The sequence below is a fragment of the Microtus pennsylvanicus genome, chromosome 2 (assembly GCF_037038515.1).
Source record: "Microtus pennsylvanicus isolate mMicPen1 chromosome 2, mMicPen1.hap1, whole genome shotgun sequence".
Classification (NCBI taxonomy): Eukaryota; Metazoa; Chordata; class Mammalia; order Rodentia; family Cricetidae; genus Microtus; species Microtus pennsylvanicus.
Window position 1 is genome coordinate 107,639,869 of NC_134580.1, and position 71,235 is coordinate 107,711,103.

The following is a 71,235-nucleotide window of genomic DNA, read 5'->3' on the forward strand; positions in this document are numbered from 1 at the left end:
GGGCAGCCTGTTCCATTGTGGCTCCCCTCACACTCTCTTCTCTAGGCCAGCTAAGCCTCCTCTATACCACCGCTTGCCTCAACTTCCTGCACTTCCCACTCAGCTTGCTATTTTGGGCCGCCCATAAGCTGGTGAGTCTCTGATGCATCTCCCTGAGCATCCCTGACTCTCCACCCAGGAAGGACTCACTGGTTCCCTCTCCTTCAGGACTTTGCAGGGTCCTCAGGCCTATTAACCAACCTGTAGACACTGTGGGGTCAGAACCTTTCAGATAGATACTGGTTCACAACTCTTAAAAACAAAGCAGGAGTTAGGTTTTCATAGGGAAGACGGTCCTCTGCAGGACCTTTCCCCTGCTTTAGAGTGAGGTCCACTCACTCCTCCCAGGGGGAACGATGCCTGTAGAAAGGGAAGGAGCTCAGCCTTCCCCTTAGCAGGCATGTACTGAGTGGTTTCTGGGGACCAAGCAGGAGATGATCCAGGAAAGGCTGTGGCTGGTGTCCTACTAGGAGACCCTAGCTCCTGGGTTAAGCTCAGGGAAGTGAGGATGGTTGTGATCACATAAGCAAGGGCTCACGGGAGACAGGGCTTTCTGGAGCTTAGCTGCCAGAAGGCTTCTTGTGCTGTGCTCTCTGTGGGCTCCTTCTGCAGTGTCTGTGGGCGGGAACCGAGCACTGTGGGTAAGGAGTGATGCAGATCTCTGAAGCCTTGGGAGTTCATCTCCATCCTTGTTCATCTCAACAGATACTTCATAAGGTGGTTATAGAGTAAGAATGGGCTAGCCTGGACCCACCTGCCTCCAGCTTCCTCTTCTATTGACAGAAAGGACTGGGAGGCTGTGGGCTTTGCTCTCATTTCACTGTGGCTGGGAAACTCTGTGGCTGTGGGTACCGTGGAATAGAGCAGCAGTGGCCAACACAGAAGCACGCACAGAGAGAGACCTTCTGTTTTCAACATAGGAATTTATATTTATGCAGCAATACAATGATAAATTCTTTCATTTCTAATTTTCATGTTTGATTAGAGAAGTAGATTGGTTTTTTTAAGTTATGGAAATAATGATATTGTTTGTGAATTCCAATTCAGGTTAGTATTAGGATTTTGCTTTCAATACTAGGGACATTAGGTTTTTCAGGGCCCCAATATCTGCTCAACAGCTAACTGTTGGTACCCTCACAGACAACTGCTTGTGGGTCCGTCACCTGAACCCGTCCTCTCTGCTCCGGGGGAGAGGGTCGGTGTGTGTTCTCCTGAGCTGGAGTCTTTAGACATCAACGAAGAGGTGTCTTTCGACACGGGGGACCTTATTTTCACCCTGACACCACATCAAGGAGGAGGTGTCGTTAGCGTTCAGGGCTGGGGCTCCTGCTGTCATGAGGGACCTTATTTCCACCGACACTTCTGGGACTTGACTATTAAAAATTCCTTCCTCACTGGGTGTGAGCAGATGCAGTGTGTCTCTCCTGTGTGCCGAGTGCCTCCTGCCTGGTGGCAGTGTAGACCAGGAAGGGAAAGGACTATAAACTAGTCCTGCTCAGGAGACACCCAGGAGGCCAGGGCAGTCATGATCTTGACCCTGTACCTTGGGCATCTTTCTCCTCTCCGCCCCCAATGGTGGGATCACTTCCATCATTACCGTGGATTCTTCCTGAAAATGTGTCTTTGATTCTAAGCTTTTATCACTGACCAGACTAAGGCATTTTGACATGTTTTGGCCACGCTGGGCAGTTACTTTCTATGCCACTTTCTTTGTTTCTTCTAAGGCCCAGGGAAAGACAGGACGAGGACAAGGCTGGTGGCATCAGAGCAGACTAAGTCCTGGACATAGGCTGGCATCATGAAGTATATTTTTTAGGTAACTGGAAATATAGGAAAAAAGGAAAAGGCAAACGTATCGAAATCTCTTTTTGGCTTGCTTGTTAGTTTTTCTTTTTGTCTTTTTGGCAGGGTCTCTTTATGTAGCCCTGGCTATCCTGAAACTCACTCTGTAGACCAGGTGGGCCTTGAACTCACAGAGACCTGCATGCATCTGCTTCCCGCGTGCTGGAATAAAAGGTGTGCGCCACTGTATCAGGCCGCATTAAAAACTCTTATTGGACTGATTTGGAGCCTGAGAATTCTTTTGGGGGACATTATTGCTGTTGCCTTAGAAGGCGTCCTTGATGGCTTTTTTGGAAATGTGTGTGACAAGAAGTGGAGATATTTTAATTAGTTCTTCCAGGCTTGCATCACGTGACACATACAATTTTATTTCTAAATATGTCTTTTAAAAAGAGTATTTCTGTGAACTCTGAATGTGTTTCAAAATCTCTACAACCTGCTTGGCCGGATTGTCTTGTTAGGCCGGCTTGTCTCATTAGGCAGGATTGTCTCATTAGACAGGATTGTCTCGTCAGGCAGGAGCATCTCTCTTCCGTCATCCTCTGGGCCACTGTGGCAGATGATTCATATACGCATCAGAACTCATCAAATGTCGTCCTCATAACTGGATTATCTTGCTAGGAGCCTTTCATGCGGCCTCGGTGTTCTGAGATCCTGGCTTTAATTCCCTCCTAGCGTTCAGTTTTTGTGTTAGTGGGGACAGCTGCCATCATGTGGCGGCTCAGACTGACCCTACCCACTGGAGATGACAGAATGAACCCTTAAGGGACAGGCCTGAGAGTGCAGTTCTCCAGGTTCGCTCTGTGGGTCAGAAGGGTGAGCATTTAGAATGTCTGAGGATGGGGGAGGGGCACAGGCGAGTCACTTGGTCACCCCTGTGTATTTCAGAAACATCCAGCTTTGGCCCTGTTGAGCCCTCTCCTCCCGGAAATATTCTGGGCCCCAGGGTCTACAAGGTCCCGCTCCAGGAAGACTAGGCACCTCTCTGGCTTTGTGTCTTTAAACACTAGGGGTTCGGTTAGATTGCTTATCCCTTAAGGTCAATCCACTGTAAATCCAAGAAAACAAAATCTCAGAGGATTTCCTTCCAGGGTAGACGACCAATGTACAAAATATAGAAAGTACCTGAGGGGCTCAGGGAGGGAGGAGAGAAAAGGAAAGAAAGAGGAGAGGAACAGGGAATGAGGAAGGGAGAGACGAGGTGGCCGGAGCGCCTTTCTACAGTTTCCCCTGGCCTAGAATATTCCCGTCTCTTCAGTTTCTCCTGTTCCTCTGTAGGCCAGGGCATTGCGGCTACCCTGGCTACACCTGTGTGGTCTCAGCTCCTACCACAGACAGCTCTTTTGGGGACTTAAACATACATTTGTGACTCTGATTACAAGTCCCCACTGGGCCCTCAGCATCTTGGGGTTAGGCCACTTTCTTTGGCTTGCCCTCCTTATTCCTGGTGTCTGCAGCATCCTGGGTATTTTACTGAATGAGGAGTTCTGCGTTGCCTTGGAGAACTGCAGGGGAAGGGGTGGATCTAAGGACATGGAGTAAGAAAGAGGCAGCGGGGATAGGTGATAAAGTTTTGACTTGGGACTCTACCCTCAGGAACTTGTCTGGGGCAAGATAAGAGTATGACAGAGACCTCAACCCAAGGGCTATTCATATGCTGCAGATTTTATTTTTAAATCTATACTCATTTTTCTCTATTTTAGAGATGTATGACATCACTCCCAGGAATATGTGGCAGACACTGGCAGTCACCTCTTGCTTACATAGTATACTTTTAATTAAAATTTTTGTTTTTTGTTTTCGAGACACTAAAGAAATGGGACCTTTCCTAGAAATAACATGTTCAGAGTGTTTTTCTTGTACGGTGAAGACTCAGCTGAGTGCCTTGGCAGCAAAGACTGTAAATGCGTCTCCGTGTCCTCTGGTTCAGTTGCTCTGCACAGTGGTAGCGTGGTGGCAGAGACGATTCTCCTTAGCTTTCAAGAGTCACGTTGTAATCATCCCCTCTAAAAAGCCATCCCTAAGCCCCAGGAGTTACATCCACACAAAGGCCCACATTCCTGCCTCCCAGGCTGTTAGGGGTTGTAGCTTTTCCTCCTACTCTCCCCCCTGCCCCCTGGCAGGACATATTCGTTCAGTAAATGCGAGCTTTAATAAACATCTACAAAGTGTTTCCGAAGTACGGTGGTTTTCTGCAGTCGAAGCATCCCCAATTGTTCTCATGACCAGAAGGCTCCATTTAGTCTGTCTGGTCAGGCTTTGGAAACCCTCCAGTTAGTCCTTTTGAAACTAAACATTACCAAACACTACCAGTCCAACCCACACTGTACTGTCAGATGTCAGGGAGGGACCGGCAGACATCCTGCAAGGAACTGGAGATGAAGAAGGCCAAACTGCTCCAGCGGCAAACAGTGGTTCTGAGGAATGAAGCCGTACACAGTCAAGTTGGTTCTCAGGCTGGGAGGAGGGTGTAGGCGAGTGAAGCCACTCTAGCAGAGGGGACTGCTGGCTCCGTCCTGAGGGCCTGCGAGGACTGAAGCTGGAGGTTGAGCTTGGAGGCAAGTTCCTTCCTTCCTGAAGGGCCTTGCTTCAGACTCTAGCTTGCTGATCTGAATGCTTCTCCAAGTCTTGTGGCCATTATGCAACCCTCCAATCGGGCTGCATGATTTCCTGCATGCCAGTGGAGAGGGACATCTGTCTCTCACGGAGGGCTAGTCCTCCGGCATGAAGGTTTTCTAGGTCAGTTTTATGAATCAATGCTATACGACCTTGAGAGGTGGACCTGTTTACCTCACAGCAAAATCCAGTTCCTCAGGAGGCTTACGGTCAGACCCTTTATTCAGGCTATGAATGTACTCCACATGATTCTTGGGGTATCCATCAGTGTTTGCCCTGAGAAACCCCGACGTCTCTCGCTAAGCCACCACTATAATGAAGCGAACAAGCAGGAATGAACAACTATTTAATGTTTTTTTTTTTAGATATTACTTAGTAATAAGAGTAACAAGGCTGAAATTTAAAACGTACCAAGTAGGCTTTCTATACATTATATTTACAACACAACTCTGGTTTTCCTCTCTAAGAGCAGTGACCCAAGGAGAAGAAAAACCCCTGCCATAGTCTCTGGGATTCACAGTCTCTTCAGGCTGAGTCTCCTGAAAACAATGGATGCAGCAAGTGTCTCCACAACTTCTCTTTTCACTTGAAGCATTTCTGAATAACAAGGGCAAAATGTGCCCAAGAAAAACCCAGCTAGCCACGAAACTCTGGGTTGTGCTTCACTAGAGGAGACTCACTCAGCGAGGACACGAGCCACCCTCACCTATAGGGTCGCTGTGACAGAGGTCAAAGGACTCCATGAATGTCACCTGGAAACCGAGTGAAGACATGGCTAACCTAACCTTCCTGATGTGTGAGGTTGGACCACCCTCCTGGTGAGCTGGTTTCAGAGTCAAATCTTCCCACCCGAGGCACCTGCCTTCCTAGGTAAGGTGGATGGCAAAAGAACAGTCAGTCACCCCACAGCATCAACCTTTGCGTTCAAAAACAGAATTACAGTAGATCAACAAAGTATGGTTTTTCTTTTCTACATTTGAGATAAAATATTTGATACTCCGAAACTTATGTATGCCGAAAAACTATCACAAAGTATGTAACCAAACACACGAGCCACAAGTTTTCCATGGGATATACAGTGTGAGAGTAAACCCACGCATTGCTTCCTCAGACACAAAGTCTCTGCTCTGCATCCTGGCGTCTCCGTGCACATTTACCTCAGGCCTTCTTCACAAGAGCATCTCTTACCTCAGGCCTTCTTGACAAGAGCATCTCTTATCTCATACAAGCCCTGGAGAAACTCATTAAATTAAAAAAAAAATCAAAAGATCATGATTCAAGGATTTCGAAACCTAGTGTCACAGGTAAAGCCTCATTTTCCCGGAAGACAAAGTACTCTGTTTTGTCCACTTCCAGGAGCTCATTAAGAGAAGCCACGACGACGTCATGATCCTGCAGCATTTCTGGGTAGCGGGCCACTGCTCGCTCGATCCTCGCTGAGCGTCTCACGGGAGTGATAAGCTTCATGTCTTGCATTTCTGGCATACCACATATCCTGAAATATATACCATATATTCTGAAATATACCAAATATTCTGTATATATATATACCATATATTCTGAAATATACCAAATATTCTGTGTGTGTATATATATATATATACCATATATTCTTAAAGAGACCAAAGGATGCGTTCAGAGCTATGGCAACATTCTGTTTTTACTCTTTGCCTCTTACTCCACAATAAATCATGGCTACTTCACTGTAAGCGACCAAGAGACAAATCTGGAGTAGTTCTCAACCCACAGTGGCTTTCCCTGATGCTCAGGAAGCACTGGATGGTGGCCACATGTGTGCTCCTGGATGGTGTGAACATTAGATCTTATGACTGCAGGGTGAAAATGGTTTTGACTTGAAGTTAACTGCTTTACAGTTGCTATTTATCTCATAAACTTTTTCAGGTTGTGAGGAAACTGGCCTACCACAAAACTTGATTCTAAGAGTCCCTCCAGTGTTGACTACAGACTACTCAAAATCTATTAAGATGTTGGACCAAACCATGTATTACTGAACAACTGGGAATCTTCCTTGTAAACGTCCCAATGCATTCAGGGAGCAAGTTTTGTATACATGACCGATCCAAAATTCACAAAACCACTGGCCGCATTAGCTTATTCAAAACTAGCAGGCAGGTCTGCTAAATAGGGCTTATAATAGTATTTCTGGAGCCAATGGGAGGCGAGCTTTAGACTGACTGACTGACTGACTGTTTCCAAGCATCCACGACCAATAGCAGTGGGGTGACGGCTAAGGGGCTCGTCTAGCTGTGCTTCCCAGGGAAGGAAGACACACCACTGAGTTGGTGCTCCTGTGTCGAGTCTTTTCAGAATCATGACGAGAGAAGAGAGATACTAAACGTTTTGGAAATGACATTGATACATTGCCACACTGCCTTAAAATAACTGTGCCGCTCTGCCTTGAACATAAGCTCGTAGGAAACAGAAGGCTCTAGAAGTCTCTGACTGTAACATCCTCAGTAGCCTCGTTCTCACAGGGTTGGCCACGCCCTTCTCTCCCACACTAACTCACAAGTGAGTGCTAGGAGGGTGTGGACCCACGCCAGCACCCGGGACTCTGCAGCATGACTTCACTGAAGTCATGTCTTCTCAGGGTGGGAGGAGGGGCCGTGTGACTTGCCTGTCAATGGTCCTAACCTCTATAACCAACTGAAGATGGATCCTGGATCTCCTTTTGGCACTGATCCTCATCGCTTTTTCAGGGTCACAAGCGCTCTCTGAGATAAATTGCTGACCTAACCTCACATCGTGGTCCCCTGGATCTGAGGCAGAGGTGTCTACAAACTATTGCTTCCCTGGATGGGTGCAAAGGAAACTGTGCTCAACTAGAGACAGGTCTGCGATCAAGAGCCTGCCAGAGTTTGCTTACTTCGGGACTGCGGCGATCTGGAGTTTGATGCCAGGGTTATCCCATTCTGCCGCGGTTATTGGCGGTATTGGCGGTGCTGTTGTAACCTGTTCTCCCTCTGTTAGAGAAAGACATGACTGCCCACATTCCTTCTTCTTGGCTGGCTCGTCCACAGATGTGACATTAGTTCCAGCAGCTAACGAGTCAGAGGTGACTGCTGTGTACACAAGGCCAGGAAGGGAATTAAGAGTTAAGCAATTTAATAATTAAACTAAATATCAATAAAACAAGGAGGCAACATACACAGTGACTTCACAGTGACCCTCATGAGGAGGTACGATTCCAACTGGCATTTATATTTGTTTTTTCTTACTGTATTTTAAAAAATAGTATTTTTTTATTCTTTGAAACTTTCATACACTTATAAAATGTATGTTAATCATATCCACCCACTGTTACTCTCCTCCAGTTTTTCCTAGTACCCCCTTTCCTGCCAAACTCTACTGCAACGCCCATGGCATCAGGTCACCTCCCTAAGCAGCTCTCCAGACACCTTTTGGGCATTTTTGCCAACTAAAGATAGAGCCTTGATCCCCTTTTAGCACTGACGACATTCTGATCGCTTGTTAACTCTCACAAGAGAGCAAATATAGTCTTGTTCTGAGCTCACCATGGGACGGTTCTACTCTGTTCCTCAGATTACGAGCTACTTAGCTGCTATTCCACATGACTTCACGGTCCTTAGTTAAGCCCCCACCCCACGCCCTTTTTAAAGGTCTTACTTAGTAGTCCAGGCTGGCCTTGAAACAAGGCATTACAGGCATGAGCCAGCATGGCCACCTTAAAGCTATTCTTAAAGGAGAAAATATTTGTCATCGAGGATAAGAGCCCATTGGATTTTCAATACACAAAGCACATTTTCCCTTTCCACTCATATAAAATGTATCTTGAACATTTATTATATGCCACTGAGTTTGGCACAGTGACAGTGACGGCCAAGTAAGGGCAGAGACTCTTGAAAGACAATATGAATTTAGATGAGTGATGGTAACTTAGGGATGATTAATCACACACTTAAACCACCGCATCTCTTCCTTTTGTCTCCGTCTCTTGTGATAAACTGTCATTTGTGTTTTCTCACAGAGGACTCACTAGTCCAGGCTGCGGTGGCGGACAAAACTTTTGTTCAGCGTTGGGTATATATTTACTTGTAATTATAGAAATAAATCAGAGGAAAATTATAGCTAAAAATGCCAGGTCATGAAGACCAAGAGGTGGGAGGTGTTTCAGAGACTCATTCCTCCCATCCCCTACATGTTCCACAATGATTTTTACTTGCAGTTCTCAAGGGAACGAATTCAAATACAAAATTAACCATACCCTCTGTGCTTCTACTTGAGTCTTGCAGGCGGCTCAGAACCTCCCTCAGTTCTTGCGTTGGCTGGAGGCAACAAAATAAACAACGGGTATTAAAAGCATTCACGGAAAAACTGAGCTAAGGACTTCTGCTTAGCATCAAATAAACTTTCTGCAATAAAAATGCTTTCTTTTTAAATTGCAAATTCAGAGATAAACACTTAAAATGATTTAGCTTTAAAGATTCATGAGCAAAATGAAGAAACAGAAAATGTTGATTAAACGGCATACTCAATTTCATTCAGAGATGTGTTCAAAGCTGTTCATAATAAATTTCTCTAATCAAATTCTCTTTTCCCATTAATTTGTATCATATCATTAAAGATATTTTCCAACATAAAGATTCTGGCTTAAAGACACGAGGCTGACTGTAGGGCAGGAAAAGCACCAGCTCTGCTGCTGTCAGTTTACTTCTTATTCTCATGATGAAGGCATGTGGTGCATTTCAGAAAGCTTGAACCACAGTTAAACTCAAGGAAGAGTTTTACCTAAAGTCCCATTACGTAGCCGTTTTTTTCTTTTAGCCTTTTCTGCATCTTTCCCTGGCCTCTTCTTTCTCTCCTTTCTTTAGTTAATGTATCTTAATCATCAGGACAAATCAACCAAGCAAAAGTAAATAAAAAACTCCATTGCACAGAAAAGCATGTAAACCACACCACAGAGCATACCACAAAGGCAACTGTTGGTTTTTTCCTGGTAATACTGTAGTTGGAATTTTTTTCCTGACCTGGTAGTCTATATCAAATTAGTAACACACAGACACACACACAGACACACACACACACACACACACACACACAGAGAGAGAGAGAGAGAGAGAGAGAGAGAGAGAGAGAGAGAGAGAGAGAGAGAGAGAGAGAGAGAGAGAGAGAGCTGACCAAGCACGGTAACGTATACCTTTAATTCTAGCATTCTGTAGGTAAGAGCAGGCAGATCTTTGAGTTCCAGCCCAGCCTGGTCTACAAGGTGAGACCACACATTTGCTGCAACAAAACTAAATGAAAAACCCCACTCCAACACAAACAACAAACAAATAAAACCCAAACCAAAGAACAAAGCCAACCAAACAGCAGGTTATGCTGTAAGCTTCTGAAGTGGGGACTACACACTTGTACGGTAAGGAATCCACATTATAAAATACTTATACCAAGCATAATTTATTATTAATTTCTAAGCTAAGTCAGGCTAAGACCAGGCTAGTCTCAAACTCATGGTAATTCTGTCTCAGCCTCCCAAGTGTTGGGATTACAGCAGTAAGCCCAGCTTCATGAAGTATGTTTTATATTTGTATAGACTTCTCTTAAAGATGGTAGACTAAAAACAAATGTATTTCTAATCTCTCTTGAAATTCTACTGAAATGAAAATAAAGGATTAAAAAGAGACAAGGGAAGAATAAACAGCGACAAGATTTTGGAAGCTGGAATGATGGCGAGGACAGCCTGCAGGCCTGAGAGTGAATCCTGGGCCAGGAGTGTGCTTGAGGAAAAGCCTGATGCTATCCTAGAGCTTCCAAACTCAAGAACAGGAGGAAAGGCCTTTGGGACATCGACCTAAGACTCAGACCTCCAACTCTTCCTCCACCCTGACCCAGACTGGTGACTGTGCCCTACCCACTTCACCCTAACAGAAAACTGGGGTATATTCTCCACATTCCCGAGGGACAGCATGCAAGTCCGGGGTGGGTGTCTACCTGAAAACAGGATAAGTCAAAATCTCCAGGCTGAGGAGACCCCCCCCCCAACACTGGCAGCATAGTTTCTGGCCAAACCTCCTTAGAGAATCTGATCAGCTGAAGAGGAAAGACCTGAATATACTGAGGGTTCTCTAACCAGCCAGTGCAGCCATCCAGATTACCCTCCTGGGAAGTCCCATACATGCGGCCAGGGCTGGTGTGTATGTGTGTATGTGTGTGTGTGCGCGTGCATATATGTACAATATATGTACACGCACATTCACTGTGTATGCATGTGTACATATAGCCTTTGCCATTCCTTAAGAACCATCCACCATGTTTTTCTGAGACAGTACCTTTCACTAGGATCTGGGCATCACCAATTAGGCCAGGCTGGTCAGTCGGAAAGCTCCAGGGACCCACCTGCCTCTGCCTCACCAGTGCTGGGAGTATACGTGTGTGCCACCAAGACTGGCTACTTTATTTGGGTGCTAGGAATCACACTCAGATCTTCATGCTTCTTCAGCAGGCACTTAAATGAGCTATCTCCCCAGGCTCCATAACTTTCAAATTTACCTATGTGTACACACACACACACACACCCCTACTTCACCAGCATCTGAATAAATACCTCAATGGATAGTGGAGAATAAACAACAGTAAGAGTGGGGGAGACCACTGGAGAAGAAGAAAGAGGCAATGCAGGAAACAAGAGAGACAGCTCGCTCAAGAAGTGTGAAGAGTGTCTGCGAGTGATGGAGGCACAACCAGGACAGCCGGTGCAGACGGAACTGAGAGCTGCCTGCCCAAGGTGGAATAAACTAGAGCGGTCGCTAAGAAGAATAAACCAATAGATTATCTCAAGTCTTGACATTATTTAGAAAATTCAAGAATCTGAAAATTAGTTATATAACAAATACTCAGAAAACGAAGCATAGACAAAATAACTAATTCTAGGAAAAGCAGAAGATGTGTTTGAAAGGCAAAGCAATCAGAGTGCATATCCCCTAGCCCAGCACAGCCATGTATTTTTAAAAAATTATTCATTTTTATTTTATGTGCATTGGTGTTTTAAGTACACGGTCTATGTCTGATCTTAGAATTATAGACAGTTGTGAGCTACCATGTGGTTGCTGGGAATTGAACCCTGGTTCTCTTGAAGAGCAGTAAGTGCTCTCAATCACTGAGCCATTTCTCCAGCCTCACCACGCATTTCTTACATATGAATACCAATATGGACACCAAAGTGCCAGAATTCCCATACGGTGTTAGCAGAAGCACAGAGTATGGCAAAGGTCCACAGGGACAGACAGGGCTGTCGGCACGTGTGTGTGAGGCCCGGGACATGGTAAGAGCTGTGTTAATGAGGGTTATGGCTGTCTCCATCTGCAAGTTTACACATTATGTCTAAAAGTGAAACAGCAACACTGGCATGTTCTCTGAAACCACAGAGGTAAAATGGAATCAGTTTGCTCTGGGAAGCAGAAGTTGGGAAGGGAGCGGGGGTGAGGAGGGCATAACCAGGTGAAACTGTGTGGACGAACAACTCTGTGAGCGGTCATGGAAGTGGGTGCCACGGGGCGGGATCAGGGAGGAAAACAACAGTTAAGTCAAAAGAGTTATGAGGTTATTTGATATATTCTTCATGAAATAAATCTGTAAACGGTGGTTTCTGTTTGCTTTTAGAATTAGTAAGCTACTTGATTACTCTGGACTAGAGATGTTCTGACTTTAATGGAATTTAAGTCTTTCTAACTATTTGATCTTGATACTATTCTAACTTTCCATTGCTACCTCCCAAACTGCTAGTCTACAATTAGTGCTAAGTGAGATTTGGGCACTTGACAAGAAAACCAAAATTCTATTGGTGTAAGTGTAACCCTACTTTCTAAGAAATAATTTAATGGGTGCATTGATAAGAATATATCCTACTTCAGACTCGGTGATTGCCTTATGAAGCGAAGGAGGTTTTGGTTAGGATGTATTAACTGTACAAAACTGTGGGTTTCAGGTCTCACCATGCCATGGCCACACGTGCATGTAACACACTTTGATCATGTTTCCCCGTCACCCCTATGAATGGAGTTTAACACTGCGTTAAAGAACCATCTTATCACCACCAACAAAGAAACCAAGCACATGAAGGAGAATTTTCAGTCATCTACCCAAGACAGATACTCACTGCTGCCCCATGTTTGATGGCCTCTTCATACAGCCCAGTAGCATCAAAGGGGCCTTTACTTGCCAGTAACTTCGCTTTGCAGACCCAGTACTTGGGAAATTTTTCAGCCTCAGGAATGCTGGACAGGATGGTAAATATTTCATTAGGAAATACACCCTGGAAAAGGAAATATAAGATATAATTATTACAACTATTATATATATATATTACAATTTTTATTATAGTTCATTGTTAACCTTCATATCTCTGAAGGGTATGGTCATTAATTTTTCTGAAGTTAAAATTTCAATTTTAGTGATACATAGTAAATATATAATACATAAAATGTCCCCATCTTAATTGCACATTTCAGTAACTTTTAACATTAACCTTTATATTTTAAGAGTTACACAAGGCAGAATAGAAAGAAAAACATTTACCATAGCATAAAAGTAAAGAATATGTTCTATATTTTTATGGGATGAAAGACCCAAACAGAATCGAGACCTAGAGTAATTAATACTTCTTACATATTGAAATATTCAAAATACCACATATTCCTAGTACTGTGAACAGCGAGTCAAGGCTAGACTCTCCCTAGGACTAACCTCAGCACGCATCAAGAGCAGCAGAGGTGTGCAAAGTTCAGGGTAGAGTGTGCGTGTGGGTGTGCTGGATATTCATGCAGGTAGATTCCACAGAAAGGGACTTAGAAATGGCTTCTGGCTTAGGTCCAGGGCAGGGTTATGACAGGAACTAGGACCAAGAGTGAGTCACCTCACTCAGAAGTCTAGGTTCTGCTTGTAAGGCCCTCCAGCCACATGAGTGGTGAGGTCCCTCCCCCAGGACCTCTGACTGCCAGGTGCCACCCACAGAACACTCTTAATTTCCCTAGCTGCTGGATCTTGCCCCACCCTACAGACTAAAAAACCCAATCTCTGGACATGAAATCGTACCAATCTCCACCTTGGAATGCTCCACGCTGAAAAGTCCCACCCCTTTCCCAAGAAACTCTAAGCTCTCTATCCTGTGCAGTTGCTGCTGTTTCTTGTTTGAGCGAAGGCAGCCCCCCTCCTCGTGTTTTCCCTCCTCCTCATCTTCCTGCATCGGGTCTGCTGTGTGCTGTGACTCTGTGGTGTTCCTTGGCTCCCGGCTGCTGGGACACACTGCTGTACTCAGACGCTCCTCTGGAGATGTGGAGACAGACATGTACACTCCCAACTGAGACACCAGCAGTTAAGGAGACCAACACAATATAGAAGCTACATACAGCTCAACGAGGAGGAATGAACACTAGTGCAGAAAATGAGGGAGCCGAGAAGCCAGCATCAGTGGAGTGGCAAGGGACTATCGCCATCACAGAATGAGCACATGAGGAATTCTCCCGGACCCCAGTGAAACACAACAAAGAAACAAACAATACAAAATCCAAATTCAGAATTCCCAAGGGCACATCTACTGATTACTAATTTCAGTATCAATATAAAAGAATTTCTTGAAGGTTGAGAACAAAGTTGAACTCACACTCACATGAGTCACACAAGGAAAAAAAAACCCCAAGAAACAGACAGATTCTCCAGGCAACAGTGGCACATGCCTTTAAATCCAGCACTTGGGAGGCAGAGACAGGTGGATCTCTGTGAGTTCGAGGCCAGCCTGGTCTACAGAGTGAGTTCCAGGACAGGTTCCAAAGCTACAGAGAAACCCTGTCTTCAAAACAAAAACAAAACAAGAGAGATTCACAATTGTTTACACTGAAGGTTCTTGGCGAGCTAACTAGCATGTATGCATATATGTGAGCATGTATGTACATGAGAAAACCAAGGATAAAAACATAACTTAGAAAGCATCCAGAGAGGAAGGGGGAATAAAGGATTACTTATGAGGAATGAGACTCAGCTCAACAAAACTCAGTAAACTAGTAATTCTAGATGCAAGGAGGAAAATAAAGCAGGAACTTCAACATTTCTAGAAAAAATAACTTGTAGTCAGAACTTCTCCCCAAACTATGAACTCAGCATGAGGGCAAAATAAGGGTACTTTTCTAAGCACACTGACTCAAAGTTGGCAAGTGTCATTGGCAAACATGTCCGAATTTACTTCTGCTATGTTATTTTGTTTCATCAACTTATAACTTTTTTTTTAATGAAACATAAAAATGAATACAAACACAGGAGGATCCTGTCAATGGAATTACAGTCAAGTGTCTGGAATAAGGGCATACATGAGCCATCACTAACTGTGGAAGGGGAGACCTGCTGTTTAGAGCAGTCTTCAGTCTGTATACATCTGAGATGTATTCCTAAACTACACCAGCTCAGGAACTTAAACCTGGAGATGAAAAAGATTTTACAGATAATGATATTGGGATTCCCCTCTGTATGCTGTGAATACCACTGGTGAATAAAGAAGCTTCTTTGGCCTATGGCAGGGCAGAATATAGACAGGCAGGAAGAGATATATAGAGAGAGTAGGCAGAGTCAGAGAGACGCTATGTAGCTGCCAAAGCAGAAAGACACACTGGAACCTTACAGGTAGGTCACAGTTGAATAGAAATGGATTAATTTAAGATATAAGAGTTAAGAAACAGAAGCAGTGAGAATACGCGGGGCACCAGCCAGCTACTCAGTGAACTACTTCAACTTAGCCCAAACCCCACTTTTGTCCAGTGTCTTGATGCTGGGCTGGAACCCTGTAGAGCTGTCTGGCTGAAGAATAGAAGGAGACTGCCCAAGTGAAGGACGGAGTCTTTCCAGCCGCTCTGTCACCCTAGCAACGGTACCCCACCACTAGGTAAGGAGGCTGGTTCTAGCCATCCCACCCCCTTACGGTCACAAAATATCACTGGGCTTCTTCAGCGGTAGGAGCACCTTGGGGTAATGGTCGTTCCTCCAGGTCTGTGGGAGCCCACGTGTGACTCAGTTTCCATCTGGAGTCATTTCTGACTTAAAGAAGTCATTTGAGTTCAAGCTTGCCTGCTCTGCTTTTCCCAGAAACCTTGAGGGCTGTGAGAAAGTTCTGACTAAGCCCATGGGAAAGAGCATTTTTGCCCAGCTGAAAGAGCACATTTTCAATTAAGATTTGGGCTGGTGTGTGCCGCCAGAGGCACTCCTTGTTAGAGATTAGAAGCTGCTTAGCCGAGTAAGATGATGCACCTGTTGAACTCCTCCCGAGGACAGTGCAGGGAGGCGGTTAGCTGACTGTGCTGCTCTCTGGTCTGCCTTTTGATTACAATTGGTATACATGCTGCCTGAGGAATAAACTCGGGGCTCTCTGGTATTGACCTTCAGTCCTCCCGGTCTATCCTGTTTCTGTCTTTATTTCTCTTAATCTAACATTTCCTCGGCCTCAGTGCCCCCTCCCAGGGAAGCCCCAGCTGAATTCTGCTGTGCGGGCTCCGACACTCCTCTTGTCCTGAAAACGCTAGTGTTTGTTGGGGGGCACACCCAGTGGAAGCTGGAGTCCTATTTTCTCCCAAGTTCGCCTCTTCTAGTGTGGTAATGTGAATCACCTATGCAGTCTTCCTCCATTTTCTGGCATGTAGCTCCTACAGTCCTTTAATGAACTAGCTGATGACTGGCAGTGCCTAGGTAGCCCCGGGATGGTGCCTGGTCCCAGGACAACTGGCAAGCAGAATGGGGGGGGGGGGCTTCAGTCCTACCCCCAGCCCCTGCAGAGGGACTGAAGGATAAGCCGTTACTAACAGGAATGCAGGTCAAGGTGATCAATCATGCACATGCCGTGAAGTTTCTATAAAACGCAGGACCAGCCAGGCTTCAGGAAACTTCTGGGTAGAACACGTGAGGATTTCTGTAAGGTGGTGCACTAGAGAAAGGCACCCTGTTTCGGTGAGATGACCTTGGCTGATAAGACTATTAAATATGACAGAGAATAGAAAGTAAAATCAGGAGGCAAATTTAGAGCACTCATCATATTTATAAGAAACTAAGATTGCTTAACCATCTAAGCTTTTAACTAGAAGCTAAGAGAACAATTGACAGGACAGGCACTGACAATGAGAAAAACAGTTTCTGGAATCCGAAAGATTTTGTACACTTTAAACAGATCAGAGAAATAAATCCTCAGCAAATCTGGCCCTCCCTCTTTAGCTTTTTGGTAGAGCTCACGATGTATTTGAGGCTGGCTCTGAACTTCCTATGTTCATTCAAGGCTGGCCTTGAATCTGTGATCCTCCAGCAACAAGTGACTTTAAAAAAGAGCACAAGGTCACTATACATTCAGCCCAAGAAACACGAACCAATCATGTGAAAAGATGTGCAGACCGTTTTCAGAGCGTAGAGAGAAAGGGAAAATACCCGGCTTATTTGATCAAGACTAGGAAAACACATATAAAACGTGAAGTACGATAACCACGACTTGCCCGGGCCCGTGAGACCCTCCCTCAAAACAACAAACAACAAACCCCAAACCAAACCAAACCAAACCAAACCAATTCCTACCCCCAAAACAAGAAAGACCGTGCCTGAGGAATGACCCTGGGGTTGTCCTCTGGCCTTCACACAAATGCACACATAAGTGTACGTCCCCCACACCCCACACACAAAAGAATGTATCCATGTATTTTTAAAATGAAAACAAGAAAGCAACTCGGATACAGAGCTCTGCAGTTCCATCCCAAAGGAGAAACAGCTAAACATTGTCTGCACTGAGAGAATTAAAACAAGGTCCCCTGCCCTTCCCCAAGTCCAGCACAACCAGAACACACTGACTTTTACTTTCTCACTCGCTGCCCAGAGGTTAAGCGGATCAGTTTTTATTAATGCATTTTCATTAAGGCAATTGCTCAAGTCTCTGACCCTTTGTCTACCATCCACTTTACCCTGATCTGTAGACTCCACCACACAATTTAAATACCATTTCTAGCCGTCAAAAGTGCTTAGGGGCGCTGGAGAGATGGCTCAGTGGTTAAGAGCTCTAGCTATTCTTCCAGAGGACCAGGGTTTGATTCGCAGCACCCAGATGGTGGCTGGCAACCATTTGTAATTTCAGTTCCAGGGGATTTGATGCCCTCTGCATCATGGGCACTGCATGAACAGGATGCGGCTATACATACAGCATCCACATGCATAAAATAAAAATAAACAAAACTTAAACCAGTCCCCAACCAAAACTATTTAGGAAATTCCAATTTGAAAAAAAAAAAAAGCCTTGCACATTGACTTAGATTTCAATCCATCGATATATTGTTTACTCTTTGGCCCTTGCCACCCGGAGAGAGTTCTCCCGGGAGTCAGATGGTCTCAGTTAGTTTCCTAGCGGCTCTGAGCTGCTCCGGAAGTGCATTTCCCCAGCATTCCTGCCGCTCCTATCACTATTCTTCTGTAGAAAGGGCGCGAGGGGCAGGCTATTCCTCCGCTCTGTAAGGAAACCTGTAAGTACCAGGGCTGACTGCGGCCGGAGTTCTGCAGCTCCGGCCTCTCACTCACCTCTTCAATGAGCCTCAGACATTCTGTCAGAGTATTGTTGATCTTACTGGTCAGCTCCAGCTGGGCTTTCTTTTCTTCCTCCTCCTCTGCCTCCCTCTCCATGCTCTTCCAGAATGAGATGTTCATCTCCTCTATGACTTTTCTCTTGGCTTTGAACTTCATGGGAGGGCGTTTATAGGTTTTTCCTTTAGATTTCTGCCATTCTTCCAGCTGTTTCCTGTAACGTGATGGGAGGGGGGTTAGTTCTTTCCCTCTTTCCTTCCTCGTCTGTTTCTAAAATAGACGACAGGCAGAGACTGGGCAGAACTAACCCTTCCACTGTAGACAAGGTCAGGACAGAATGGGGAACGGTCTGCAATGGGCAGTGGGCATGCTGGGCTGACCACGTCACAGAACTGCTGGGATGGCAGAGGGCCGACTGGCTCTTCAGTTTTGGATACCTGTATTCTAATTATGTTTCATTATTTTCCTCTAAGTCTTCATTTCCTCGTGTGCTTCCTTGGATATCACCTGCCCTTAAGACACCCCAGTACTCCATTTCTGCCACCCAAAGGTTCTGGGCACCTTGACCCACCAAACCTGCATTCTTTCTTCCACAGGGTCTTGGTGCTCATAGCAACCTATTTCACCCCAGCCCCTTAGTGTTCTGACTACACACGAGACCCTGTGTGTATTTTATTAATCAATAACCCTAGGTTCTCTTCTCCATGAGTACTTGTCTGACAGTGCCGAGCCCCAGTACTGGCTGTCCGCCTCTCTGCATAGTCTTCCGTTCCTACTTCTACGCAAACAGTCTATTATTTTGGAGGGCTGTGGATACCAAGTGTCTAGATGTAGATACTCTAGTTTTGTTACGTCACAATGGTGTATCAGTGATCAGAAAACGCCCACTTCAGATTTCAGATCACTCCATGGCGCCCCAAACCATGTTAAATCCACTGTCTCATTGGTATCTTTTATTGTCTAGCAGGCATTTCAGCTCAAACCTGCCCAAACTAGGCTCTTAACAGTTACCTCCAAATCCCTTCCTGGTTTCCTTATTTTGATGAACAGTAGGCCCTAAACTCAGATGTCTTTGAGTAGTTGCTTTTTCTTAGGCCTGACTCATCACCGTACAGATTTAGTACTGGTTCTGTCCCCATGACCACCATGCTGCTCTCTGCCCCTGCATTGGTAGGATATAAAGTAGGCTGTGTCAGCATCCCATTGCTCTTGAAATAAAATTCACCATGTTTTCTATGGCTGTCCTGCCACCCTTTCCAACTCCACATCACAGCTTCTCCCTCGCTACCCTCTGGCAGCCTCTCAGTTTCCTGATCCAGGCTCATTCCTGCCTCAGGGTCTTGTGTCTTCTGTCCTCTGTTCAAATGGTCCTTGCTTAAAGAGGAATGATTTGCAATTATCCTGTCTTATTTAACCAGCGTGTTCCTATTCTGTCTCCTCCACTAGGACACAAGCTCTATGAAGGCAGAAGTGGATGTCCGGTGCCTAGCACAGTGCCTGGCACACACAAGCTTTCAATGACAGTGCAGTAAAACTCACAGTTTTCAAGAGTGTGATTCTGTGGGTATGAATACACAAGACCACTCGACTGTACTTATAATCAATATATAATTCAGAGAGCCAAGCTTATCTCAAGTCTCCAGTCCCTGAGAATCACTGATCTGCTTTTGGTCTTTATAGTTTCACCCTTTACAGAATTCAATAATTATAAATAAATCAAAGTCACTATCATTTTCCTCTGATTCTATCTAGAAGATAAGCGATCTTACAATCTGCACAGTGCTTAGTGCAGTCAGGACTGTTCCACACTAACAAAGCTGAGGCAGGCACAGTCTTTGTTTCCTCCCGTCCCTAGCATCCTCCCTATCTCCACGGTCTCCTTCTAATCACAGTGAAGAAAATCTCCCCCGTCCCTAGCATCCTCCCTATCTCCACGGTCTCCTTCTAATCACAGTGAAGAAAATCTCCCGCACTCCTTCAATGCCACGATTAACTTCTCTAAACTTCCCGGATATACTCCAAACTATAAGCTCTCTAAGGGTGGAGGCAGTGGCGATCTTCCTTCTCCATCTGAGCCTGGCACAACGCCAGCGATGGGGGACACACATCATGAGGGGAGGGACCTGTCTCCACAGAATCTATTCCTTTTGTAACCACGTTCAATGTGCCACGCACTGTCAATATGGCAAATAAGTGACCCCAACCTGTCACTCGTCACTCTCAGGTCTCCCCTGAGACAGCACTGATGGACGCACTTCCCCCGACTCCTGCCCTCTCAACCACACCACCAAACATGAAGTTATGTCTTTGTAAGAGGGCAGAGGCTCTGTTCCGAGACCAAATCCTCCTCCGACTCCCCCACTCCCCCATCTAATTTTACATGTCTCTTTCACCCTTGTCAGGAGTCTAGGTTCTAGTCCACCCACGTATACACAAGTGCACTCGAAGCAGGCTCATTTGCACTCTGGAGTGTGACTGGTCTTGGGCAGAAAGAGGACAAAATCCATTGGCTCACCTCAATACCATGTACGACACATAGCCCCAGCAATCCCGGGAACCAAATTTCTAACACTTGCTTATGCCTCTGACCAGGGCTCCCCTCCCGGTTCCATTTACCTTCCCCAGCCCGGCCCACTCATGCTCATGGAAGCTTCCCACTCCTCTGCTAACAGCCAAACTTCATCACTGATTGCTTCCTTCCCAGCTTTGTGAACTTACTACTCTGGCTACTTTCAGCCCGGCCTGATCTGTTGCAGGAACCTTCTGGGGTGACTAATCTATATCGGCACCTCCTATGTCTTCTCATCTAATCTGTTGCACTTCCATCTTAACAAAACAACTTTATAGACAACCATAGAGAATGATTTATAGAACATTTGTGGGCCACCTAGTTTTGTTAAGTGTTGATATTTATTATAGCTTCCTATCTTTCAGGCTCTAGCTAGACACCACTTAGGAGCTACTGTTCAACCAAGTGTATATGCACGTATAAAAATGTGTCTGTTGGTGGTACTGAGGGTTGAATTTAGGCAAGTGCTTTATCACTAAGCCACAGTCCTAACCCCAATCATTATCAGTTTGCCTAATAATCTTTAATTGCAGTATCTCGGAATTAAAGCAAAGTACCTCCGGTCCTCCCCTTGCGTCTCTTTGACACACGGACGATTGTGGCTGGCGCTCGGGGCTCCTCTCCTACTTGCGGCTGACATACCAGCTTGAGTTTTGGGAGCAGTCTTGCTCAGAAACTGGCTCTGGGGAAGAACCTTTTTGAGCTTGAAGTCCAGAGTCTGGGCTTTTTGTTGAAAGATGCTATTGCATTTGTGGTTATGGGTTTTATTTGCTCCTATGCTAGGGGTGCTTAGAGTGACTGACTTAAAGTTGCCAGCTGTCAAATTAGGCCTCTGGCTTATGGCTCTTGACTTCTGCATAATGCATGATGTCCGGGGTCCAAGACAAGGCTGCACAGCTTTTTGATCCTGCTTGATGGGAGGCTGTCTGTTGTTCTGTCCTCCCTGAAGCAAGCTGGGGTGGGAACCAGGTTTAGTATGCTTTACTTTCTGTTCAGTAGCAGGGTGTGGTTGTACCGTAGTTTCATTTGGTCTTCCACATTTAATCCTGCTAACCTTTGCGTCCTGTGTGTCCTTGACCACGGGTTTCTTTGATGTCTGAGTCTTATTATGGGCTGGAATGAAGGGAGGGGGAACTGTCCGTGGGGCTTTTTCTCTAGGTCGTGCGGAATCGGCATCTGTGGAGAGGTGCTGCGACTTCACTGGGTGAGCTCTGACTTGTGTGTTTCTAACAACCTGTTTGTTAGCTCTGTCTTTCAGAATGGTATGGTTAACCGAACTTTTACTCAAGATCTGTTTAGGAGCCAGGCTTTTCCGGGATTGATTATAGGAGCCAGTGTTTGGCTTACTTCTGGGGTGTAAGTTGGGATCTGGCTTCTCAGGTTCTAGCAAGTTCTCTTTGTTCATCTCATCCCGAAAGCCCTTCAAAGACTGGTTTTTGACGCTGGTCCTAGCTGCAGGATCGGTGCAATCAGCAGTTCCTTGATGTGCTAGCTGCTGCTTTTTGGGTTCCAAATCCTGGGTCCCAGGGAACCGCCTGGGTTTGCTTGGCAGTCCTGTAGTGGATGACGTAGCCCTGTGCTGCGGCTGACTCTTGCTGGACTGTTTGTAGTCTGAGTTAGAAGAAAAACATCTTGAAGTGAGCCCTTTGTCTGCAAGTTTTCGTGGCTCCAACTCTGGCTTCTGGGACCCTGTGATACTGGCTGGTTTAGTCTGGAGTTTAATGTTGATGGGTCTTGTAGTTCTGACAGGCAAAACAGCATGGCTAGAAACATCTTTTTTGGGTCCAGGAGTCTGAAAATACAAAGAAAAAAATACATTTAAAACTCATAACAAAGCTTACCTTTTATTTTTGTTATTATTATTATTTTCGAGACAGGGTTTCTCTGTGTTACAGTTCTGGCTGTCCTAGAACTCACTCTGTAGACCAGGCTGACCTAGAACTCACAGAGATCTGCCTGCCTCTGCCTCCCAAGTACTGGGATTAAAGGCGTGCACAACCAGGCCCGGCTAACAGGTCACTTTTTAAAATGATGAAAATAACTTTAAGCGCACGGTAGAAAACAATTTCAGGATGTTATTTAAGAAAGATGAATCCGGAATATGAAGGCTCACTTTTGTATATTGGTGATTTTGTAATTTGAGTTTCTATTAGAAGTAAGCCAGAGTCTTCTAAACTTGACAGAACTAGGTAGATTCAGTAAATTAAAAAAAAAAAAAAAAAAAAAAAAACAGCAACAACAACAAAACCACAAGAAAACACACAGGATCAACTAACTTGAGTTCATAGGGGCTCATAGAGACCAGACTGACAACCAGGGAGCCCGCATGGACTGACCTAGGCCCTCTGCATATATGTGACAGTTGCATAGCTTGATCCTCTTGTGGGACTCCTAACAGTGGGAACAGGGGCTGTCTCTGACTCTTCTACTAGCTTTTGGGACCCTACTCCTCATACTGGGTTGCCCCACCCAGCCTTAATACAATGCAGGTACTTAGTCTTACTGCAACTTGATAAGCCATGTATTATTGATATCCATGGGAGACCTGCCTTTTCCTGAACAGAAATGGAGGAGTGGATTGGGGGGTGGGCACAGAGGGGGTGAAGTGTGGGAGGAAAAATTGGGAGAAGAGGAGAGAGGCAAAACAGAGGTTGGGTTGTAAAATAAATAAACAAAAATAAGAAAAAAAATAACAATGTCCAAATGTGTTTATATGGTTTGCATTTTTTATATATTTAACAAAATTGAGATTTAATTAACATGCCATAAAATTTAGTATTTTAAAGCCTCCAATTCAGCAGTTTTATAATGTTTACAAGGTTGTACACTGATCCCCACAGAATGCCAGAACACTTTCATCACCCAAGAAAGGTTTGCCAGTGGTTCTCCATCTCCGTCTCCACAGCTCTCAGCACTGCAAGCTACTTTCCCATCCTATGCAGACGGAACCCTTAAATAGTCAGATTATTGAATGTTTTGTGCATGTGTGTTGTGTGGATGTGTCTGGCTTTCTTTGTTTCCCTCCTCACACACATTTTCAAGATTTCACCCACGTTGTAGCATGAATCAGCATTTTACTACTTTTGTTCTCAAAGAGTCTCATGTAGCCTAGCTACCTTTGAGCTTGATATGCAGTAAGGGGGACCTTACAGTAGTAATCCTCCCACCTCCTCCAGAGTGCTAGGGTCACACAGTATGCCATCATACCTAGCTTATGAGCTTCATGCATGTGGAGCATGCAACCCACCACCTGAGCAATATCTCCAGTCCAGTAAGAAGATATAAAAAGCTTCTTTTTAGGGAAGTTTTATGCTCTTTGAAAAAAATGAGTATTAAAAAAAAAAAAAAGAAAGAAGCCGGGCGGTAGTGGCGCACGCCTTTAATCCCAGCACTTGGGAGGCAGAGGCAGGCAGATCTCTGTGAGTTCGAGACCAGACTGATCTACAGAGCTAGTTCCAGGATAGGCTCCAAAAGCCACAGAGAAACCCTGTCTCGAAAAACCAAAAAAAAGAAAAAAAAAAGAAAAAATGAGTATTAAGTATAGGGTGGTTCCCCTAAACCTTGTTTCCAAATATGCCCTCCATTACTTGTTTAGGGTTGAATAATATTACCTTGTATGGCTATACATAGTCATTCATTAGTTAATGAACGTTTGGGTTGCTTCCCCGTTTATGAGTTTATAAATAATGTTACTATGAATATTTGTGTACAGTTTTTATGTGAGCATACATTTTCAATTTTAGGGGTATAAACCTAAAGAATTTCAGAATCATTAGGTAAATCTATGCTTACTTTTTAAGAAACTGTAAAAGTTTTCTCCAAAGTAGCTACACCAGGTTACGTTCGTATCTATGATGTATGATGTATGAAGGTTCCAGTGTTTCCACTTCTTCCCCAGTACTGTTTGTTCTTTTGAATGTAGATATTCTAGTAAGTATGATGCAGCATCTCGTTGTTTTTGTTTTGTTATTGTTGGTTTTTGGGGTGCGTGCACATGCATGTTTTACCGGGGATTGAACCTAGAGTCTGAAACATGCCAGGCAAGCGTTTTTCTACTGATCTATAGTCCCAAACTTATTTTTACTTTTAATTTTGAGACAAGGTCTTACTAAATTGCTCAGCCTGGTCTTGAATTTTCAATCTTCCTGCTTTCAGCCTCCTGGTATCTGGGATTATCAGTCGGTCCTAGCAGGCCTGTCCCTCATTGTCATCTTGGTTTGCAGTTACCTGACGATTAACAATACTGAACATTTCATCTAATCTTTAACATCTTTGAGAAATGTCTACTCAGACCCTGCTCATTTCAAAACTGAGTCATGTGTCTTTTAACTATTTGAACTATAAGAGTCATATATCCTGGATACTAGATCCCCATAAGATACGTGATTAGCAAATGTTTCTTTTGGACATTTTTCAGATCTTGACTTTAGATTGGCCTGACATGACTAAAGTTTTACAAGTAGTAGAACTGGTCATTCAGTTCTCAAGCCCTCCAGGAAGAGAGCAAAGCCATACTTAGAGCAGGTCATTAGACCCGAGAGAGATTTTAGAGATAAATTCAACTTCGTCATCTGGCAGAGAAAGTGAGCTGTCTAAGGCTAGGCACAGGGAGACAGCTGGAAGCTGGGTTAGGCTTAGAACTTCCGTTTCTGACTCTTGATTCCTTTAAACCATCTGAGAACTGACAGATCACATTGAAAAACAAAACAATCAATGTACAAGAAGGAATAATTGCTTTAAATTTACTTTCACTCAGTCTGGGCATCTGAAATGGAAGGGAGAAAATTCAGAAGATGTAAGGAAGGCGTGAATCAAGAGCGTAGAAAAGGCCCTGTGCTAGACTCCTGGAGGTGTAAAGATGAGCTATACTTGATTCTGAGACCTTAGTAGAAAAGACATAAATACATAAAAATATAATATATTGAAACAGGGGTCATGATAGGGCCGGAAAAGACATTAATACACACCTTATCAGTGGTTTTATATGCTTCCAGAATAATTTCTAAAAACTCAGTATATTCTTAAAGTAGCCCATATAGTCAATATAATTTATTACCAGAATGAAACGGGATTTGACTCTTACTGGTTGTATAATTAGGGCAAGGATGTAATCTCTTTGAATCCCATCTCTCACATATAAATGAGCACAACAGTAACATTAACAGTCATATCTGTTTTTTCTAGGACAGTGTGGTGTTTAGAAAGAAAATGGCCCCCAAAGAGAGTGGCACTATTAGGAGGTGTGGCTTTGTTGGAGTATGAATGGTCTTGTTAGAGATAGTGTGTCACTGTGGAGGTGGGCTTTAAGGTCTCATATATGCTCAAGCCATGCCCAGTGTCTCAGACCACTTCCTGTTGCCTGCTCCTCCAGCGCCATGTCTGCGGGTGTGCTACCATGTCACACCGTGATGATAACAGACTGAACCTCTGGAAATGTGAGCCACCCCAATAGGAGTTGCAGTGGTCACGTTGTCCTGTGTCCTTAGTTTTACAAGGTATTTTGATTTAGGCTTCTTAGTTCAATACTTTATTTTATCCTAAAGAGTTCTGGGTTCAAGGTTAAATTACACAAGTGACTTTCTCATGGGGCTGTTTACTTACATATTTAGAAGATGGTGGTTTGGGGCAGATATTCTTGGCTTTTAGATAAGGCCTATAAAAGACAAAAATAAAATTAATGCTTGGCACAGAAGAATCAGGAAAGTTAGGAAAGAATAGTGATTTAAACATTATGATTAGAATTGTAAACCAATAGAATTTCTGTATAGGGTAAAACAAATCAAAATCATTATTTAATAAATGTAGAAAGAGCAGCGGGCTGTGTTCCCATCCGGATCCCAGCTAGCTTACCCCCGAAATAACACAGAAACCATATTCATTTAAACATTGCTTGGCCCATTAGTTTTAGCCTCTTACTGGCTAACTCTCACATCTTGATTAACCCATTTCTATTAATGTGTGTAGCACCATGAGGTAGTGGCTTACCGGGAAGATTCTAACCTGTATCCATCTTTGAGAGGAGAGCTATGGCATCTGACTCACTTCCTCTCTTCCCAGCATTCTGTTCTGTCTACTCCACCCACCTATGTTCTGACCTATTAGGCCAAGCAGTTTCTTTATTAACCAATGAAAGCAACACATAGAAAGAAGATCCGCCTACAAATAAGAAGTAACCTTACTCTCCCTTCCTTAGCCCTGTATTCCACTCACCAGAGACCACAGTCGCTCTTAACAATTCCTTTTGTGATTTTTTTTCCTGCAGTATATCCTATGTACAAATGTAGCATTCTAATAATATTAATGAAATATATGTGGTCTCTTCATTGTTATAGTCTTATTTGAGCAACAGTTCTTGAATATCGAGGGCCAGACATGAGAGAAAAGATGATTAACTGCTTTGTTAAGAAACTTCCTTGTTCTATATATTTTTAGTGTTTCAGAAGGGAAGGGGGGTTTGTATATAACCAAGTCTCCAGATCATGGGTTTCACATTTAGGATTTTAACTAATCTTGATTAAAAAAAATATGAAAAACAAAACTGCATTCATATCGAACATGTAGACTTTCCCTCTGTATATTCACAAAATCAAACTATTTCCTTGGCATTTCCATTGTACTGGGAACCATAAGTAATTTGCCGATGATTTCAAGTCTAAAAAAGGATTTGCATGGGTCACATGTAAACACTACAGCATTTCATGGAAGGGACCAGAACATCTGTGGATTCTGGAACCTGTGAGGACGTGACATGAAGCTAAAGTCTAGCTAGTGAAACAAAGACAGAGCAGAACTGAGAAGGACCCAATCTCCACAGACCAAACCTCAAGATAACAGACTAACGAGGGTAAGTCAAGGAAGGCAGGGGCATCTCTGCCTTAGTGAGTTCCGCATCTTCCGGCATCAACAGTGATTGACAGGCCTGGGGAATGTATGTCAGTGCTACAGTGCTTGGTGTACAGCATGTGACCAGTCTGGGTTCCATTCACAGGAGAGGAGAGGAGGAAGAGGAGCAAGGGGGAGAAGAGACGGAGGGAGGGAAGAGAGACATTATAGGTGCCAAATGAATATTTTCTGAGAAAATGATTTGAGTTCATTTAATCAAAAAAGTAGAGGTGAGGAAAAACCCAAGGTAAAATCACTGGAGCTAAGAAGGTGGCTCAGGGGTACTTGCGGTGCTCATGGGGACCTTAGTTCAGATCTCCTGCGCTCATGGGAACCTTAGTTCATATATCCTGCAGCCACATAAAAATTGGGCATGATGAGTATGCCTATGATCCCAGGCACTAGGCGTGGAAATGAGTGCTGGCCTGCTTAACCTAAACAGTGCGCTTCAGACAGTGGGAGATCCTGTCTTAAGGGAATAGGGAAAGTGCGATAGGGCAGACACCCAACATTCCCCTCTGGCACACACACGCGTGCACGACACAGACACACACGTCAGCCAAATGGAGGAAGATACGCTAAGCAAGAGAGAGAAATAACAGGACAAAGATGGCAAGGTGCCGGCAAGAGAAAAGGATAAAGGGGTTATGTTCTGTCCACCTCAAGTATATGCCGGGAGAGCATCAAAGGACATCACCAAGCCGGAGGATGTTGGTGCACCGCTCCTGTGGACCGACAATAACCAGTGCCCCTGCTTTAGTTTAGTAAGCAAACACTGCAACCAGTTTGCACCTCGATCAAAAACTGCTTTGCTGGGAACCAGTTTTCCCAGAAAAAAAAAGAAGGAATCAGAAAAACTTCCAGTGAGGTAGGTAATACTGTAGATCCTTTCTTCCTTGGGCTTTAGGAAAAAAAAATAATGCTTAAACCTCTGCCGACAAGACACTGCCCAGATTCTTTTATTTCTTTTTCAAATCATGCCTGGACTGAAATATGTTATTACAAGATCACCATGCAGGTCAAACAGACCGGAAACAAAAAGGGCTGGGACCGTTTATTGCTATTAGCAACCGGATCAACAAAACAAAAACGATTAGGGCGGTAAACTCACTTGGTGTTAGGATCCTTCAGCTTTCCCTTGGCTGCCAGGTACTCTTGGAGTTTTCTCCATCTTTCTTCTGCAAAACGTGGACATAAACGAACAACAGAAACTTAACGTGAGATTTTAACCAGTCCCTTTATATTCCTAAAATACGGTACTTTCCTGGAGCTATTGGGGCTCTGAGAAAGTCACCAGTCCTGTTATGCTTGCTGTCAAATTAATACCAACACCAACACCAACGGCAGCAGCTAGATGCCAAGCTCTTTACTAAACTGTTCACAGTAACACAATAATCCAATGAGGTATTTTGCTGTTTGAGAGGGTAAATGACATGCTTAAATTTACCCACTAATAGGCAGTAAAGCCAGGATTTGAAAGCAAGATTTTTAAAAACCCTTGAGTAAGTAGCGCCTAGACCGGTGTACCAAACAACAAATGAGCTCAGGAGAGCGGACAGCGCACGCACCTTGAAGGTGCCATGGGGGTGGGGTCACAGAGATCAGGGTTCACAACATCCCTAAGCCTCAGCCCACATTCTACAAGTCGGTCTGCAGAGGTGCAGGGAGTCGGACTGAGGCAGAATCGGCCTCCTGACTCCTGTCAAAGTTCCGACCATCACCAGCAATGCCTGGGTGTCCACACGCGGCCGCGGGGCGCGTCACTTCTTGCTGGGTGACCCGGGTCCAGCGACCTGAACCTATCTGAGCCTGGGGCAGGCTGAAGCAGGTAGGGGGCGGCCTGGAAGCTTCTGCGGGAGGCTGGCGACCACACTTACCCGCGGCTGCGCTGGCAGCAGGGCCCGGTCCCACCATGACTCGCCCGCGACAGTTTCTTTCTTCAAAGGGCGCGCCCTGTTCTGGACCGAGAACCCCGGCGCGCGTCCGGACGCTTTCATTGGCTCCGCGACTTTGAAATTCGCCAACCAGAGAGGGCGGGATAACAGGAAATGGGCGCCTGGCGGTTGGCCCCGGGGCTTCCTCGAGGCGCTGCGATTGGAGGATCGTGCGGGGCGGGACCGGCCGGTGGCCGGGTCACTTCCGCGGCTGTGGCTCTGCCCCGGGCGCCGGTGGATGAGGCTCGAGTTGACAGGCAGGCGCGCAAAGGCTTAGTGCTTTTTGTAGCCAGATAAGGACAGTTGTGGCAGTTAGACAAACAGGGAAAAACAATGCTCTGTATCAGTTAGTCTGGTTTGGCTGCAAATAATAGCATGCCAAGTGAAAGTGGTCCGTAGTAGTTTTTGTTTTCATTCTGTGGCCAAATACCTGAATGAAACAAGTTAACAGACTTACACTGGCATATGGTTTCAGAGGGTTCAAGCCAGGATTTCTTGGTCTCTTCACTTGGGCAGAGCATCCTGGCAGAAGGCATGTGTGACGGAGGCTTTCTTTACCTACTTCGGACAGGAAACAGGAGTACAGGAAGAGGCAAGGGCAAGTGAGCTACTCCTCTAAGGATCTAGCACATTCTAGTAGGTCCCTTTCACTAGTTCCCAACAATGCATCACATTACAAAATCATTAAAGGATCGCTCCACTGATTAGGCCATGATCAAATTGCTTCTGGAAGTGTTCTCAGAAACATACTCAGAGATTAAGGAAAAGAGAGGAAGAAGATAGTGAGGGGTGGAGAAGAATGTCATAGAGGGTTGGAAGAGCAAGAGGTTAGAAGAGCTTAAACAAAAAGAACAAAGAAGATTTCACAATAGTGAGAAAATTTAAATCACAAATTTAGATAAATCTAAGAATGGAAGTAAAACACAAAAACATAATAGGTCATTTAAACAAAATAACATCAACTAGGTAAAGTTTAAATGCTACCAAAAGTCCACTAGACAGCGCATTGATGAGCCTGAGCCTGGTCTACAATGAGTTCCAGGACAGCCAGGAAACCCTGTCTTGAAAAACCAAAAAAAAAAAAAAAAAAAAAAAAAAAGCAGCCACCAGAAAGAAAAAAGAACCATGGAGAAAGAAAAGAGAGTGGAAGGAAGAAAGAAAGCACCGCCATTACCATAAGGGTAATTAATTAGATGAGTGCTTGAAGGGCGATAAAAAAAACCAAGATCACAAAAGGGTGTTGTTGCTTGTGTTGTTTTTAATACGATAAGGACAAGACACTCATGGTTAAGAGCGTGTATTGCTTTTTCAGGCCACCACAGCTGGTTCCCAGCACTCATTTTAGGCAACTAAAAGCTGCCTGTAACTGCAGCCCCATGGGGTCTCACAGTCTGACATCCCCTTGTGTGACTAAACATTTCCTGGGGAGACACAACATGCATGTCTACTCACTTTGACAGGGATTCCAAGACAGGCAAAAGGAGGCTACCACCAGAGTCCAACTTGGTGGGCCGATGAGTCTTACTGGGGCTACATACAAGAATATGGGTAAGAGTTACTGCACATGCCAGCTGTTCTAATCTTTGTGAATTTTCAAAGCTTTTTCTTTTCTTTTTTGAGATAGAGTCTATTATTTCTTATTCCGAGTTTCTTCTTCTCTAGGCCACAGGAAAGCAGCTTCCAGTCTGCTGAAAAACTGCTACTTGTTTTTGATGGTACTTTGTCTGAGTGTGGACATCAGCATGCACACACACTGAATATATATTGTATTCACTAACTGAACCTGGGAATATAATTTTCAATGTTATCTGAATACTGGCAGCTAACAAAAAAAAAGAAAGAAAAACTATGAAATCTGTTTTTTTTTAATGTATTTTTTGAGATAGCAATGAGACATAACAAAAGGTAAGAACAAAATTCATCATAGCAAAGTTGGACAAACCAAGCCAACAGAAAGATAAAAGAGGCCGAGGAGAAGACACAAGAATCAGAGACCTACTCTTTCGCATACGCAGGAGGCCCATAAAAATACTAAGCTGGAAGCTATAGTATGTATGCAGAGGACCTGGTTCAGACCCATGGCGGCCCTGTGACGACTTCTTCAGTCTCTGTGAATTCTTATTAGCTTTGCTCAGTTGTTTTAGAGGGTCTTGTTCTCCTGATGTCCTCAATACCCCTGTGTCCTCCTGCCTCCACTTCCATGGGGTTCATTGAACTCTGAGGGGAGGGATTTGAGGGAGACATCTCTTTTAGAGCTATGTGGGAGCCTGGTTTTGTAAAGTGGCACTAACTGTGGTGAGTTATCTGAAAGTCTAACCAGTTGTTCCTAACAGTGAGGTAATGAAGACAACAAATAAACAAACCTTCACAATATTAAAAAAACAAAAAAAGCAAAACAGCTGTTGTGGGACAATCTTTGTATACTGTGAAGATGTGTCTCTGCCAAGGTGCCTTCTGATTGGTCTAATAAAGAATTGATGAGCCAATAGCTAGGCAGGAGAGGGTAGGCGGGACTTCTAGGAAGAGAAAGGAACTCTGGGAAGAAAAGGGGCAGAATTCATCAGTGAGACCTGGGGAAGCTGGGTAAATAGCATGGAGGAGGGTAATGAGCTATGTGGCAGAAAGTAGATGAATATAAACAGGTTAATTTAAGTTATAAGAGCGAGCTGGGAAAAGGCCTAAGTTAAGGCCTAGCTTTCATAATTAATAAGAAGTTTCATGTCATTATTTGGGAGCTGGTGGTGCAAAGAAAGCCTGACAACAAACAACCATCCCATTGCAAAACCCAAGAAAAAAGATAACAAATAAATATATATTAGTTCAAACTCGTTTTATTAAATTAGGATCAGCAACAATGCACTGATTATTATTATTGACAGTCATGCGGCACTGTGATTTGACAACAAAGTTGGAACCCAGGGGAAACACTGATTGCATCCTAGAAAGCAAACTTCCAGTAGCAGTGATGTGGTTGTCACAGCTCAGATCTTCCCATCCTTGGATTGCTGGATTTAATTACAGGTCAGGTTGAATGATGTAAGAATACCCAGACAGCTTTAGGGACAAAAGGGGGAAAGACTGGCCCAATAATCATCTTAAATGAACTAAGTAAACGATACAGATTTGTGGTCATAATTACAGGGCTCTCGAGTATGAGAATGTAGAGCGAACTTCCTGGCTGTGGAGAAAGCCTAGCGTCTACAGCATGGTGCTCTGGAGTAGCCACATCTGACTGACTCCACCTAGAACACCCCGCTGCTGAGGATCCTGGTCAAGCTCAGAGGACTTAAGGGTGTGCCATAAATAATATAATTATCATAAATATATTTATAAATACATATATAAAATAACTTAAAAATAACATTCAACGTTCTGTCTTCTTCTTGAGGCATGTTCCAGGAGGATTTCATCCAAATGCTCTCATTGGAATTAAACCCACTGAGGTAGGAAAGATGCAGCTATTGTCCCTTTCCTTTTGAATACGATAGAGTTAGGTTTAGAGCTGAGTTCTTCTAACTTTACCCTACTCAAGCAGCAGTTTGGAAGCAGAAGGTACACGGTCCGATTGACAGCACGGGGCTGTGGGTTCTCATCCCTGGGGCTGTGGGTTCTCATCCCTACTGCTACCGAGTACTTTCCAGTTTCCTTACGCTGTAGTTAGCTCATCTCTCAGATGGGTAGAGTTCTTTTGCTCACACCAGCTCTGTTCCTCCTGAGAACGTCATGAAGAATAATAATTAAAGTGATTAGTACTGTACTAAGTACAGGGTGCTCTTTAAATAACAAATGCCATTGTGTATCGGGGTTGGTTCCAGTAGGTTCTGCTCTTCTCTCACAAAGAGGATAAACATTCATTTCGAATTACAAAGGCTCAGCACGTGCTGGGCAAGTGACTCAGGGTGAAGGGCCTTCCTGTACACGGTACATACGCTGTGGGCACTTCCCAGGTCAGTAGACTCCAGAAATAAGGCTGCTCTTACGAGATCTGGAAGTCTGTCATGGAGGGCAGCCCCTTGGCCAGATGCACCCGGCTCTGTTCTTTGGTGGCGATAAACTGCTCTGGGTAGGCAGCTGATGTGAAGTAGTTCTTAGAGTTGATCTGTTTCCAGAAGAAAACGAGGTCGACCTCGCTCCCCGTGATGACTTTTGGTGTTTCAGGCAGCTCCTGTGATTAGCAAAACGGAGATCCGTTGGTGCACGAGAAGGTGTTGGGAAAAAAACTGGAGTGTCACCTCTGGTGTCTGGCCTTCGTGACAAACAGCACTCCAGAAGCCTGACTCAGATATGATCCAGGCTCCTTCATTTGTTCACTCAACAAACATTTATCAAGCATGCTTATTCGGTGTATGGTCCAGACTAATCATGAGTTGATTTCCTTAGTTACTTGGAGAGAAATCTAAATGAATCATGAAGACTGTCATTGATACCAGCATCTCCCTGTATCCAGACAAGTGGGATGAAACACTGCATGTGTGTATTCTGTCTTTAATGCTGGCACCGGGTCCTCTCACCAAATCTGAATGCCAATAATTTTAAGACCTCTAAACATTCTGACCCCCCTGAGTATACAAATCACACATTTCTGGAAACAGTAGATCATTGAGATAATATTTATCTCTACATTTCAGTCAAAAAAGTTAACCATATCCATACACACAAAAATAATTAACTGAAACCCCACAATGCTTCCCTGATCGATTTAGCTGCTGGCTGCTTTGAACACAACCTTTTTAGACTGTCCTCTTCCTTTGAGTGTGAACAAATCCTAACAATAACCTTCATGGAAAAACGCATTTCAAATTATGTGTTTGGTAAGACTCCTTTTTGGAACTCATTTTAAGCTACAAGTAAATAACCTGATCAGCTTCCTTGGGGTTTCAAATCAGCAAGAACAGTACTGTCCAGACCCGTTCATCCCATGCTTTACCTTCTCCTTGCGTTGTTCTGCCTCCGGATGACTAGACCAGGTCTGTTCCCTTCTACATGTTCCCCTTATCCTTCTGCCACCCTTCACCTATAGCTTCCCAGCTGAGCTCTCTGCTTCTCTAGTGCTTTCCTTCCAGACTACTGTCCACTTAAGACATGTAACTGATACCAGCACCCCGCATGGTCTGGAACCCTTGTGGCTTTCAATTGTGTATCAAACGGCCAGGGCCAAGAGTCCTCCACTGATCCTTACAGCTGGCTGGTGTGTTCAGGAAGTGCCAGAGAATGCAGATTCTTGTGGGTGTGGGATGGCCCACCTGTACCTCTTGTTAGCCAGTCTTGCCAGGGAGCTCCGCTTTTGTCCCTCCCTCTAAATAACACGCCACCATTTTTCTCTCTTAGGACCTTGTGCATTTTCCGTCCAATACTTTCCGTTTTTGCTGTTGTCTGTTTGACTTGTCTATTGTCTGTGTACTAGAGTACTATGTCCCATAAAGTTAGGGATCTTGACTTGCCACACTCCATAGCTTTTAATGCTGTACTTGAAAAAGAGAAGGCTCTCAGTAAACAATGGCTTGTTGAATGAAGTCATGAATGAAGCTACTGCCCTACTTAGTAGATGACACTTTCATTTTATTTGATTCAGACGGAGAAATATGGGTGCCCACATGCATTTTAGGGAAACTGGAGGCATTTACTGAATGAGAGTCACATTCTTCTCCATGGTAAAAATGCCTAATGCTTAAATGTAGGCGTGTGTGTGTGTGTGTGTGTGTGTGTGTGTGTGTGTGTGTGTGTGCGTGTGTGTGTGTTTGAGAGAGATGGCTATAGAGAACATGGGGATGGAATGAGAGACAAAAGTATCACCAATGGACCAGTGGAGTGCGAAAGCTAAGGTTTGAGTGTTGTGGCTCTTAGCTTTTGGTTTCATGTGTGTTAGCAAGTGGTTAATTCTCTCTGCTCTCAGTGGGCTCATTTGAGTTTCTTTTGGTTGGCCTCATTGTCATAATGTCCAGTACTACGCAAAACAGATGGAAGATGTCAGCAAAGATCAACAGAACAAACGGATGCTCTGGGGTGGGAGGCGAATACAGTCAGGGAGTGAAAGGTGGGCAAGTGGTGGCTGCGGCAGGAGGGAGACTGTGGCCACCCTAGGGGGACATCTGCCTACTGGGATCATTTACAGAGGAGGGCAAGACTGAGATGGACGTCAACTGACCTTCAGCAGCACAGGCTCGTCTTCACCTTGGGCACTCACAAACAGCTGGGTGTTTGAGAGTTTCAGAGTAACAGGAAATTTAGAGTCGTCCGATGAGTAGGCATACATGTCAAATTTTACTGTCAAAGAATAAGCCAGAAAGAAAGTAAATTCACTACTTTTTTTTTTAATATAAAAGAGGTGTTTATATAGGTGTGTGTGTGTGTGTGTTTGTGTCTGTAAAAATAGACCCCCAACTCTGGTATAAATGAATACACCATATTTATTTGTGGAGGTCAGGAGTGGAATTTTATACATTGTCGTGTCCTTTACCATGTCTCTGCTGTAAATAATGCTTCTAAAGCTTTCTATTTGAGTAGAATGCTTAAGGACCAAATTCTTGCTGAATCTCTTACAATTACAATAGTGGAATAAGACCTCGACATTTGTTGGTTTATGAGTTCCTAATGGCTTAAAATGGAGCAATCTAAGACCCCCCCCCCCACACACACAGACATCCAGCACAGTAAAATGACTGGCTCTTTTAGTACTACTAGAAATGTAAATAGGAACCATAGGGGCAGGAGCTGTGGTCAGTGACAGAGCACTTGCTTCCTGCGTATCTGGCTTGCATTTGATTTCTTGCACCAAAAACCATGTGTGTGTGTGTGTGTGTGTGTGTGTGTGTGTGTGTGTGTGTGTGTGTGTGTGTCGGGGAGGGGGGAGGCATAGACTAAGTCGATAGGTGAGGGAAACTGTGGTAAATAGGAAATAGAAGACACAGCAATTCGCAAATGTCACAGAGCAGAAAGCATGGCAACTGGAGTGCACGGTGTCTCTATTCAGAAAGAACCCTGCCTGCTTACTATAAAGTTGCTGCCGGGGTTCTTTAAAAATAATTTAAAAATAATCTTGTATATTGATGATGCATTCTGCATCTAAAGCAGGTTTTTTATAGAATCTGGGTCTGCATAACAAGAAATTTTGGACACTGAATTTCGTTCTTCAGATCCCATTGCAGTTAGGGGCTGTTTGGCTTTCCCATCAGATTAGCAAGCTCTTCCTAACTGCACACTCGCTGTAAGCTTTCTAGCAGATAGTGCCTGACTGCGCCTTGTTAGCCGCTAGGCAAGTCATTAAATGTTTGTGATGCTCAGTTTTCTCTTCTTTAAAATCAGAATAGCGAGATTGTGTTGAGAATCTCTACGAGCACCAAAGAGACGGTACATCAGAAAGCTCTCCGTGCCCTGTAGTGAGCTCAGGCAGGAAGCTGCGCTCTGGTGGTATAGATCTGGATGCTAGGCTGTCCTTTCCAGGGATTCTTGGTGGGGGTGGGGTGCTTCTTTCTGTTCTAGAAGAATCGTGCAAAGCCAGGGAGATAGATAGGTTTGTGCTTTAAAAGCAGAAAGTTTGAACGAAACAAAGAAAGCCAAGGAGGGGAGGAGGGACAGGGTGGCCGTTTACCTTCATGTTGCAGATCAGTTAGCGGGACAGCTCTGAGATGCACCTTGTCCACATCCAGGCATAGGTTTTGATTGAGGGAATCATTCATGACGAAATTCGACTTGATAAGCCTTGACCGTCTGTATATCACATTATTCTGGAAGACGTGAGGTGCTGAATCCGATTGGATGGTCTCTAGAATCAGTATCACAAGCTCAGGTTACTGCCTAGTGACAAGTATAGATGTTGTACACGTGCTAACACAAGCGTCAGATGTAGCTGTGAGTGAGACTGTAGGGGTAGCCAAGCCAGACAGAACAACCAGACTTGGAATCAATCAGCAGAAGGCTTGATTCCAGCTAAGGTTTTTCTTATGGTTATTTCTTAATTTTTTTTGTAAACCAATTTATAAGGCAATACTTTTATTTTACTTTTTAAAAGAGTTCTTGAGAAACTTTTACATTTTTGCACTTTTCTTTCTGTCATTATAAAACCCTGGTTGGCTTGGAATTCACACTACAGACAAGAATAGTCTCGAACTCACAGATATTCTCCTGCCTCTGCCGTCCACTGGGATTAAAGGTGTTAGCCACCATGCCTGACCCTGTTAGCAGGTTTCCAAGTGACAAGGAAGATTACAAGTATTCCCAATCTATATTTTTCCGATGAATGTATGCTAAGAGTAAATGTGTTAAAATGGTATACCACAGTGATATGTCCCCACTATATGTAATACATATGTTACATATATATGTGCCAAAGGTACAAGTCTACCATCTTCCTGGAATGTGTGTGTATGAGTAGCTTCATTAATCTTCAGGTTATGACTAATTTCACTTCTAGGATGCTTTTCTAAGGAAATGAATGGGGACAGAAATTGACACAGATGTTTATTGTCACTTCAGTGTTGAAAAATTCGTCTGTGGAGTATCTATAATATATCAAATGAGAAAGGCTGGATATGAGATCGTGTGTATTCCAGGGATGATGATGGACATGTTTGCCCTCGTGTGCATCTGCATGCACAAAAGACTTTAAGGAAACATGCCATGGTGTTGGTAGGGTTAAAACTTGGGTGACAAAACGGAGTGACTGTCAATGTTCGTTCTTATGCCTTGTTTTATTTTAAATTTTTTTCTAGGTGGAGAAGTATTTGTTGTCTAGGTTTTATATTAAAATGAATACTTGGTTTGTATTTCCTGTGAAGGAATGAACAACAAAGACACGAAAGAAAAACCCAGGGTTCTCATAGTCAGGTCGGACGGAATTAGCCATGAGGGTTTCCCACGTGGAGACTGAGCCTCATTTCCTCATATAGAAAAGGAGAGGGAAGGTTGTTTTGCAGCCTACAAAGGGCGTGGTCATCAATAAATTAGTAGTGGTACAACATTAACAAAGGCAATGGGAGTACTAATAACAATGGCTGACATTTCTTGGGTGATGATGTCACAGTAGGCGTCCTAGTCTACATTGTTTTGAGGTACTGGCTCATTTCATCTTTACAGGAACCCAGTGAGGTGTAAGACTTGGTCATCTCTATTCACAGAATGGGGAACTGGAGGCCAGAGAGATTGAGGAACGTGACTAAGGAGGTGGCACTAGAAGAGGTCATGAGCTAATGGACTAGGACCGCTTTCTCTCCAACCAAAGGTCTCTACTTGACCTTCACAACACAGCCAAGAAAGGAGCCCTTGAGCAAGTGTGCTAGACTCAGGCTGTCTTTGAACTCTCGCCCTTGGAGAAGAGCCGCATTTAGGTTTTCTTTGTTTAGTTATCAAGCCAATGTCTGGTTGCTTTCCTGTTATTTTGGTTCCAGGTTTTATTTTCTTTCTACTCCATTGTCACCATTCGCCAAAAAAATAAAAAAAACAAAATTGTATTTTTGTTATGTTTTATCCCTTACCTTCTAAATTATGGGTCATGGCCTCCAGGTCATCTTCAGCAAAGACTTGATCGAAACCCAGCCGCCTCTTCTTCAAAACCTTCCCTTGGTCTGATGTTGCTGCCACCATCACTAGGCTCTCCTCGAAGGTGAAGTTGGACATCTTTGAGGTTTCGGAAGCTCTCAGAGACACAAATTTGTCCGTGCATTTCTCATGAAGCGAGCCATAGCTTGCCTCATAGAAGGATTTCTGTGAGGAAAGGAAGTGGCACCTCAGAGCTTACCTACGACCTCATGAGGAGACTCTTTAGTAGGGTCTGTATTGCATCCTACAGACTTAGTGATGGGGATCTCCATTTTGGCTGTGGGGAACCAAACTGTGCCTCATCCCCTGCTCTTCCCTCGTCCTCCACTGCCCTTCTTTCCCTCCCACTCCATTCCTTCTTTTCTCCTTTTTTGGATTTCCCTGAAGTCATATGATTTGGGGTGGGGGAGGTCTTTTCACCCAATTTCATGCTCAAAACTAAAACATGTTGATGACATAGGTTAACACATGATCCTGGTAAGTGAGATCCTTCCATCAAGAGATCTGACATCTACTTGAGAGTGCTCAAAATATTCTGGCCCCTTGTATTGCCTGATCATATTTAACCAACTTGAAGATTCAAAATATTTTTTTTAAAAATAAATGACATCTGTACTGAATATGTGAATCCTTTTATTATTACTTCCTGAATAATGTAGTCACTGATTGACAAGTATAACCTAGAATTATTCTTACAGCATTTGCATTGTGGCAGGTGTGGCTAAGTCATCGACAAACGATTTAAAGTCATTTGAGAATACATGCATATTTTATACAAATAGAAGGCCATTTATTATAAGGGACATGGACATCTACAGAAGGTGATCTCCCTGGGGGGCTTGTAATCCAGCCCCCATGGATGTCTTCGGCACAGCTTTTCTTCTGGAAGGAGCCTTTAAACCCACTATCACAGATATACGAAATAACTCACTGAGTGTGTGCAACGTTTTCCCTTTCTTTTCGCTAGCTTCCTCCACCTCATCCCTGTGGGCTATCGGGCTATCTCTGACCTCTGGCGTTAGTGTCAGAGAATGGTGTCAGCAAGACTCCAGGTGAGGCGGACTGAAGCAACTGGCTAAGGATGACAAAATTAACATTTTGAAGGAACCTGGCCCAGAAACAAGGGCTTCAGGCAGCTCTTCTCTGTTATGGAAGAGTCAATGAACATGAGGAACGCAGTTAACTACTAGGTTAGAGAGGTAAGTGGTCTCATGAATAAAAAAATAAATGTACTTTAGACTCTAGTGAGGTTGAAACAAACCCCTCACTGTGCTTTTCTGGTAGAGGGGCTGGTGTGTAAAGAGAAAAAGAGAAAATCCGGCTCTATAAAATGATAATCATGGACTTACCTGATTCAGAGAGAGGTGGTCAATGGCAGAATTGTATTCTTCATTTTCACTGTCAAAAACATATAACAAGACTGTATTTTTGTTCATCATTTTACTATGGTTGGTAGCTATACGTATTTCAATGGCCACATTAACTTTAGGTAATACAGGCAACATTCCTGAATACTGATTTAGACACAGGCACTATTGAGTCCGAGTGCTCTAACACAGCAATGGGTCTTAGTGAATGTTTAAGAGTTACTCCATTTTTAGCAGAACCCGATCCCAGTCAGGATGAGAATCGGCTCTACAGTAACCTGGTCACATGAACACACCCACACCCACCATTACTCTTATCTTTGAAAAGCTAAAGACTTCTACATATTCATGTCTACACACATAGTAATTCATTTGTCACTAATTTGGAATTAGAAATTATTAAAACAGCTTTGTGCTTTATCTGTAAAAGAAATCAGGCATGACTAATAAATCAAAGAGCCTTAATTGGCTGAAACTCCTTAGAAGAAAAGAGAAACTTAGGAAGCACCACAGACACACGTCATACTCGCTAAAGCAGATTCATAATTGGACAGGAGCTAAGCAATATTTTAATTTTTCATTATTCAATATTTTTCATTATCACTAACATTAATAGTAAACAACAAGAATATCACGTTAGTTAAGAATGTTCTAGAATTTCAACTCTGCTCATTTGTCTTCTCTATCAAGTTGAAGCTTGACTGTGGGTGTGAGTTCACATGCCCAAAGAGCCGTTTCCTCCTCCTGACTGGGATCAGGGTCTCCCGAGAATGAAATCTCTCTCAAACAGTTGGTGAGAACCTGCTGCTGAAGCAGGGCACACCAACCCTTTAGAGTGCCTAGGCTGATGCCAGTATAAAATTACACCGGAGTCAGTGTGCAACAAAAATATTCTTCTGTAATTTCTATTTCTCTCAATGAAATACCAGTTTAGCATGTTGGATGTGCCATCTTTTCAGGTCTTCTCTAGTCTGGCCTGACAACATGGCCCCTGGCTGGCTGCTTTAACTCCTAGTTGGATTCATTGAATCACAAAAAGTAGGATGTGTTTCTTACCTGTAACAGTTCTTCAGGTCTTCAAACAAATCAGGAACTTTGGCCATCTTGACTTCTGCAAGAGAACACCAGTGGCTGTCAGCTCCCCACCTCTGAACCCCGTGCTCGCAAGGGTGGTGACCCTGCTTTGAGCTTCTTGAGAAACTCCAGTGAGTGGCTGACTTTTCACGTGGCCCAACTTTTCCTCTATTCTGCTTCACACTTCCTTCCATTTTCTGTGTATGCTCTGGTCCCCTCTACCAGCTTGGTCATTTGCTTTAGAATGTTTTCTCTCTCCTGGCATTGTTTGTGTCCAGCCCATCCCGTCACACTAGTAGGCATTCCGTGTAAGGTGGCCAGGAAAAAGGAGAAGAATGAAAACCACCCGAGTGAGGTCTCTGCCTTGAGCAGAGGCCAGGGAGAAACAGCCCGACAGCCTGGGAACGTGCAGATCTTCCTCATTTTTGTCACTAGAGATATCCTATCTCCAGGACAAGAAATCTTGTTCAGCTGCTCCCCTGGTTCCTTATCACTAGAAAGAGAATTCTTCTCTCAGTCTGTGATCCCAGCTCACACACCAAATCAGGAACAACGAGAAAAGAAAAGAGAACATTCCATAGCCTTACAGAAGGTGCCTAGAGAGAAGATAGTCAAGGAGCAAACGAAAGACAGCCTCAGATGCGATAAGGACAATACCTTGGCAGACACGAGCGCCAGTGAGGTGACTCCTTCTGTGCCTTGGAGACTTGTGTCTGAGTCAGGCTTCTCGTCTTTTATAATCATCTCCCTCAAGTAGGTGTGGCCATGAGTGCGTCACTGGGAATTTACAGGAGGTCATTCTGCTTTGTATCTTTCTAGGTTCACTCTGCTTGATACTGGCCAAAATGCAGAGTCGACACTCGGTCATAACGCTGCTTGCAAAGACTCCAGGGGCTGTGGACTTGGTTCATGTACTCATAGCTTGTTCTACCCCACTGCAAACATGCAGTCGTTCAAAAAGGGAAGCGCAGCAGGAAGCTCACCAAGAACCTAAGAGCATTCGGTGGAAGATGAGGGCAGAAACCCTCCAATCAGAGGGCTCGACTGAGTAGGATGGCAGCTTCAGGGGTACACTTTGGGTTTGATCTAATTCGTTTATTGTGCCCCAGGACTGAGCATGGACGGGCAGGATAATTAACAGCTAAGGTATGGCATTTGAGGCAAAATGAGGTTTCCCTCTCCCTTCTGAAGAGGAAGGTTTGCTTGAATAAGTCAGCAATCTGAGTATGGAACAACAGCCTTATGGTTAGAGGGTAGGGGCCGTAAAAGTGCCACTGACCACAAAGGTCTGGGTCTTTTTACTCCTTTGAATAATGTCAACACCTTTCCTACAGAGATCACAGCATCAGGAGAGAACTCTCAGCCTCAGCCATGTGATACATGACCCTGTCCCACTACCTAAAGACAAGGTCGAGTTTCCCTAAGGAAAGATCAGAGGTGGACAAGGATAGCTGCCCACTTCCGCAGGCAGGGACAAAGCCATAGATGGGAGAGTGGAGGCTGTGGGAAAGGAAGGTATGGATTCTTATATATGACACAGAAACAGTACTGCCTGGTCATCTTTATTAGAGACAGTACCTAGAGGCCAGTCCAGTTCAGGAACACTGTGTCTCAGCTCTCCTAGTTGGCATTAAAGTAACTTAAATTTTAAATAAAGGAAGTGGGTGGTAGACAAGAAAAGAAAAAAAAAACAGCAAAGAGAGAAAGGCAAGCCCCTGGAAACACTGGAACGTGGGATCAAAAGAAGCACGGGACTAGGAATAAAGAAGCTTCTGGGAGTTGGATGAAGCATTCCCTCTGATTCTGTTTAGTCATAAATAATGGAGCTGTTTAGATGTTCATTGGTTCTATTGCATATGGAGACTCTCCAGTTCCAGTTCTGCTGCCCAGCCTGCCCCCTCCTTGTGTTGTATTTATAAACAGGAGTCAAAGCTGAGAGGCATCATAAATGAAGGTAGAATAAGTGCCAAAGAAGTTTGGAGCCAAAGTGTGGGCGTCCCTAAACAGATCTTCTGTGAGCAGCGACGGCGGCCAGCTAACTCCACATCTCTGCTTCCCTTAGTTCCCTGTAGGCGATGCAGAAACGTTAATCTTGTCATCTTCTGCCTGTCGGACATCTTGTGAGGACAATCACTAAGAAACAATTGCAAGGTGCACTGTGAGTGTGGGCTGCTATGGAGATGCAACTCAACACAAATGATGACACTAATGAGGGCTGCGGTCACTCGAGCGCCTGTAGAGTCATCACCGTGATGCCTTAGTCCACAGAGGAAAACAGACTTCTTAGGAAGATAGGGCTTTGAAAACTTCAGCAGGGAAGCCATTTTCAAGCAAAGGCCACTGTGGAAGCACTGCTGCCACTGGGCTTCTGAGAACAATGCAGAGACTCTTTGGCAATCTGGGAAAGCACCTTCGGTTCTACCATCTGGAGCAACACCCAGCCCAGCTCTATCTCTTTCCTGTGTTGGAGAGAAATCCCCAGATGGCAGTTTGGTTGAGAAACAGCCCATTTGGGTCAGTGTCTCTCTCAGCCTATTCATCCATATGACCTTCTTGGAAAGTGGCTTTAAGGGGAAAAGACAGCGCAGGCAGTTCAGAGAAGGAGAGCTCCACACTTGAGCTTCCCCTCCTGGGAGTGTACATCAAGTGTGTCTAAACCAGCTCTTTTAGGGAACGGGGGAGAAATGCATTGGGTCGGGCTTTGCTGAGCCTGATGTATTTGGTTCAGAGCTTTGTAAGTAATTCAGAGAAAACATTGTGCACTTATTCTGTTCCCCAGGCTTTGCTGTGCACCAACATTTTCTTTTCAGGAGCCACAAAGTTAAGCATGCACGATTGAAGATGACCTATGCTGGTATGTGAAGACGCTTTGTAAGCCCAGGTGCTATGCCTCCAAAGGGTCTGTCTGTCTGTCTCTTTCCTTCATCCTTCCATCTCATTCCTTTTCTCCCTCTGTCTTCTGTTCTTGACAGGGTCTCACCATGCATCTGAGTCTGCTCTCAAGCTTTTGCTCGTCCTGCTTCCGCTGCCTGAGGGCTGGGATTTTAGGCACAGCCATCACACCTATCCTAAGGAACCAAAGAGCCTTGGTGATGGTGATGCTTTTCTTGTGACAATTGCCTTATGGTTCACAAAGTGATCACACTTCAGCCTCCAACTGCACATGGACAGTGGCCATGCCTAGCTCCTTATGTGGCTGAAGGCCTTGGAAGATGGAAATGACCGAGTGAAGGTCATAGAGACTGAGGCACAGACACAGCCTGGACTCGAAACTCGGGATTCTGATTCTAGGTCAGATCTCGTTTGCGGTCTGATGGCTAGAATGCGTTGTCACTACCACTGCCAAGTGATAAGGCTGAAATGCTTTGTCTTTAGTGATTCTAGGGTTTTATAAAAATAAAAGACGGTCTGTGGCGGGGGAGGGGAGAAGAGCTCAGAAGTTAAAAGTGATTTCTGGAAGAGCAAGAGGACCAGAGATAGCCACAACTCAAGTAAATTCTGGTGGCCATGGCAGCCTATTTGTAACTCCAGCACCAGAAAGTAGAGCGAGGGAATCCAGAGCAATGGAGCTAGCTGGACTAACCATTTCTGCAAGCTCTGGGTCCAAACAGTAAGATGAAAGAGGGACTGAGGAAGATTTCTGTTATCAACCCCTGACCTCAGCACTCACACTCACATAAAGTGTGTGTACGTGTGCTCACACAATGCACTCCCCAACACAATGCAAACAAACAAACAAACCCCAAAGATTAGAAAGGTTTTCTCCTTTCTCCCTTCTATTCTGCGGCACTCTGAAAGCAGAAGGAAGGCGTCCAGTGTGACCGAATAATACTACACAGTGGAACGTGGCTGTGAACTCAGGCAGGTCTTGCCAATGTACCATGAAGATGGGAAACATGCAACAACCTTAGAACCTACTTTAAAATTAGCACATGATACCCGGATGTGAAAGAAATCCCTTGAATGCAGACAGAAGCACAACTCTGAATTTTTTTTGGAAGAAAAATTGTTTTTCTGTGTCCCTGAGCACTGTATGGCTAAATTTAACACCTACCCCCACCCCAGGCAGAAATACTTGCAGGTGGGGGAAGGAGAAGTATTGTATTGAACAATACAGATGTTGTTACTGTATTGTATCTGTATTATCATCATTCTGCAAACAATACAGTGTAATGGCTTTCTACAGAGCATTCACACGGCATTAGGTGTTATAAGAGATACAGAAACGATTTGTGGCTATGTAGAAGTTATGTGAGGGCAAAGTTATGCTCTATCGGGGCTATGAGAATTTACAGAGTTTGTCATTCTTGAGGGGATAGAGATCCTGTAATTAACTATTAGCTTGTGGACCTCGTCAGAGGATGCGTTTCTCCTCAGGTGACATGGAACCTGTTCAGAGGAGTAAGACGTGAAGAGCCAAGTGAACTTTACAGGCGCCATTCATGCCCTACTTAGCTCTAATTCTCTTTTTAATTCCGCGACAGTTTGGGAGGAGGAAAGGATGTCCATAACGCCATATTGGCTTCCAGGTTTTACGATACATTATCTCATTTAATCTTATTATCAGATCAGAGAGGTAGGTAATTCCGGCCCAGTTTGCAGAAGAGGAAGTGCAGTTCTAGCAAAGTTAAGTAATCCCCGCCTGAGGTTGCGAGCTTGAGCAGGTTGCGGAAATGGGATTCAGACATGAGTCTACACTCAACCACAAGGCTATCTCTGTGTCTTAATGTAGTCTCCCTTGCTCTCTCTCCCTCCCCCTCTGCTTTCTGGTTCTCTTTTAAATGAAGTTTTACTCTTTCTACTTGGTCTGTAGGGACTCCTAGAGTTACATGTTACGGGGGACGTACTTTGGAGACCAATTACTCTAAACTCTGTTAAAAGAGCTTAGGCTTAGATGGAGACCACAGAAGAGCAGGAAATAACATTAAAACTCAGCTCTTGATTCTATCCTATAATATCCTACTTCTGGAGGACTAAGGCTCTTCAGTAAAGTGGGGACAAACAGGTAAATTCTCCTGTGATGCCTCACTCTTACAAAGCAGTTACAGGACTGGGGGTGTGGCTCAGTACAATGCTTGCCTACTATGCACAAAGTCCCGGGTTCGATCCCTAGAGCTGAAAGATCGGTTATGGTAGCATATGCCTGTGATTCTAGCACTGGGGAGGTGGAGGCAGGAGGATCAGATCTCTTACTACGCAATGAGTTTAAGCCAGTCTGGGATACACAAGACCCAGGGAAGCAAGCAAGCAAGCAAGCAAACGAGATAAGTAAATCAAATGCTTATCATGGATTTGGGGACAAAGTAGGTGTTCAAAATGTTTTTAAAAAGAGGAGCTTCGGGGAGCCGGGGAGATGGCTCAGTGCTTAAGAGCACTTCTATTCTTTCAGAAGACCCAAGTTCAGTTCCCCCATCCATGTTGGTGGCTCAGAACTACCTGTAACTCCAATCACAGGTAACTCCAGCTCCAGGGAATCCACCCTCTTTTGGCCTCCATGGACACCCACATGCATGTCACACATACACAGACAGACAGACAGACATACACACACAGATTTTTAAGAGTTACAACGAACGAAGGAAATCTATGGTACTTCTGAACTTTTTATCCTGTCATTTACTTTGCATCAAGCAAGTACAACTAGCTATGGTCTCTGGTCTCCTGAAAGTTGACAATGAAGCCAGCGATGACCTCTGACCCCACACACTTAGTTACATATTGAGGTTAAGTGTAATAAAGGCATGAGACAGAGGCACTAGCCCGTCTTGGAGAGGGCGATTCAGTGGGGGAGAGAAAGGGAACGTTTTGGACTAAGCAGATGTTATGAAGGCCAAGTAAATGGAAGCGGATCAGAAGGCTGGAGCCAGAGCTCAGGTCATGCAGAGGGATGGGCAGGAGAGCCTAGGACCAAAGGCTGTGAGGGAAGCAGAAGCCAGACCAACAAGACCTCATGCAACCCTCAGAAAGACTCTCCTGGAGGGCTCGAGGAAGACATCCAAGTTCTGCCTCTTAGAACCTTGATCAGTTTTACACATCTGTTTTTTGGCTGTGAGGGACTGAGCCAGGGTCTTGTGCATATAGTGTCCAGCACTCTACCATTGAGCTGCACCCCCAGCTTGCTTTGTCCTTTCATAGGATAACAGCTTTGAGTTTGAGAACTAGTTCTAGGCTGTAAAACAGTATATAGAGAGATGACAATGTATCTGTGTATCAAAAGCAGTCTTTCTACCTGAACTCAAAAGTGTGTATGACTAAGATATTCTGGGAGCGCAGGAGCAGAGGGACGGCCCTCGCTTGGAGGTGAGAGTCAGAAGTTTGCAGCAGGAGGGACACACACAGACGGTTCAGTCATGGGATCACCGGGGAACTGGCTAGCTAGGACCTCTTCTCTCTGCTTTAGTCTCTTCCTTCCCATAGGGACGCTTTCTGTTTCTGAATTCCCTTTCTCTTGCCTCTTGAAATGCTGAGTAATGAGGTTTTGTCTCTTTCTTGCCTTCTGTTCTGGTTGCCCTTCCTAAATGAGCTCACCAGCAGGCTTCCTGTGTGGCAACCCCCGTGTCTGGACTTCTCTTACTTTTCTTCTTCTGGGCTAATTGCGATCTTCTGGTCAAAAGGGCATTTCTTTTATTTTGAGTCTTTTCTTATTGGAGTCAGGGTTATCTCTGGTTTGAACTTGTTTCTGAATTTAAAAAAATAGTATGATTAAAATGTTTATTGTTAAATATTGCTGTGTTAGAGAAATATATAAAAAAGACTAAAGCCCTCAAGAAATGTAATAACTAGGAATAATTACTCTTATTTATTTTTATTGTTTCATCAAGCCTTTATGCATTTAAGGCCTATGTCGATGCTTTTTTAGATAATTAGAATACTCTAAAATCTTTTGATGTTTGCTTTCCTGGAATCAATGTATGGTACTAATTGCTCAGTAAGTATCCATTCGCTCATATGTGGGACTGCCTGATGGATGTCTGTCTTCCTGGTCTCCTTTGCAGTTAGACTGAGGACACAGGGCCAACTCTGGCTAGCAAACGGAGTGCAGGAAGTGATTGATGTTCTGCTGATGCAACGAGGGCCTTCGTCATACTCAACTTCCCTTGATGCGGCAACCATGGGAGTCACGTGGTCCAGATACGTAAAGGTATGGGTAAAGGTATGAGATTAGCTGGAACACCTGCTCTCGACTTTGCGTGCGTGAGAAACACGGCTTAGTTTGGGTAAATGACTGAGATTTCAGTTTGTTTCTGTGGTAAAACCAGACCTATTCTGACTAATGCTGTGTGTGTGTGTCTCACTCCCTTCTTTACCACAGACCAGGATGACATACATTCTCTTAAAATTCCTCTCTCACACAATCAATTTTTGTCTTGGACAGCATTATGTCTACATTAGCATTCTTCCCATAATGCTCGCTGCCCTCTGGGAGAGGGATTTTCCAGTAAGACAAGTCAACATCCTAACTAGATGATTACAGTGGGGCCTAATTTGAATTTCAGATGGAAAGATAAATCGGCTGTGAGAACAAAGTGGACGACAATAAGGTTGGCAATATTGAGTTAATAGGTCAGACAAATAAGATAATCGAACACTTATGTAGTGCTTTATGGTTTTTCAAAGTGTTTAAACATTTTTATGTGTGTATAATGCATTTGTGTGTATGTGTGCATGTGTGTATATGTGTGTTCACATGTGCACGCATGCATTCATGGAAGTGCTACTGCATACCTATAAGAGACCAGAGGGCCATTTCGGAGTCAGTCTTTCCTTTTGCCTACTTTGAGATAGGGCTGCTTTTCTTGTTTTGTCCCTGTGTCCTCCTGGCTGGTTGGTCTGTGAGCCTCCAGAGATCACCCGTGTTGCTGCATCCAGCTCTAGGAGTGCTGATATTACATACATGTGTTATCATACCCAACTTTATATGGGTTCTGGGAGTTCAAACTCAGGTCCTCATGCTTGAGTGACAGACGGTGCTTTATCCATTGAGCCATTCCCCAGACCTCAAGATATTTTAAAATAAAGAGAAATATGAGAGTCTAATATGGCGTGAGGCTGACTTTTTATGCTTGACAACTGTCCTATGGCCAGTGTGTGGCTCTCTCCTCCCTGGTTTTTGTGAACAGTTGACTGAAGATGCCAAACCTCCACCTGAAGAGTGCAGGGTGGGATCAAAAGGCGCCACACGGTGTGGCACAGCATTTTGTCCTGACTTTGATCTTGACCACTGTACGACCTTAAACAATTCCCACGCTTCTCAAGGTTTCCCTTATTTATGAAGATGAAGATAGGACTGGATAATTACCTGGGGGTAGGCTAGCACTGGTTGTCCATCCCAGACTTCACGATGACCCTGAATACAGCCTGTTCTGCAATGGCTCCCTTGTGTTCCTGAAGCACTGTGTGAGGTGGCATAGTGCCCCTTTCCAGACCCACCCCTTACCGTCCTCTCTAGTTGTCTCGTGCACAGTCGATTCCCAGATGTGTGCTAAGTTCTCTCTACTTGTTTCCTTTGCGATTTCAATGGCAGACTTGATATTTTGTCTCCAAAACGGAAATAAATCCTTTCTTAGTATAGGTATATATGATAGTTACTGACAAGTTGGAAGGAATTGGCCTTTCTACCATGACAGCGAAAGGGTCATTGATCACTCAATCTTGCTTTCAGGAAAACCTGGTATGTATGAAAGACCAAAGAAGTTTATGTTTCCGAGACTAAAAATCTGGACCAATTTTAAAGTGTTTTAATAAGAAAACAAATATCCAAGGGAGGGGGAATATGTTTTTAATGCTCTTGTTTGCTTTCTTTTGGTGGGTTTTAGTGCCTAGAGGGCATATTTCATCCTATACAGGATTACTCCAAGGTACTGTGGTTCTCTTAGAAGAGGAGCAGAGCTAGGGAGCTGGAGCTTGGGCTCCGGAGTGGAGCCGGAAGAGCCCCGGACAGGTGTTCCTCGGGAGCACTGTAGCTGGCTTGCTTCATGGCTCAGTCAACAGCGAAGTACTGGAGGAGAGCTGTGGGGAAAGGAGCAACAAAGAACCCCGCTGTTTTTAAGTTCTGTAAGTTCAGGGAACAAGGGAAGGTGAGCGAAAGCAAGGAGCCTAGGAGCAGGACAGAGGGAAGCAGGCAGGCAGGAAGTACCGGAAGCTCAGAGAGGAAGTTTGGGCAAGCCTTCAGGGAAGCTACCTGAAGCTGCCATTTAGCTTGGGAACTTGGTTTTGCATAGCGGAGAATGGCTATTCCAGGCTGAGGAAACTGGGTGAGTAAGGCTTAAGGCGTGCCTTTGTGTCTCCTACTGTGTGGTAATTGGGTAAGCTGCTCGCCCTTCAGCTTGGGTTGCCCCACTTGCAAAACTGCTCTAGCAATTCCTCACAGGGGTTTGGAAGCGTTGCTTTAGACTGTGTTGGTGAGTGTTCGAGTTAGCGTTGGTCGCCTTTCCCCTCTCTAGATGCCGCGTTCTCCCGGCTTTACTCTTTGGCGAAGCTTATTCTTTTTTTGGAAATTATTTTCCTTCCACCCATGGAGCTCAGATGACTTCTTTACTCATTGTCCAGGCCCCTTCTTGACACAGGATGGAGGTCATGGCTTTCTGAAAGTAGGGAATGTCAAACGTGACTAGGCAAAACAAACAAATCAATAAATAAAAAAAAATCATGCTACAGTCAAAAGGATTCTAAGTACACTACAAACTTGTCTACAGTCGGCCTAGCAGGCTGGAATAATTATTAGAAGCTTATCTCTTCATTCATTCACTCACACACAAAATTCATTTGTAGTCGATGGGGTCTTTCACTTGGGAACATACTGAGAGCTAAGAGCTGAGTGGTAAGACAGATGCATTTTTTTTAACTTCCTGGACTGTCTCCCTCAGCAGAGAAGCCACACTTTTGTGCCAGAAGTGTGGTGTCGTCTTAGTCTCTCAGCACAGCTATAGCAAAGCACCATGAAGTCGATGGCTTATAAACCATACAAGTTCTGGAGTCTCAGAGAAAGGTGCGGGCTGATTCTGGTGGGGTCCGCTTTCTGGTTCATAAATCACACTTTTTTCGAAGTCTCATATGGTGGAAGGGGCAAAGGAGCACTCTAGATCTCTTTTATAAGGTTACCAGGTAGTGCCCTCATAAAAAGCAATCACTTCTAGTGCCTCCTCATCTCCCAATGTCTTTACATTTGGGATTTGGATTCAACGTGTGAATTTCAGGGGAGTTGGCATACAACCATGCCAGTCTATAGCAGGTGATCATTAAGGAAGGGAATGTATGGGATGCTATGGACACACGTGAGGAGAGCTTCATCCTCTGGAAGTCCCCTTGAAAAATCAGCATAATGTCTAGGTGTGGAAGGAAGAGACACAGGGAAAGAGTCCCATTCCAACTAACACGAACAGCCTATACAGACCCTGGAGTTGGAAGATATGAGCATTAGGAAAACCAAGAGCAAGCCAGCGAAGAAGCTCTGAGAGTGAGGAGTAATGTGGTATAAAAATAGGGATGGAGGAAGGGACAGGGAGGACAGCTTGCTATAGGACACCAAGATCCTTGTTGGAAAGACCTTTGAGCTCTGGATTCTACTTTTAGAGATCCATCTTAAAAAATTCATCCCCAGGGTTACCTAAAAATTTGCCTTTGATATCTCTTGGTAGTTTATAATATAGTGTTTTATGTTTAAGCCTATAATTTATTTGGAATTTAATTAAGTATGGCTTAAGATCCTGGAAGTTTGGTATTGAATCGTAACCTGCAGTCTCTAAGGAGACTTTTGAGGAAATCGGAGAGCAGGGACTGAGAAGCCTCTACTTCCTTCCTTAGAGGGACGTGGACATCACTTCCCCTGTCTCCACTTTGTTTCTACGAATTCTCTCTTTCCCCAAGGCAGAGCCCACTAGTTCTGTTCTCTAGAAACTCTCACAGGCTGCAGGCAAAGCAGAACTAAGTGGTGAGGAAATCTGGGCAATGTTTCTGTATTCGTGAAACTTACCCTACTCCGTGACTCAGATTGTCCAGAGAGAGCATCGTTTTTCCTCCAGACTTCTCCATTTTCCTAGTCCAGACTCAAGATCTTGATGTCACAGAGTCCTTTTCTGCTCTCCTGGACAGCCCGGTGACCCCTCATGGGTTCCTCCCTCCCTCTGCCCAGCCATTCCTTCAATCGCCCGCTCCCGCCAGTGGGTCATCTCATCACTGAGTGCCCTTACCCACTTTCTCCAGTGTGGTCTGGGAGGATGAGCTACTGCTCCCACTCACTCTTGTGCTCCTCCATTCGTTTGTCACGTTGGTCACTGTCGGAATCTTTCGCGTTACATACACGGCTCTGCTTTCCCTCTCCATTCCGAGGAATTCCTCGTTGTTCACTAGTGAAAGTTCAAATGCTAAATACCCTACAGAGGCAGTAAACACCAGAGGCTCACCCTAGAGTTCACGCCCAAATTAAAATGCGATTATTATTGTCTTTGGTGGCTTGGCTGGCTGGTGTTTTGAGACTGGGTCTTGCTACTATAATTTGCCCATACAATTTGGTTCCACTCACCCTTCAATTTCATAAAACAACGACTCAAGGGAATTACTAGTATGTACCTTTGATGGGTAGCATGAATAGCCATCCTGACACAATTTAGAATCTCCTGAGAAGAGTTATCCTCTTATGGGTGCGTGGGGGTGGCATCATTCCCTAAACTGGGGATTCTGATTGTGTAAGAGTGAAGAGATGGGACTGAGTACAAGCAAGCAAGTAAGTGAGCGAGCATGTGTGCATTGATCTCTCTCTGTTCTTGACTGTGGGTAACGTGACTGACTGAAGCCCCTGTCTTGACTTACCTACAACCGAGGGACCCATAACCTGGAGTTTTAAAGCCAAATAAACTCTTTTCCTAAGTTGCTTTTTGTCAGGTTATTTTATTCTAGCAGCAAAAATAAACTAGGGTGGCACCTTTAGTTGCTTCTTTTGGAACTTTGGAGTTTTTCTGTAATCTGACCTCCTCAGATCACTAAGTCTTATTTATTGTATTCCCGTGAACATGGAGTTGTCTAAAGAGCCAGACAACACCTTACAGTCCACAGAGAAACTGCAGAGTGCTGATACGAGAATGCTCTTCCTTCTGGTACAACCTGTGCCTGTGGGTCCTTAGCGCCCATCTATTTATCTTAGGTATTTCCTGAAAGATGCACAGAAGGCTTGATACCCGAGGGAGCCCTTAGGACCCTATGGTGTTTCTTTGTCCTCCAGAGTGTCTTCCAACTGGTCCTCACAGAACCTGTCTGTCTGATGGAGCTGGTAGCTCTTTTTACGTCAGGTTCAGTTTGTGGGCCTCCTCTGAAATAAGGTTGACTCCTGAATATTCAAATGTGAAAGATAGAGCAGGGTGGTTCTTCAGTCACGCTTCCATGGAGCAGAGTTTGCTTTCACAGTGAGCTTCATTGCTCTCTTGACAGTCGTAACAATGTTATCTCTAGAAGCAAGGCCTGACTGGGTAATTATTGTTGTGCATTGGCTCAAGAATAAGTGAGATTATTATAGAACTATAATGCATGCTGGGAATGGTGGTGTGTGCCTGAAATTACAGCACCTGGGAGACCGAGGCAGGAGAATCTCTAGCTTTGATGTCAGCCTCAAGACCCTGCTACCTGCCTCAAAAACAAAACAAACAAAACAAAACAAAAAACCCAAATCCAGCTATTTAACCAACCAACCAACCTACCAACCAACCAACCAACCAACCAACCCCCACCACTGCCCCCCAAAAATTTTGGTTTGGGGCAGAACTCACATGTGTGTCCCTATGGAAACCAGTTGTTTGGTTTCTCATTCCAGAAAGAAGAACCTGTGCTTTGGTGGAGGGCAGATGAGTTCCTATCATCCTGAATAGGGGTAGCTCCATCTTCTTTGTAAGATAGTTGTAACAAATAAGACAAAACGTGTGTTTATTGGTAGAAATAAGATTTGATATTATTTGTTTCCTTTCCCATGAAACCTTAAACTACTTGGAAAGTTGCTGTTATTGTGGAACTATCACTGATGTATATAATTTTGACAAATTAACTGTTTCACTGTTCCCATTATCTAGACAGGAAACTGAGCCCCCGGAAAAGTAGGTGAGTTTGCCCCGGATACTTAGGTAACATTTTACAAGTTGAGGGCTAAAACTGGAGGCCCCGTCTACCCTAATCAGCCATTTGCTTTGTCTTAAACCACACCCCACTCTTTGTTGGCACTGGCACAAATTAGCCTGGCACACCATTAACAAATTGCATTTACTGTGACAAAGACCAATCCTCTGAGTATTTCCTCTAAGGTTGACAAAGTTTTGAATGCTAAATAGAATGTAAATCTAATTCAAGGCTCTCGGAAAAGCCACACAGTTATCAGTGTGTTTCAAATTAAGAAGGGTGAGAAAGGGCTGGAATTTTCATGGGCTGTTGATTGGAATGGAAAGTGATACAGTCATTTTGAGATGCAATTCATAGTTTTTAAAAAAGCTAAACAGATATCTAACACGAGACTCCACCTTCCCAGTCCTAGGCCTTTATCTACTTGAGGGAAAAAAAATAGTTCCTTATGTAAACATTTTTCTATGGGAATGTTCAGAGCAATGTTCTTTGTCATTGCTAAAAATGGAAACAACTCTTAAGTCTTCAACAAGCGACGGACCAAATAAGCAGTGGCTAAGCCATAGAATGAAATAGTACCACTGAGCAATGAAAAGTAATGAACCGAGGACACACGGGACAATATGTGTGAGTCCCAGACTAATCATGGCGCAGCATGCCATTCAGAGGAGAGTACATACACTATATGCTCCATGTATACCAAACTCTAGAAAGTGCAAACAAGTTCATGGGGAGAGATTGCACCAACACTTGTGTGCTGATGGGAGTGAGGGCGGAGTGGGGACGAAGGGTTTACCAAGAGCAGGAGGAACTTCAGGAGAATGACAGATGTGTTCAGCACTTGGTTATGTCGTTGTCTAGACTTCTGTCAAATTATTGAATTGTACATTTAAATTGTTCAGGTCTTCTTTGAGAGACCAAATTGTACTTAACATTATTCTTTTCCCAACCAAGGACTTTTGAAATAAAAATACAGTTAGTGTGTGTTTATGTGTGTGTGTGTGTGTGAGCATGTACTCAGGCATGCGTGTGGAGGTCAGAGAACAGCCTGTGGGATTCTGTTCTCTCCTTCCACTGTGTGAGGCCAGGGGATCAAATTCAGGTCCTCAGGCTCGGCAGCAAGTGCTTTTTGCCCAACGGTGCCATCTCCCTTGTCCCTTGTATATTTTTGTTAACTCTACTAAATAAGGCTGCTGAGAGAATATATTTAAGGCTAAACAAATAAATTCTCACCCTTGGGTCTTACAAGTTTGTGGTAAACAAGGACACTTGGTAGTAGTGACTCCAGTCTCCCTGATTGTCTTCACTCACCCACCATGGCTGTCTTATAATCCTCTGCTGAGGACCTGTGGTGGCTCAGATTCCTCTGCATCGTGCAGGAGGGAGAGCTAGGCCTCTGCAGGCTTGTGTTCTGGGCACCCATTTATGTTTGCACCTCACAGTCTTTAGTCAAATTCCTTCTTTAAACACCTTTCGCTGTGATTTCTTGTAACTGAGCAGAGGCACCTGCTTGAGAAAGCTGTTCATTCAGGGGCCCCTCCTCCCCAGGCTTGCACACCCAGCATGCAAGTCAGCTCATGCAAGGGCAGGATTTCCGGTTGCATGTGCCTTAGTGCCCCTCGAGGTCACAGGATATGCCTGGGCGTACCGGATCCTTGGGCAGTGACTTAGGCCTCAGTGGGAATTCCCACCTCATGTGCAGAAGTCTGGGTGGAGTGGTCGCCTGCCCTGGTAAAGCCCACAATCAGAAGACTTTCCATTTCTAGGGTTGGAGGAGGAAGAGAGAGCCAGAGGAGGAAGAAGGGAAGGATGTGGGGAAAGAGTCCTTCTCTTCCCAGTGTTGGGGTTGGCGGAGTGCGACCGGACTGGATGTGTGGCTTGTGTGTTTCCTTATCACTCTCCGATCTCATCATGACATTTTTATATGATTCTGCTCGTGCGCGCAAGCATGCGCGCACACACACACACACACACACACACACACACACACACACACACGTCTGTGTTTTGGCTCTGTGCGCTAACACTTGTCAGTTTCAAGGAATCTCCAATTTCCCAAACTCCCGAAGGCAGTCCATGTATCGGGAAATGAGCTGAACTTGATGACAGGAGGATCTCTGGCGGTTAGATAGAAGCCAGCATCCCCAACTTGTGAAGCTGGTTCCTGTCTGCCAAAAGGAGTCATTTCCCTTACCCTGGAAAAGGGGGCATATAGTTCTCCAATGAACATATGTCTTCATGCTTGTGAGCCTAACCAAGGTCCATGCTGGTCTGCAGGCTCAGCCAGACCCTCCTCACGTGTACCTGCGCTCCATTTCAGAGCCTCTGAGGGCCCTTCCCTCCCTCCAGTCTCTCGCTCTTCTTCGGCTCCTGAAAAATACTGCAGCATTATTTTTGTTTTGTTTTTTCTTCCAGTTTTGAAGTCAGTTTTGTATAGAGTCCAGTAGCTTTTGAAAGTTTTTTCTTTTAAAAAAAAATCAGATGCTCCACCTGCCTCACTTTCTCTACCTCTCTCTTCCAATTTGGCATGTAAGCCGGGCGATGGTGGCGCACGCCTTTAATCCCAGCACTCGGGAGGCAGAGGCAGGCGGATCTCTGTGAGTTCGAGACCAGCCTGGTCTACAGAGCTAATTCCAGGACAGGCTCCAAAGCCACAGAGAAACCCTGTCTCGAAAAACCAAAAAACAAAAAGCAAAAACAAAAAAAAAAAACCAATTTGGCATGTAGCTCTCGGTTCTCTCTTTCTCTTTCCGTCCATCTGTATGTCTGTTCGTCCATTCATTCCCCTTTCTTTTCCTTTTTTTTGTGTGTACATTTGAGTGTACATGTATAGAGGCTGGAAGTCCAAGTTACTCATTTTCCTCAATTTCTCTCCACCTCGTTTTTGAGACAGGCAGCTTGTTGATCGGCTCCGCTGCTGGGTACCAAACTCCCAGGCCTCCCTGGCACTAGGGTTGCAGATGTGTGAGAATGTCAGCTTTTAACGTAGGTGTGAAGCATCCGAACTGTAGACTTCCTGGCTGTCCAGCAGGCACTCTACTGACTGAGCGTCCTTGTCTTAGTTCTTGTGTCTTAACAACACACTTTATTGTTAAGTCTTAGAATTTTAGGCTTATACCATACTTCATCTTTGGAAAATGAAGCAAATTCTTTGTTCTTCTCCAATCTCCAACTGGCATATCTTTCTGGCTTTCCTATCTGCTAATCCTCCTAATATGGGTATCTTAATTTTTCTTGGAACAATAGCTGTTGTTGTTATTATTATTATATATAATTATACTCAGACCCAATATACTAAGTAAATTAGGCATTCTTTCTGTTCAGTTAAGCATTTTGTTTTTTCTTAATAACTGTCTTCTCTTTCTCATTTTCTTAGTTTTCTGTGTACTTATCAGTAGGGTGGTGTATAATTTCTGTGGTAGACCTGGCTAAGAAAAGAAATACATGCTGGGCCTGTTATCATAGACCTGTAATTCAGCTACTCAGGAGGCTGAGGCAAAAAGATTGTATATTCAAGGCCTACCTAGCTAACTTAGTGACATGCCATCTCAAAAAATGACAGAGAGCTGAGGCTGAAGCTCAGTGGCCAAGTGCATGCTTAACGTAAGTGGGCTCTAGTTCAGTCCCAGAAAAAGAGAGAGAGAGAGAGAGAGAGAGAGAGAGAGAGAGAGAGAGAGAGAGAGAGAGAGGACACATACACACAGAGACAGAGAATTACACAGAGGCAGACAGAGAACGCACACAGAGACAGAGAGACAGAGAACAGAGAAACAGAGGAGAGAAAGCATACATACAAAAATAGACAGAATACACACCACACACACAGGCAGAGAGAGACAGAGACAGACAGAAAAGACACACACACACAGAGAGACAAAGATAGATGGAACACACACCACACACGTAGGAAGAGACAGATAGAGAAAGAAAAGACACATACATACACACATGCACACACACACACGCACACACACACGCACACACACACGCATACACATACACACATAATTACAAAGGATTTTCTAACTTGGAAATAAAAGATCCTAACATTTAAGCTTGATTATCTTCACAGAAGATTCATCTAAAACTGCCATCAATTCTATTACAGACGTGCCAGTAATTACTTAAGTCTCCCCTTAGATTCAGCCGTATTAGGCAGCTTGCTTCTACCTTTTGGGGAAATTCCGAGAGCTCTGTGATCTGCTTCAGTGTGGACTGTGGTTATTGTTGCTGTCTCCGGCTTTATTCCGTTCTCTGTCCCTTTGCTTTTCTCCTGACCTGGGTCTTGTTTCCCACGTGGGGAAAGGCGTGTAAGTGTAGAACTTTCTTTAGGGATTTGCCTGTGTGGCAATAGATTTATTCTACTCTGACATTTGCTTGATAGTATGTCTGGGTATATAATTCTAGGCTGGAGTTGGTTTTGTGTCCTGGCTTTGAAAGCATGGCTCCTTTTCACTCTAGCTTCTAATACTGCTCTAACGAAGTCTGACTCGATTCGGACGTCTAGTTCTTTTCATGTGACCATTGTTTTCTGACTGGAATGCCATAGAAATATCCTCTTAGTCTCAATATTCTAAAGTTTTATGATATGGGCTCATTTTCATTCATCCTGGGGAGTGTTTTAGAGCTCACTGAATCAGAAGCCTGTGTTCTTTAAGGTTGAAGAACTATTATTTCTCCTTACTGCTTTTTTCTTACCTTTATTTAAAAAAAATATGCATGCATGTGTGTGTATGCATGCTTGTGTGTATGTGTGTGTGCGCGTGTGTGTGCAGGTGTGTATGTATGCATGCGTGTGTGGTTGTGTGCGCATGTGTGTGTGCGCATGTGTGTGTGTGTGCGTGTGTGTGTGTGCATGTGTGTGTGCGTGTGTGTGCGTGTAGTGTAGAGGACAACTTTGGGTGACATTCTCAGGAATGCTGTCCACCTCCTTTAGACAAGGTCTTTTATTAGCTTTATCATGGATTAGGCTAGAATCTCCGTCTAGTAAGTTCCAGGAATCCTCTGTCTCCTCCTCTCCAATGCTGGGATTACAAACATGGGCCACCATGCCTGGCACTTTTATGGGAGCTCTGGGGATTGAACTCAGGCCCTTGTGCTTGCAGGGCAGGCACTTTAGTAACTGAGCCACCCACTCCTGCCTTACCCCTAACCCTCTATTCTAGTCTGTTTTTTAAGTCTTTCTCTTTTTCCCCACTTCCTGGGAGGTCTACTTAACCATTGTCTCTCAACACTTTTATTGAGTTTTCATTTCTCTGACATTTTAATGTTTTATTGCTTGAATATTCCATCTGTTGAACATCATAGCATTTTATTATTGTTTCACAGTTCAACTGTCTTAGCATAACATACTTTGTTATATACTGAGATACTTACCTACTTAGTACATATTCATAGTATTTTTACACTTAAAATAAATGAAGATAGGCCCTTTCTACAGTTGTTCAGGCAAGTCTTGAATTCCTGAAACTCAGGTACCCCTCCGACCTCAGCCTTCCGAGCATCTAGGACAGATGTCACGGTATCTGTGCCTGACTCATAGCAGCCTTTGTTTGATTTTCAAGTTCTTTTCTCTTTGCGTGCGCTTTTCCCCCCTCTGCCCTTATGAGTTGGTTTATTTGATATCCTTCTTGTGAGAAATCTGTAGGTGTTTAATAATCTTACATTTTTAGACGGGGTGACGCTGGGGTGGATTAGAGCATCTGACTGCATGGTGAGGCTTACTAGCTACAGAGAACATTGATTTATGGCTTATCAGGACTGTTGGGTGAAGCAGCCCTTGATAGCAGTTTGGCCTTGGTTGCCAGGAATGTCTCTTTTAATCTTCTGCCTAGGGCAAAGAGGCCTTCTGTCTTAGCTGCTTTTCTATTGCTGTGATAAGACACTGTGACCAAGGCAACTTATAGAAGAAAGCTTTTTGGGGGGCTTACAGTTTCAGAGGATAAGTCCATGTCCATCACGGCAGGGAGCGTGGCAGTGGGCAGGCAGGTACAGAGCTGGACCAATAGACCAGAGCTTGCATCATAATCCACAAGCATGAGGCAGAGAGAAGGGACCTTGGAAATGGCGTGAGTCTTTTGAAGCCTCAAAGCCTGTTCCTACTGACACACACCCTCTAACGAGGCCACAACTCCTAATCCTTTTTAAACGGTCCTGCTAACTGGGGACCACATGTTCAAATATATGTGCTTATGGGGGCAGGAGACCAGCCTGCATAGGTGTGGAGGAGAAGACTGGGATTCTCCACAGAAGGCTGTCTGGCCTCATTAGCTAACTATTCTGTTTTCAGGACTCTCTTCTTATTTTAAAACACACCAGGCACTCCTCAGTCCTAAAACGCTTCATTTTCCAGTTTTTGCAGAAAAAGATTCCTGGTAGTTTGATAAGAGGTATTCTGGAAATCTAATCATTTTTCATGATTATTTAATTTTTTATTTTTCTACTATATGTTAAATTATTACCATGCTGTTATCCAAAAATCACAGAACCAACTAGCAGCCTACAGTGTGTGTGTATATGGTATATGTGTACGTGTGTGTGTGTGTATGGTATATACATGTGTGTATGTGTGTGTACATCTGTGTGTACCCATGCACATGTTTATGGCGCCAGGGAGGCATCAGTGTCTTCCTCCACTCTGCTCTCCATATTTAGTTTTTGGATAGGTCTCTCCCTGAACCTGGAGCTCTCTGTTTCAGCTAGGCTGGCTGGCCTCAGAGCTCCTAGGATCCACTTGACTCTAATTCCCAATGATGGGACACACTTTTCCATGCCTCGCTTTTTACATGGGTGCTGGGGACTTGAACTCATGTGCTCTTTCTTTCACAGCAAGCACTCCTGCCCACCAAGCCATTTCTGCAGCCCCTCAGCAGCATTTTAAACTGGAGCTTTCTCGTATCAGCGTATTCTTTGGCAATTTCATACATGCATCTAATAAATTCTGGTCATGCTCATTCCCCCATCATCCTCTCTTAACTCTCTCCCACTCCCACAAACCCCTCCTCCCCCACATTCCCATTACACTTCCATGTCTTTTGGATTTGCTTTGTGACCTACTGGATTTAACCAGGGTTGCCTGTGCGGCCATGGGTGTGGAGCTATTGCAGGAGACATGAGTAACTCACCGGTGGCTACATCATTGAAGAAGACTTCCTCTTCCTCAAAGTTCTCAATAGCTCCCCTGGACAGGGCTGGGCCTCAGGAGCCCCTCCCACATCTGTGACTGAATGCTTATAGGCTCAGTCTTGTGAAGATCCCATGTAGGCAACCGCAGCTGCTACGGATTCATGAGCACCACACCTTTTCCTGCCCAAAGACAGCCTTTCAGGGCTCCCCTCCCCATCCGCTGGCTCTTACGTTCTTCCCATTCCTTCTACCCATCCCTTCTTCCCATCCCTTCTTCTTTGATGTTTAGTGAGCCTTGGAGTGAGTGATCTGATTGACCCGTTTAGGCTAAACCCTCAGTGGTCATTTGTTCTTAGCATCTTGACTAGCTCTGAGACTCTGCATCAAGAACTCGTAAATGACAGATAATAAACCGTTTCTATCTAAATGGCATGTGTTTTGATGTATGCCTATCAAACAGTCGTCATCATTGAGGACATACATAGCCCTCTTATGTCTCCCCAGAATCCTTTGCAATTCTTTTCCTTTCCTTCTTCCCTTCAAGCAAACCCAGATGTTTTTTTTTTTGTTTTTTGTCTTTAAAGATTACTTCATGCTTTCTGTAGTTTTATATGAATGGAATTCTACATGATTCACTCGTTTGTGGGGGTAGGGAACCTATTGTTCTTAGTCAGCGCACAAACAATCTTCCTTATGTATCATCTCATTCCCAAAGGTGCAAGACTCTGCCTGGCTCTCTGCCTTTCTCCTGCCCACCGAGGCTCTGCCTCCACTTGTCCATCTGCTTTCCATTTTTAAAACCATTTCACGCATATTCGTTGTTCAGTTTTTATTGCTGTATTGCTTTATTGCGTGTGTGTCAGTCACACGTGCGAAAGTTAGCAGACAGTTTACAGGTTGGTTTCTTTTCCTTTTACCGTTTGGGTCCTGGGGATCAAATTCAGGGCATCATGCTTGGCAGTAAGTACTATCTCACTGGCCCCCAAACTAAATAGTTTTGGGCTTAATAAGCTTCCATGTAAATTGGTTCTATCTCTTCCACCCCATGGGTCCTGGGGAATCGAACTCAGGGCATCATGCTTGACAATAAACATCATGTCACCAACCCTCAAAAACAAGCTTTTTTTTTTTTTTTTGGTGAGAACTCTGAAGTGAAGAACTGCCTGCAGGTCTAAAGAATTCACCTTCCCACTCCCAGCTCCTAGTTCATGCTATTTCCTTTTCTATTCTCAGCATCCTTGTGGGTTTGTTTTTAAAAAGACAGCAAAGTGAAGCACATCAAAACCCTTTAATATACGTTTATTTGGGGGTTGGGAGAAGGAACAGCATTAGCTACAAGAATGTGTATTTATTGGGCTGGAGAGATGGCTCAGAGGTTAAGAGCACTGACTGCTCTTCCAGAGGTCCTGAGTTCAATTCCCAGCAACCACATGGTGGCTCACAACCATCTGTAATGAGACTGGTGTCCTCATATGGCTAGCAAGGAGACAGACAGAACACTGTATACACAATAAATAAATAAATCTTTAAAAAATATATATTTATACCGCTATTTTGCAAGGAAGAGTGTTTACCAGAAAGTTCCACAAGAGATTAAGATGTCCCCTGGTCTGAAAGTAGAATTATGGGAGGAAAAAGAGAAATTTGTGCTTTGTACTATACTTGGTTATGACTTTGGCACTCCATTCCTTCTGTCCCTCCCCTCCCTCCTCCTCCCTCCCTTCTCTTTCCCTCCTTCCCTTCTTTCCTTCTCAGCTACAGCAGCTGCCTTGGAAGAGGGGACTGTACCAGGTCAGGGATGAAGGAGATGCTCTGTAGAGGGAACAGAAACTGCGCAGCTTGGTTTAGGACGGTATGAAGGTCAGCGGTGATATCTCTGGTGTCTGTTAGGGATAAGTCTTCCTGGCAGGGAAGAGGAGAGAGAAGTGCAAGGGAGGCCGAGATGAAATTGCCAAGGATGGAGGGGCGCAGCTGAAGGGAAACCTCAAGTCCAGAAAAAACTTTTTTTAGTGGCTGAGCACAAAGTTTTTATCCTCATGGAAAAAGGCTCAGTGGAGGTTCTGTGGTCAATGAACCAGGGCAAGGGAGAGATGTCCCTGGGGCATTTGAGAACCAGGCTCAGGTAGAGACTACCAACTTCTTATCTCTTAGTCTTCCTCATTCCTGATCTTTGAAAATGGAGGACAAAGATCCACGAAAATGGAGAGTAGGTAGCAGGACAAACATTGATGTTACTGTGTCCCAATGTACCCCTTAGAGCCACTGCCTAGCTTCCTCCTGGAGGCTTTGCTGAAGTTACACCAAAGGTAGGAGGCTCTCAGCTCTGCTGGATGGCATCAAGGGAAGGAACTCATACATACTATCTTTCTGTCTCTTTCAACGAATGTTTAGAGGTCACTATTTCCTCTTGCAGAGGAAGTTCTACAAACATTCCATTTCCAGTCTTAAAAATAGCAAAGTATCAAGGCATTGAAAACTCCCTATGCAGGGGAATTCCCAAGGAAGTAGAGGCCAAATTTTGTAGACCCAGTGTGGATTCAGAGAGATTACTCAGGAGCAGCTTGTAGCAACAGCAGCAGAGACCAGAATTTCTGTGCTTATTTGACAACTCAGTGCCTAATGATTTCAGTGGCTGGGGGAAAGTAGCGGTGGGTAGCAGGTGCACATACAGGCCTCCATCATTGTATACCCCGAAGCCTGTCTCTCTGGAGATGTCCTTGGAGCTATCCGTGTGTGTGGGAAAAGGGAGTGAGTGGGTCTCCTTCATGCCATTGTCACGACAAACAGAGACAACTGCCAAGTGTGCAGACATTCCAGAGACCGTCCTAGCCCTAGACTGCAGCTCGTAAGGAATGGGCGAGGAATATAATTGGTGCCGGGAAGAGCCACCCCTTACTCTGTGGGGTGGATGGCCACTGGGTAGAGGTTAGTTTGTGAGTCATGCATCGGTTCCTGAGTCCAGGAGAGCTGGGTGCTTATTCTCAGATCTCACTTATGATCTGCACCTGTCAATAGCTGTGCTGTGGGTCCCAAGGACTCTCTGTTGGAATGGAATTCCTCAACCAGCCTGGATTGTTCCTGTTACAAGGCATTTTGGGGGATGGGGTAACTAGCGTGTTTTTTTTCCACACGGTTTTAAAACACAGTTATCTTACCCAAGAGAGGTACAGCCGTGAGTCAACATGGGCTTAAGGGAAGCAGTCTCCCAAGAAAAGGAGGGCAGAGTTCAGGGCGCAGAGGATTGGCACATTCCTGAGGTAAAAGGGAGATAGGTAGGCAGGAGGGAGAAGCTGGTATTGTCAGTTCTCTCTGGGTCTCAATTTCCTCATCCGGAAACAGTACCACATATTTGTGGGACATTTAAGTTTTTTTCCTAGGCACTGAGCCCAGGTGCAGGGCTGCAGATCAAACTCATTCCTATAAATTGTTCTGAGGCTAACAGGTGGCTTGCGCAGAAAGTACAGTGGAGTACTTTTGTTACTTCTACGCCGTATTAGGTCTGTGATTGGAGACACTTAAACAACCAACAAGACAAAGACACTTTGTAAGGAGGGGAATGGAGGCCAGTACTATTTCCTCCCAGGAAGGGCTGGAGGACCAGATAAGGGGGTGTGCGGAGCCCATGCCTTCGTGCCGAGGCAAGTTAGAGGCCACCGGGGCACCTGTGGCTTTTTAAACAAATACATACTTGGAAGGCTCGTTGTCAGTTTTATAGGCGGGAAAAGTAAGAGAAGACATCAAGGACAGCCATGGGTTCAGTGGTCAAGTCTGCCTAAAGGCTGGGATTCCTGACGTACTGGACTTACCTCTGAACCTCATGGCTGAGTTTAGATGTTTTTTAGAGAGTGAAAATGGAACCAGGGTTACTGGTGTACCTCACCTGTGAGCTGGTTTGCAGTGCCACCTAGACATAGAAGTCTAGTAGTCGGGAAGCGGATAATTCAGTGTGTGTGTGTGTGTGTATGCATGTATAATATATATATGTTCATACATCCAGTGTGTGCGCATGCGCATGTGTGTACCTGTGGAGGCCCGAGTTTGATGTTGGGTGTTTTCACTATTGCTTTCCACCTTATCTTTCGAGGCCCAGTCTCTCACGGAACCCAGAACTTGTTTGGCTAGACTGGTTGATCATTGAGCCCTGAGGATCCACATCTGTCTCCCCACTCCTGCTTTAGGGCATCAGGCGGGCACGACCATACTGGGCTTCTTTGTCGTTTGGGATTCAAACTCAGGTCGCCCCTGACACAGTAGGCACTTAACTGACCAGTCATCTCCCCAGCCCCGTCAGTGTTTTTGAGGAGTGAGTTTTGTCTTGATTTTGATTATAACAAGCTCTGCTCTTCTCCCTGCTTCTGTTTTTATTTTCATCTCTAAAGGAAGGGAATGGCAGAGTGAAGGCAGACATTCAATGCGCATGCGCAGCTGGTTTCTGGGCGGCTCGTCATAGGAGGACTGAGGTGATCCACAGCTTTGTCACTGAACTGTGGCATTGCGGGTTTCCAAACAGCTGTCGTACCTTCTGTGCCACTCGGCACAGCTGGCACTGCCTCTGCGTTAGCTCCCCGTCCCCTACTATTTGCTTATTGATTTCCATATGCCTGGAGGTAGAAATTCCTCTCCTTTTGAGGTCCTAACATGTGCTCCTACTTTTTCTTTGGAAGCTGCCGAAACTTCCCCTTGCTCCCTCCTTCCCTCAAGCCAGAGTTTCTTTCTTTTTGTAGCCAAGGGATCCTGTCTTCACATTTTTCTGATGTTTAGCTCAGATATCACCTGCCCGAGCAATGAACATCTCTGACATGTGGGTTCATCTCCAAACCTGCCAGGGCCCTTGCCTTTCTCTAGAGTCTCTGCTCTGACTCAGGGATTTCTTGACTCGGGAGCTCAGGGCCAAGATCATACATGTTTTCACTCCCTTTCTTTGGCTCCGGGAGCCTTAAGGCTGCTTCTCACCATGCGGTTTGAGTGGGAGGAAGCGAGAGGAAGCTTCCACGGTTGTGCTGTTGGCGACTCCGGATGAGCTACCTTAGTTATAGGTCCCAATCTTTCCCCTGATTTGTTTAATCTCTTTCTTCTCTCTCTAGAGACAAGAATGTCCATGTACAGTGTTTGCATGTAGCCCGGGCCCCGTCTCCCAAAGACTTTAAGTCAATTCTGGTGACTTAGCACTACTACATTATAATGCTGTGTGGAGCGTTGTCACGCTGTATCATCAGGCCCCAATGATAAGAAAGAAAAGCCTGTATTTCTCAGCATAGAGGCAGTTTTTTTCCACACATATTTGCTTCACATTGATTAAATATATATAGGGATGGTTAGCAGAATATGCCTATATATTTACTTATCCACATCATATATGCAATTGTTTACACGTGTATGTAGCTTTCACATATAAGCATGGATATTTCACGTATAAATATATAGAATTATATTACATTTTATATATGATACAGATACTCATTAGTACTGGAATAAAATTATGTTCAAACTGTTCTTTTACTTTTAGCAAACATTCCAAAAGAATAACTTTTGACACAAGTTATTCTCTTTCTAAGAAATTTTTAACAGTTGTGTAATCAGCATGCTAAATATTAATTAATTGGTTCCTGGTTTATTTCACTTTTTATTATTTTGAATAAGAATCCGATAAACACTGATAAAATGCATAAAATTTGCTGCACATCTTTGATTTTGGTTAATAGAATTTAAAAATATTCCTTTGTAAGATGACTTGGGGCCAAAGCAGAAGCATTTGAATATTTCAGGTGTCTATTGCTAAATTAAATCCTTCCGTTCTGGATTTACTGTGTTCAGCATGACTCAGTTTGCAGAGGAGCAGGTGGCGGTGGGGCGTGGTTCCTGCCTGACTTCCCAGACCTCCCTGGGTGAAGTCATAATCATGACAGGTAAGTTTGGGCACTGCCCCAGCAGGTCTTGCTTCCTATACTTCCTTTTCTTCCCTTGAGCCTTGCTATCTTCATCCAGTTTTAGCGCTAGCAGTCCTGGCATCTGGGAGGAGGTGGGGCTGGAAGAAGGGCTACAGAGTTTCCAAGCCCTGGGAATGGGTAGTAGAGTGTGGTCCAGGGCAACCCAGGTGATTTCAGTTCCAAAGGGAAAGAAGACAACAAACAAGCAAGCAAGCAAACAAAAAGATATAGAAATAGTCAAAGTACAGCTAAATACAGCTCTCTTACTAATATATAGTAGACTGTATCAAAGATGCAGTCACCTAATTATTGGCAGAACCAGCATGTGGCACAGCTGATTAAAGAAGCAAGACTGGAGTCTGTGTTTTCACAGACCGGTGCTGGCACAGATATTCATGGCACCAGTAGAATAAAGGTTAGATACAAAACAGGACTGCAGGGTGTGGTGGCACATGACTGCAATCCTAGCACTAGGGAGCTGGGACAGGAGGATCAGCAATTCAAGACCCGCCCTGCGACCTTGTCTCAAAGAAACAAACTCCACATCAACCAATCAACCAAACGGGGAAATGGGACAATCACGCGGCAGTCGGTTTTGCTTTTTTAATGGACTGGAATGATTGGTTATACTGGACAATGCCCTGCCACTCACCCAGCTCTTTGCAAGGTGACATCAGACTGGGGGGAGTCTGGACCTGAATCTGTAGCCGGTAATCACATAGGCACGTCCTCTAGAGGCATCCGCAAAGGATCATGGGTCCATCTGGCCTTCTGTGAGCGTGCACATTTGTTGTGTGTTGGTCTGAGACCGCCTTAGCTCAGCAAGGGTACTGATAAGAGATTGTGACAGAGAACTCACAGTCTTCAGGGCTGTCCTTTACAGAGAAAGGGGAGCTGTGGGCCTCTGACCTAGATCAATGGGTGCTCCAGAAGCAGGCTGCTGAGATGCTTTTACTCTTTTTCTACATCTGGACCACATTTTATAGTGTGTGTTATGTGCATATATACTTTCTTTTTTTGAGGTAGGGTGTCACTCCACAGTGAAGATTGGGCTGGAATTTACCAGTCGTCCTGCCTAAGCCTCCTACAGGTTGGTCATGTGTCGCCTTGCTCAACTTGGACCATTTTTCTTAATATAATGCTTTAGCCTCTTTCCTCCTATATGAAGAGCAATTCTGCCTAAAGTCTCCTTGCTTGGCCTTCTGTGATGTCAAGTCTCTGAAAGAGCCAGGGATCTAGACAGTGGGGTATGGAGTGCTGTAAGATTAGAAGAGAAAGGGTAGCGATGTGTGCCCTGAGAAAAGAGTGGTGCTTAGGGCTATGTACACACCCAGATGGTTCCTGGAAGCCAGAAAATCTGAATTTTCAAAATGACCTGTTTTTGATTGCCAAAATGTGTGTGTGTGTGTGTGTGTGTGTGTGTGTGTGTGTACGCGCGTGTAAAGGGTATATCCCTAGTACGTGCGTGGAATTTTCTAGAGTGGGTCTCAGCTCTGCGACTGAGCAGCACAACTGGGATCGTAAGGGACCCAAGGGGACCAGGTAGCTTGTGTGCTGGGAGAACAAGGACGGCAGAACTTTGAGCTGACACTGACCACCCTGGTCTTCTGACTTCAAGGGAGCACCGGCTTCCTGTGGTGTCTGGCTCATTTTCCAAATTTCCTCTTGAAGTTCAAGGCATTTGCAGTTACTTGAAAGTCAGTGCATATCATTAAATTTATTATAATTGCAGACTGAAATGCCTATATTCTCTTAGCATTTTAGGTTTGACTCATAAATCTTGAATTTATAAAGCCATTTTCTTTTGTATAGCAAAGAGGAAAAACCCTTTATTTTTAAAATCAATACCCAATTATGTCATTGCTTGCTGTCTTAACCCTGCTGAATATTTAACTCTCTTTTCTAGTACTCAAATCTCCCCCGGGCCTTGTCCTATGCCTTTGGGTCTCTCTATGTAGCTCAGGATGGATTTGAACTCAGTAATCCTCCGAGTGGTGAGATTACAAGGGCATATCACCACACCTGACTTAAAGTTGGGGTTCTTGACTCTACCGCAAAGGATGTCGGGGAAGCCAATGTGAAGCAAGGTTGGAGTTCACTAAGGAACGTTTTAGTGTAAATTTCAGCATGGGCATCATGGGGGAGAGGCACTGAAGAAAAGGGCGTAATGACCATAGATCCTCGTCTGTCAGCACGCTGTGAGACATCTCATTCAGAGAGGACAGGCAGGACGGAGCTGCCAGGCACTTTTATCCCAGCGACTACCAACCTACTTGCCTCTGTCCCCATGGTCTGTGCCCCCTCCTTTCATCATTTCCCTTCAGGTTTCTTATGAAGTTGGTTTCTTTTTTCTCCCACACGCCGGATTTCTCCTTCCTAATTACATGATTCATCTTTACTTGCTAACGGGCCCAGCAAATCCATTTTAAATATTAAAACCTTTAATGGATCCAACAGCGTTCAGCTACCGGCTGCCCTTCTCTAACTTTCCATCCCTCTCTGAATGTATTTTCATCTTACAAAAGGACTCTTTTTTTTTGAAGAGGGTCCTGCTGTGTAGCCCAGGGTAACCCCAAACTCCAATTTTCCTACTTAAGTTTCACTACCTTCAGAGGCATTGTTCGCTGGCTCCACACCCTTTCATTCCTTTCTTAGCCCATTCCAGTTAGGTTGTTTGGTCCTCAAATTCTTCCTCGCTTTGGTTTCAGGGCCATCATTAACTCCTTTTCCTGGAATCCCGTGGCCAGGGCCTCGCTCCCTTTGGCAGACACATTCTCTTCTGCCGTTCTTTTCTAGGTATCTCTTCACGTTTCTCTCACCTCACTGGCTACCCTTGTCCAGTCTCTTCTGATGGCTCCGTTTCTCCTTCCAAACTCCCCATGCCGGTGTGTTCACTGCTGTTTCTGGCCATGCTAGCTTCTTTAGCTCTTTCTCTCGTGTGGTCTAATGTGACCCATGGCATCAGTACTTCCACATGCCAGGTACAGTTGGCTCTGATTATCAAAGAAGATTTGGATTTTCTATGCAACTGATTCTTAGACATCTTCATGAGGACATATAGCAAGTGTCTCAAATATAACTTCATCAAAATGCAGAACTTTTAATCTCGCTCCGTATTTCCTACTAACTCTTCCAGGCTGCTCCATGTCTGTTAAACAAGTATCCACTTACTCTTCCAGCCTGTAAGTCCCCCTGGATTCCTCTCTCGCCCTAATCTTGGATGTTACTTATCAATCAGTTCTGTTGTTTTTAAGCACAGAATAGGTTCCTCACCATCTACTGTGTTAACCCTGGGCCCAGATTCATTTTCTACTGCTTAGGCCACTGTACTCTGGCATTTGTCCCAGGATCCATTCTTCACAAAGTAGCAATAGTGCTACTTACAGACCAAACAATGAGGTCATCTTTTTCCATACTTAAGAGTCTCCAGTAACTTGGGAAAGGCTCTAATCCCCAACTCCTTACTTTTGATCCCTGCCTGCCTCTCTGCTCAGTCATAGACTAACTGTCCTCCGTCCCTTGTTTACTCGGCTTCAGCTTTGTTTTGCTACAGCAAGAACAGTTTTAGTAGGCCCAGAATGAAAGCTGATACACATGATTGCCTTTAGAAGAACGGAGTTTTCTGTTTTGGGAAGAAGGGTCTTCAAGGCTGTGGGTGACTT

The 71,235-nt window shown here is 44.5% G+C and overlaps 2 protein-coding genes across 5 annotated transcripts; both read right to left on the reverse strand.

Annotated features, from left to right (window-relative positions):
• Positions 1-4,293: 4,293 nt before the first annotated feature.
• Positions 4,294-29,530, reverse strand: Ckap2l (cytoskeleton associated protein 2 like). 4 transcript variants are annotated; one of them, XR_012909707.1, is made up of 10 exons: positions 29,392-29,512; positions 28,626-28,692; positions 26,234-26,285; positions 21,190-22,424; positions 18,061-18,277; positions 12,635-12,790; positions 8,744-8,804; positions 7,385-7,580; positions 5,686-5,992; positions 4,294-5,654 (listed from the first exon to the last, which is right to left on the reverse strand). XR_012909707.1 is itself a non-coding variant. In XM_075962131.1 (9 exons), exons 1-9 carry the CDS (start codon positions 29,426-29,428, stop codon positions 5,767-5,769), a joined length of 2,244 nt encoding a protein of 747 aa, XP_075818246.1. In that variant the 5' UTR covers positions 29,429-29,512; the 3' UTR covers positions 4,295-5,766. The 4 variants fall into 4 exon arrangements, 3 of the variants coding, with proteins under 3 accessions (XP_075818246.1, XP_075818245.1, XP_075818247.1); XM_075962131.1 differs by having other exon boundaries at positions 4,295-5,992; positions 7,385-7,577; XM_075962130.1 differs by having other exon boundaries at positions 4,296-5,992; positions 29,392-29,530.
• A 2,749-nt stretch (positions 29,531-32,279) lies between these two features.
• Positions 32,280-42,135, reverse strand: Il1a (interleukin 1 alpha). The gene is made up of 7 exons (XM_075963825.1): positions 42,081-42,135; positions 41,406-41,460; positions 40,332-40,380; positions 38,919-39,147; positions 37,037-37,210; positions 35,594-35,712; positions 32,280-33,613 (listed from the first exon to the last, which is right to left on the reverse strand). Exons 2-7 carry the CDS (start codon positions 41,450-41,452, stop codon positions 33,425-33,427), a joined length of 807 nt encoding a protein of 268 aa, XP_075819940.1. The 5' UTR covers positions 41,453-41,460; positions 42,081-42,135; the 3' UTR covers positions 32,280-33,424.
• Positions 42,136-71,235: the final 29,100 nt, after the last annotated feature.

Bases quoted from the DNA above. Each gene is read 5' to 3' on its own strand.
- Il1a (XM_075963825.1), bottom strand. From the start codon at position 41,452: ATGGCCAAAGTTCCTGATTTGTTTGAAGACCTGAAGAACTGTTACAG. The intron at 40,381-41,405 runs GTAAGAAACACA...TGTTTTTGACAG, and splicing joins GACCTGAAGAACTGTTACAG to TGAAAATGAAGAATACAATT. The intron at 35,713-37,036 runs GTAAACGGCCAC...ATTCTTTGACAG, and splicing joins AACTGATCTGCAACATGAAG to TAAAATTTGACATGTATGCC.
- Ckap2l (XM_075962130.1), bottom strand. From the start codon at position 29,428: ATGGTGGGACCGGGCCCTGCTGCCAGCGCAGCCGCGG. The intron at 28,693-29,391 runs GTAAGTGTGGTC...CACGTTTTGCAG, and splicing joins TGCTGCCAGCGCAGCCGCGG to AAGAAAGATGGAGAAAACTC. The intron at 5,993-7,384 runs GTAAGCAAACTC...TATATATTTCAG, and splicing joins CAGATCGCCGCAGTCCCGAA to GATATGTGGTATGCCAGAAA.